Raw genomic sequence first — 71,752 nt, 5'->3', positions numbered from 1 at the left:
ACTCAAGCTAGCCACAGGTTCTGACTGAGCTCAATCGTCATGAAACGCAAATATAGCGATGAGTTTCTCTCTCTTGGTTTTGTATAAACTTTGAGAAATAATGAGGATCGCCCTCAATGTGTTTTGTGCGGGGAAGTGCTTAGTAATGAGTCTCTCAAAACGAACAAATTAAAACAACACGTCCTGACTTTAACATCCACAGGCTGACTGTACACCCAGGGAGTTCTTTCAGAACAGGGCAGAATGCTTCGACAGCGGAAGAGTAAGTCAGCTAGCAAGGCATTGTTGTCATTTTATAACAGGTGACGATGAGCAAAAATAAGGGAGCACCATCTCTCATAGAAGTAGATGTGAGTTTCTCTTTCAAACAATCCCCTCGTACTCGGCTAATAGCTAATGTTACCCAAAGATACAACCCTAAGTAACAGTACAGATGAAGATGAAAAATGCAGGCCTACTGTACGTCTTACTGTAGAAATTATTGTTGAGAACAAGTCTAGGTGGGAACTGTTGCTGTTAAAATACAAGTAATCTTTTTTATTCTAAATAAAATGATTTAACACATCACACAGATATAAACCATAACATATTAACACACATACACAGCTGATAAGATAAATCAAGAGTAGGTCATATTTAGATTTTTTATTTTTTATTAGATGATAGTTCATTGTATGTGTTTTTTGACAAAAGGCTTTCTCTGCCCACTAACAGGCATTCAAAGGGAACAGAGCTATCCTCAAAGCTTCATACCAGGTGAGCCTAAATATAGCCAAGGTTAAGAAGCCCCACAGTATAGGAGAGAAGCTCATCAAAGCCTGCCTGAGGGATGTCTGTATCTCTTTTGGGTAAGGAGGCAGCAGAAACAGTGGACTCAGTCCCACTTTCCAATGACACAGTGGGCAAAAGAATAAGAGATATGTCAGTTGACGTACAAACATCTGTGATAGAAAAGATGAAACGACACAAGAAATTCTTTCTTCAATTAGATGAGTCAGTAGATGTGGCTGGAATTCCACAGTTGATGGTATGTGCAAGATACGTATTTGGTGATGATATCCAGGAGGAATGTATTTTCTGTGACCTTCTACAAACATCAACAAAGGGAGAGGACATTTTTAGGGTGGTAGACACTCATTTGAAAGACTTACAAATTGACTGGGCAAATTGTTTTGGGATTTGCACTGATGGTGCAAGATGCATGACTGGGTGCAAATCCGGATTCATAGCTCGTGTCTGCAGAGTGGTGCCCAACGTGAAACTGGCCTGCAAAGCATTACAACCTAACCTAGGGGCTGTTTTCGACTCAGTCGTAAATGTGGTGAATCTGATCAACAAGAGACCTCTTCAAACAAGGCTGTTCAGAGAGCTTTGCAAGGAGATGGGAGCAGACCATGAGCACCTGCTCTTTCATTGTGAGGTTAGGTGGTTGTCCAGGGGGAGGGTCCTGGAGAGGCTGTGGGAACTGAGAGAGGAGGTTCTGGCCTATCTGGAGAAAGAGGACAGCGACCTTGCAGACCTCTTCCGTGACAAACTGTGGTTGGCTAGGCTGGCTTATCTGGTTGACATTTTCAGAAAGCTCAATGAGCTAAACACAAGCCTTCTGGGCAAGGAATCAACCATTTTGGAGCTTGAAGATGGCATCAGAGGATTCACTGCACGCCTGGGATTGTGGCAGTCACAGCTGAAGGCTGCAGCATATGGCATGTTCCCTGTTCTGTTAGCTCACATGCAGCAGATAGATTCCCCCCTATGTGAAGCTGTGAAGAAGGATATGCCTGAGCACATGGCCAGCCTGCAGCAGAACTTTGACCGGTACTTTCCTAACCCACAGATCTCAAAAACTTCAATGGGTGAGGTATCCCTTTCAAGCAGTGTCCTCATCAAACCTAGGACTAATTCTGCCAGAGATGGAGGCCTTAGTGACACTACAAGCAAGCATTGGCAGCAAGATGCTTATTAACACACTCACATAGTTCTGGGTTGCTCATCTACCGCAGGAAGAGTTCTCCTGCCTGGCTGAGAAAGCAGTAGATGTACTGGTCCAGTTTGGCACCATATACCTAAGCGAGTCAGGGTTCTCAACTCTGGCGTACTTAAAAAACAAGTACAGAAACAGTGTCAATGCTGAGCATGACCTCAGGGTTGCACTGTCAAAAACTGAGCCCAGAATAGACCTGCTTTTTCAAAACTTCAACCGGCCACACACCTGTCATTAGGACTTGTGTGTATGTGTGTGTGTTGGTCTACATCTGTGTGATGTGATCAATCAGTTTATTCCAGTTCAGAATACAAATTATTTATTATATTTTAACAGCAACAGTTCCAACCTAGACTTTTTTTCAACAATAATTTCTACAGTAAGTTGTACAGTAGGCCTGATTATTTTTTATCTGTACTGTTATTTAGGGTTGCACGATCAAAAACTGAGCCTGTGTGTGTGTGTGTGTGTGTGTGTGTGTGTGTGTGTGTGTGTGTGTGTGTGTGTGTGTGTGTGTGTGTGTGTGTGTGTGTGTGTGTGTGTGTGTGTGTTCTGTCCACAGGAGGTTGGTGGCACCTTAATTGGGGAGGACAGGCTCATGGTAATGGCTGGAGCGGAATTAGCGGAATGGTATCAAATACATCAAACACATGGTTTCCATGGTTTCCAGGTGTTTGATGTCATTCCATTCGCTTCATTCCAGCCATTATTATGAACCTTCCTCCCCTCAGCATCCTCCTGGGGTTTTGTTATACATCTGTGTGATCAGTCAGTTTATTCCAGTTCAGAATTAATGAAGTTATTCTATTTTAACAGCAGCAGTTCCAACCTAGACAGCTATGTATTAATGGGGAAAAATAAACATTAAAAGATATTTATGGATATTTCATTGTTTTTTGTTTTTTTCTATATTGCATTTGTTTTAGGCATAAGGGCAAAGAAATGTACCGATATTTACGTATAGTGGTATGTTTTCATAAGCTTGGGTCCCAGGAAAATACAGAATTTCTATTTCAGGCTGAAAAAGTTTAAGACCCCCTGCTCTTAAAGACATTTGCTTGAAAAACTACAAAAAAAGAAACAATATTACTGTTGTTTGTCCTTGAGACACTGTAGCAAAAGCATAGCCAGAAACACTTCTTCAAGAAATCAAAAAATCTGTCCTTAGTTTTGATGTTTTTGCCCGAGAATTACTTTATCTAGTGTGGCGTACAGCAGGTTAGCCACCAGGGGGAGACTCATCGAGGCTTGGTGACATACGGAATCTACAACACAAGGCGATGGCTCCCTCTGCTGGACGTGCCAGGTCTCGACGGGCTCTTCAGCCAGGACTAATTGGGGCTGATTGTGGTTTGTGAGTAATCAAGGGGCTGATTGCTCACCAGCTGGACGAGTCCCATAAAGCTGCCAGAATGGCAGCACATGAGGGAGGGGACTCAGGGAAGAGAGGTTACTCCTGTGTAGTTGTGTGCAGTACCAGAGATAACGGATGGAGCTCAGTTTTATTCCCCGCAAGACCCCGGAGCCCAGAATCAAATCTTATTTTTCACATGGTTAGCAGATGTTACTGCAAGTGTAGCGAAATGCTTGTGTTTCAAGTTCTGACAGTGCAGTAATATCTAACAAGTAATTTAACAATCCCCAACAACTACCTAATACACACAAATCTGAAGGGGTGAATATGTACATGTAAGTATATGGATGAGCGATGGCCGAGCAGCATAGGCAAGGTGCAATAGATGGTATAAAATACAGTATATACATGTGATATGAGTAATGTAAGATAAGTAAACATTATTGAAGTGCCATTTATTTAGTGGCATTGTATGAAGTGACTAGTGATCAATTTCTTAAAGTGGCTAGTGATTGGGTCTCAATGTAGGCAGCAGCCTTTCTGAGTTAGTGATTGCTGTTTAGCAGTCTGATGGCCTTGATAGAAGTTGTTTTTCAGTCTCTCGGTCCCAGCTTTGATGCACTTGTACTGACCTTGCCTTCTGGATGGTAGCTGTGTGAACAGTGGCTTGTGTGGTTGACGTCCTTGATTATCTTTTTGGCCTTCCTGTGACATTGGATCCTGTAGGTGTCATGGAGTGCAGGTAGTTTGCCCCCGGTTATGTGTTGTGCAGACCGCACAACTCTCTGGAGAGCCTTGCGGTTGAGGGCGGTGCAGTTGCCGTACCAGGCTGTGATACAGCCCGACAGGATGCTCTTGATTGTGCATCTGTAAAAGTTTGTCAGGGTTTTGGGTGACAAGACTAATTTCTTCAGCCTCCTGAGGTTGAAGAGGAGCTGTTGCGCCTTCTTCACCACACTGTTTGTGTGGGTGGACCATTTCAGTTTGTCTGATGTGTACGCCAAGGAACTTAAAACTTTCCACCTATTCCACTGCTGTCCTTTCGATGTGGATAGGGGGGGTGCTCCTGCTGCTGTTTCCTGAAGTCCACGATCATCTCCTTTGTTTTGTTGATGTTGAGGGAGAGGTTGTTTTCCTGACACCACACTCCGCGTGCCCTCACCTCCTCCCTGTAGGCTGTCTCGTCGTTGTTGGTAATCAAGCCCACTACTGTTGTGTCGTCTGCAAACTTGATGATTGAGTTGGAGGCTTGCATGGCCAGGCATTCGTGGGTGAACAGGGAGTACAGGAGGGGCTGAGCACGCACCCTTGTGGGGCCCCAGTGTTGAGGGTCAGCGAAGTGGAGGTGTTGTTTCCTACCTTCACCACCTCGGGGTGGCCCGTCAAAGTCCAGGACCCAATTGCACAGGGTGGGGTTGAGACCCAGAGCCTCCAGCTTGATGATGAGCTTGGAGGGAACTATGGTGTTGAATGCTGAGCTGTAGTCAATGAACAGCATTCTTATATAGGTTTTCCTTTTGTCCAGATGGGATAGGTCAGTGTGCAGTGTAATGGCGATTGTGTCATCTGTGGACCCGTTGGGGCGGTATGCAAACTGAAGTAGGTCTAGGGTGGCCGGTAAGGTGTAGGTGATATGATCCTTGACTCGTCTCTCAAAGCACTTCATGATGACAGAAGTGAGTGCTACGGGGAAGTTATCTATGCCTTCTTGGGTACAGGAACAATGGTAGCCATCTTGAAGCATGTGGGGACAACAGACTGGGATAGGGAGCGATTGAATATGTCCGTAAACACACCAGCCAGCTGGTCTGTGCGTGCTCTGAGGACACGGCTAGGGATGCCGTCTTGGCCAGCAGCCTTGCGATGGTTAACACATTTAAATGTTTTACTCAAGTCAGCCACGGAGAAGGAGAGGGGGGGATGCGGTCCTTGTTAGCAGGCCACAACGGTGGGTGGCACTGCATTATCCTCAAAGCGGGCAATGATGGTGTTTAGTTTGTCTGGAAGTGTGACGATGGTATCCCGCAGGAGGTCTCCTGGAGGAGACCTATTGTTTTCTCTTCCTTTGTTATTTAAATAAACACCCTTGAAACCGAGCTAATCCAACTCTGTCCATGTCTGATCTGTGTAAACGTCTTGACCAAACCCTGTGATCTGCAACACTAACTAAGATGTTTGGTGCAGTATACTGTATCTCAAGTGAAAAAATGTGCATGAAAACTGGTCATCTCTCCTTGAATACCAACAAACACTTCATGTTCCCACTCCCACTGGGAGTAGTACTGTTAACCAATCACTAATGAAGGGGCGTGGACTTCGGCTGCCAAATTTCTACTTGCCTGAAGAAAAAATTGTGTGCACAAACAGCCAGGGAAAAAATTATGAAGATCAAAACTAACCAAAACATCACAAAATGTTGTCATATATGTGCAAACTGTTTCGACTGGGAAGCATACAGTAAGCTTTAACCGGCGATACCTGCATACTGTAGCTGATGTTTTGGCGGTGTCAGAGGTGTAACTGCGTTGGAGCTGTCAAATCGGTGAGCAGCTACTCTTGATCATTGCCACAAAACCACACCCATCCCAGTCGCGGAAGTTCAGAACGAGAAAGTGTAGGCTATATAGAAATAATTATGCTCAAATTGAAATCATTAAATAACTAGGATTTCTATGATTTATGATTTTTATTCTGATCTCCATTAGCTGTTGAAGAAGCAGCAGTGATTGTTCCTGTGGTCCACACAGAACAAGACAAAATACAGAACACTAATGGACAAGAACAGTAACACAAATTTTAACTAAGAACACTGACTAAATAACAATAGGACTAAGCAACCTAATCGAGGTGTAGATTACATCTCACATTCCAGCCAATGGCAATGTCCGATTTCGGTATAATACCAGGGGCCATTTGACAGCTCTATCACAGTTCCACCTCCAACACCACCAAAACAACTATGCGGATGTCGGCTAAAGAGGATCTGATTTAATAAAGCCCTTAAAGACTGCTGCCACTAGAGGCCCTGTGATCATCTCATGAATCTGCACTAGTTGGAGCAGAAACTATGGCCATTTGTTTTGAAGAAAGGGATCTTATCAGCATACTTAATGTGTTGTGGCAGTTATTTCTGTTAAAATGTAGTTGGCGTAGTTGGTCAGAGATGCAAGAGAGTCAATACAGAAATGATCACAGTCAATACTTTTCACATCTCAGCTTCCTCCCAGTGTTCCTCTCCAGCACGTTTTCCACTGCAGAGAGCTGGGGATGGACACGTTACCAAGGGAATCAGCCTAAGCCGAGAGTGCAAATCAGCTGATGATAACAGACTGGAAATAAGCTGCAGGTCACAGGTGACATCATAGAGGAATGTCTGAGACGTTCAGTGGGCCCACCTGTGTCTGTCTCTCTCTCTCCCTCGTTAGTGTTTCCTATCCTCATGATGTAGTCTATACCTAGAGTTCCAAAACTATGGGGATGAAACGTACAGATGTTGATAAGTCTATTCATACAAAACGTAAAGATTTGTTTTATAATTTACATGCAATGTAAGCTATTGCTTAAAATAAGCAAATGATTGCAGGTCTGGGGCGCATAAGTTTTCCTCTTGTATGGAAAACATTTCCTCCATCATAATGCCCATATTTTAAACATTTGTGCATTCGTCAAGAAATCATATACTACAAGCAGTGAGCTTCTTTAGAGAAAAGAAACAGTTTGACGATGTAGTACATTTTATTTCATAACTTTTTTACTTAACTTTTTATTTAACCTTTATTTAACTAGGCAAGTCAGTTAAGAACAAATTATTATTTACAATGACGGCCTACCCTGGCCAAACCCGGACGACGCTGGGCCAAAAGACTCCCAATCACGTCCGGATGTGATACATCCTGGAATCAAACAAGGGACTGTAGTGACTCCTCTTGCACTGAGATGCAGTACCTTAGACTGCTATACCTGAGTAAATAATGTATTTATCTGTGTCATAGAAAACAATGCAATTAAAAAATATAATGCAGAATAGGATACCTGTAAAAGCTACATATTGACTGGAAAAAAATTAACAAACTACATGGTCAAAAGAATGTGGACACCTGTTCGTCAAACATCTCATTCCAAAATCATGGGCATTAATATGGAGTTGGTCTCCCCGTTGCTGCTATAACAGCCTCCACTCTTCTAGGAAGGCTTTCCACTAGATGTTGAAACATTGCTGCGGGGACTTGCTTCCATTCAGCCACAAGAGAATTAGTGAGGTCGGGCACTGATGTTGGGCGATTAGGCCTGGCTCACAGTCGGCGTTCCAATTCATCCCAAAGGTGTTCAATGGGGTTGAGGTCAGGGCTCTGTGCAAGCCAGTCAAGTTCTTCCACACTGATCTCGACAAACCATTTCTGTATGGACCTTGCTTTGTGCATGGGGGCATTGTCATACTGAAACAGGAAAGGGCCTTCCCCAAACTGTTGTCACAAAGTTGGAAGCACAGAATTGTCTAGAATATCATTGCATGCTGAAGCATTAAGATTTCACTTTACTGGAACTAAAGGGCCTAGCCCAAACCATAAAAAACAGCCCCAGACCATTATTCCACCAAACTTTACAGTTGTTATTATGCATTGGGTTGCGTTCTCCTGGCATCCTCCAAAACCAGATTCTTCCGTCGGACTGCCAGATGGTGAAGCGTGATTCATCACTCCAGAGAATGTGTTTCCTCTGCTCCTGAGTCCAATAGTGGAAAGCTTTACACCACTCCAGCCGATGCTTGGCATTGCGCATGGTGATCTTAGGCGTGTGTGGAGCTGCTCGGACATGGAAACCGATTTCATGAGGCTCCCGACGAACAGTTCTTGTGTTGCAATCGAGGACAGACGATTTTTACCCTCTACAGTGGTTCCTCCGTTAAAAGTTGCGTCATACTGCAGCATTCTGTGGCACGTTATCAAATTGTAAGCCATTTTTTCTGTTAGTGCTAGTTTGACCACCAGAGGGATCTTTGAGAAGCATTTGATAGTCTTCCATATTGGCATTACCAGAGAATTTAAAACCTTTTTTGTAATAGCATAGTATATGGGATTGATTTTAAGAAATTTGGCTTAATTGATTAGATTAATATTATGGTGTTTATATTCTGAGAAAAAGGAAACTGTACAACGTGACATCGGCAATACAGTACTGGGCTATTTAGCTAAAGAAACCCTGTGTCGTGCGGGCAGGGCACGTGGGAGACCGCGGTTCAATTCCCCGACAGGGAGGAAGGAGTATGCTGTCCTTGTAAATAAAAATGTGTTCTTAACTGATTCCATATGTGTTATTTCATAGTTGTGATGTCTTCACTATTATTCTACAATGTAGAAAATAGTAAAAATATAGAAAAATCCTGGAATGAGTAGGTGTGTCCAAACTTTTGACTCGTACTTGCTTAATTAATTAGATTAATATTAGGGTGTTTCTATTTCAAGGAAAATGAAAAACCCTCTGGGTTTCCGTTAGGATGGAATGGAAAATATGGCGCTGTACAACGTGACTGTCAGCAGTACAGTACTGGGCTATTTAGCTAAAGAAACCCTGTGTCGTGCGGGAAGGGCACCCGGGAGACCGGGGTTCAATTCCCTGACGGGGAGGAAGGAGTAGGCTGTCCTTGTAAATATGAATTTGTTCTTAACTGATTCCACATGTGTTATTTCACAGTTGTGATGTCTTCACTATTATTCTACAATAATGGGTACCTCTAAGCCCCGCGGTATAAACGTACAACATTTTAAAGGAGGAACCACTGTATGCGCTTCAACACTGCAGTCCCTTTTTGTGAGCTTGTGTGGCCTACCACTTCACGGCTGAACCGTTGTTGCTCCTAGATGTTTCCACTTCACTATAACAGCACATACAGTTGACCAGGACAGCTCTAACAAGGCAGAAATTTGACAAACTGACTTGTTGGAAAGGTGGCATCCTACTACGATGCCACGTTCAAGGCACTGAGCTCTTTAGTAAGGCCATTCTACTGCCAATGTTTGTCTATGGAGATTGCATGGGTGTGTGCTCGATTTTATACACCTGTCAGCAACAGGTGTGGCTGAAATAGCTGAATCCACTTATTTGAAGGGATTTCCATATACTTATATATAGTGTAGAAGCACAACCTAAAATCTGTAAATGTGACCTTTTTGGAAAAGCATACACAATTTGTTCCACCTGCAGAGAATCAGAGTAACATCTCTGGCTGTAGTGTAGATAAGAACAAAGACCACTTTAGTCCAGAGTGAGTCCCAACAATCCAAGCAGCTATACTGACTTCCTCCGTGTGTGAGGGCTGCTCATCCCCAGGAAAAGGGCATCGCTGCTGGGGAAGGACTGGGTTGAGGTGCCCCTGGAGCTGCAGGAGGCTCCATCCACCCTGTAGGAGATGGAGTTGTAGAAGACAGGGTTGCTGTGGCAGCCTGAGTGCTCACAGTGGGCCGGAGAGGGGCTGTCACAGGCAACCAGCCTGAAGCACATACAGGAGCAGAGGGCGCTGATGCGGGACTCAGGATGCTTAGCAGGGTCCCTGACCCCAGGGGTCTCTCTACGCTCCTCAGATGGAGAGGGGATGAGATTGGTACGACTGGTGCCTCCCTCCATGGGCAGGGAGAGGTTACAGCGGCTACTGTTCCCATTCTCAGCTCCAAACCGTTCTATCCCATCAGCTCTGTCCCATACTGATGCTTCCACATCTGCCTCCTCCTCCCCCACCTCCCCACCCCCTGTCCTCTTAGGCGCTGCTGGCTTTTGCTCTTCCACCTCCAGGCTCCTGGTTGCCTCCTCTGTGCTGTAGGTGAGGAAGCGTAGCACCACCAGGTTCAGGAAAGCCCCGATCACTGCCAGCCCCACCAGGATGTACATGAAGCTAAAGGCCACATAGGGAGTCCTCCTCTGGAGGACCTCCTTCTTCTGCAGGGCCACAAAGTCCCCGAAGCCGATGGTGGTGAGCGTGATGAAACAGTAGTAGTAGGCATGGAAGAAGGTCCATCCCTCAAAGTGGGAGAAGGCTGCTGCCCCGACACAGAGGGTGCTCATGCAGGACAGGAGGCCCACCAGCACCATGTTCCCCATGGACACATCAGTCTTCCGTAAGCCCATGCATTGCTTGAGCCTGCAGAGGAGGTAGCGGACAAACGTGTTGATCCTTTCCCCCATGCTCTGGAACATGACCAGTGTCAGAGGGATACCCAGAACTGCATAGAACATGCAGAATACCTTTCCAGCATCAGTGCCTGGAGCAGCATGACCATAACCTGCAGAACAGAATCATATCAAAGTTATAGACACATCATATGTGTACATTAACACAAACAACACACACACAGTAAATATTTTAAATAACCCAAAGAACAGTAGTCTCTTTAACACAATCCCCATAACGGCATTATCATAACTGCCGGTTTCACTAATAATTTAAACAAGAGTTCAGCTTCAGCACCATGGTAAGCGCCATAAGAGTGGAGGAAATGTTCAAACATATTTGGTGTATGGATGCATGGATGATTCATGTATGGATGATTTCACTTGCAGAGCAAAGAAACCACATAAACAAAGAGTCCAAGACTTGCTTGGGACATATTTCTAAACGGCATAGCAAAATTAGTTACCTATCGTTGTGATGACGGTGATAGCAAAGTAAAAGGATCCCGCGAATTTCCACTGTCTCCCCGCGCGATGGGGCTCCGACTGTAGAACCACTCTCTCGATCTCCCGGTAGTCGTCATCGGTAAATCCGTACTTCTTCTTCAGCTCATTGCGTTTCTGTTCCAGGATCTTCTTCCTCGAGTTCTCGGTCTCTGATTCGAGGGCGTCGAACACCGCGGCTCCCACAAGCAGGTAGGATAGCATACACAGGATGAGAGAAAGGGTCCGAATGTTCTGCGCCTTCATTCTCACTTCGAGCGAACTCGAGTGGGCAGTGAGAGGTGGGAGGGTGTGTGATAAGGAAGAGAGACAGCAGGTGTACGCGCAAGTTATGTCATGCAAGCCTTGACCAACACAGCCTTGCTAATTATAGGAAGAACGATCCTACACCTGTTTTACTGCTTGTTGTCCCTCTGTTATTATCTTAGGCTACTTGAAGAAAAGTGCTAGGCCCTACAGGTGATTAAACAGGCACAGTTTTTTTTTTGTGCATCATTTTCCCCTATTTGATCAAAGCGTGCACATAGCCACATTCACCAAACAGTTTTGGGGCCTGGCCTACATAGTTGATTGATATAACTCATCAGTGTCCTAGGCCTATATAGTATTACATATAATAGGTAATTGTACCTGTCGTATTTTTTACACTGGCACTGCACGCACTTTCCATAGGCTTTGGGGTATGTGTTCTCATTACAGGGCCAGACTAGGAGAATTTCCTGACCTGGACCTGGCTAGCCAAACTGATTTTTCATGTTACACACTGGGTTAAACCTCAGCTCTAATGATGGCCGGTAGCTTAGACAGTTTTTACAACTAATGGCCAATGGTCTGTCTGTAGCCTTTTTGATCCTTTGAGCCTTTGTAGCCATTGCTCTCATCCATCTTTAACCGATCCAACTATTTATGTAAGCCCGATGTAGATCATTTCAAATAAACATTTATTTTAATCTAAATGGGTGAAATAAACTGGTGGCCTTGATCAAAAGTCATACCCCACTGTGTGCAGCGAGCTGGACCTGTCCATGGTGCTGAACACTAGTTCGTAATCAGTGAGAGATGGTCAATTGGATGGCTTCAGTTGATGAAAGACACTATTGTTCTTTTGGTTTTTTGGAGAGAGAGAGGGGTGCACTGTAGAAACAGCTGGCCTTTTCAAAATCTACTCTCTTGATTACTTTGCGAAGCATACATGTGCGAAGTATTCAGAAAACGCTTGGGTAATGTATTACTCTGACTGATGAAGCATGGGCTGGTGGTGGAGTTGACCTTTATAAAGCACACTTAGTCCCAGGGGATCAATAGAGCCTTCATCATGAACTAAATCAGAGAGAGAGAGAGAGAGAGAGAGCTAACCATGTGAGTATTTTATGACCCCCAAAGCATCAAGTCTTAAATGTCATGATTGCTCTCAAATACTCAAAGACTAGTACATGAGGTACATTTACATGGGTCTGATTAGACACAGAGACCAGTGATAAAAAATTCATTTTGTAACAAGTTTATTATTATTGTATTGATTTTGTGCATACCAGGTTACATTTCCATATTAAATTATATTAATATAAACATCATTAATAATAAAGTTAATGAATCATTGCTAAAGGCTGTATCGTATGTGTGAGAGAGAGAGAGAGAGAGAGAGAGAGAGAGAGAGAGAGAGAGAGAGAGAGAGAGAGAGAGAGAGAGAGAGAGAGAGAGAGAGAGAGAGAGAGAGAGAGAGAGAGAGAGAGAGAGAGAGAGAGAGAGAGAGAGAGAGAGAGAGAGAGAGAGAGAGAGAGAGAGAGAGAGAGAGAGAGAGAGAGAGAGAGAGAGAGAGAGAGAGAGATACAGACAGAGACGGAGGGAGAAAGAGAGGGAGAGTCCCTCTAAAATCTGAAGGTTTATTACCTCTTCTCCACCAAGAGCATGGTCATCTCTGTTATTACAATCTACATGTATTGTTTCTCTCCTTTCAAGCCTATTCAGGGCTATTATGTCCTACATGAAGTACAGTAAATACCATATTGTGCTTTACTCAGTGCCAACAAAATCCATTACCACCCAGATGGTAAGAGTGCAAAGAGTGAGAATGGCTCTTTTTTCTCTACTGAAAAAAAAGGATAAGAACAATCATTACTATTTCAATGGATTATGTCCCTGAAAGATAAGTTAATAGCCAATGTCCAAAGTCCTTTCCAGTCCATGTGGCGTCAATATGCGTGGTTGTTAGGGCAGATCAGTTATACAACTACAGCTTTAAAGTCAGACACAAATAATGCAATCAAACAAAGGTTTTTGAAGTTTCACATGAAGAATATGCATTGAGAAATATATTGGCTTGTGATTCTCTATAAAAACAGAAAAGGATCTTTGAGCATTAGTCCCCAACCCTTCTAATGGCTTTGTGGCTGCTGATGCCTAAGGAGTATTTATAGTGTTTTATCGGATTAGCTAAGCTCCTATCACGCTCTCCCCTACAGAATGGTTCGGCTTGACTCAGCCTCTAAGCTAACTCTCACAGGAAGACATTAAGACCAGGATATCAAGCACCAGGCCAGTCATCTGCCTATGTTCCATCCCTCGATGGAAGATGTGCCATGATATAACCAAGAACATGATGCTGTCTTTACACTGATAACAGAGACTACTAAATGTCAGCATAGAAAATGATTAAGATAGAAGTCACAGCACAGCAGCAGAACTGATGCGTTGTTTGTTGAGTGCACCGAGACTTGCATGTTCACATAATACAATTTGTATGCTGAATTATTAAGAGTAAAGTGGGATGCGTAAGATGTAGGGGTTTGGATGATGGTAAAAAGTACCCACTGACTTTCATATCCAAATCCAGATCACTGTGAATGGAGGATTTTAACTGTCTCCTTGTGCTTATGTCAAAGGCACTGGCTCTTTTCCCCAGAGGGATACAAAGGTGTCACGGAAGGACACTGACTTGAACTTTACAGCTAATGTGAGTAGAGCTTTGAGGCTTATTAACCAAACGGGCAGAATGACAGACCTTTCAATCCTCTGGGACAGCACCTTTAGGGAGGCCTGACGGACCTTTCAATCCTCTGGGACAGTACTTTTAGGGAGGCCTGACGGACCTTTCAATCCTCTGGGACAGCACTTTTAGGGAAGCCTGACGGACCTTTCAATCCTCTGGGACAGCACTTTTAGGGAGGTCTGGTGGTCCTTTCAATCCTCTGGGACAGCACCTTTAGGGAGGCTTGAAGGACCTTTCAATCCTCTGGGACAGCACCTTTAGGGAGGCCTGACGGACCTTTCAAACCTCTGGGACAGCACCTTTAGGGAGGCCTGACGGACCTTTCAATCCACTGGGACAGCACTTTTAGGGAGGTCTGGTGGACCTTTCAATCCTCTGGGACAGCACTTTTAGGGAGGCCTGACGGACCTTTCCATCCTCTGGGACTGCACCTTTAGGGAGGCCTGACGGACCTTTCAATCCTCTGGGACAGCACCTTTAGGGAGGCCTGACGGACCTTTCAATCCTCTGGGACAGTACTTTTAGGGAGGCCTGACGGACCTTTCAATCCTCTGGGACAGCACTTTTAGGGAAGCCTGACGGACCTTTCAATCCTCTGGGACAGCACTTTTAGGGAGGTCTGGTGGTCCTTTCAATCCTCTGGGACAGCACCTTTAGGGAGGCTTGAAGGACCTTTCAATCCTCTGGGACAGCACCTTTAGGGAGGCCTGACGGACCTTTCAAACCTCTGGGACAGCACCTTTAGGGAGGCCTGACGGACCTTTCAATCCACTGGGACAGCACTTTTAGGGAGGCCTGACGGACCTTTCCATCCTCTGGGACTGCACCTTTAGGGAGGCCTGACGGACCTTTCAATCCTCTGGGACAGGACTTTTAGGGAGGCCTGACGGACCTTTCAATCCTCTGGGACAGCACCTTTAGGGAGGCCTGACGGACCTTTCAAGCCTCTGGGACAGCACTTTTAGGGAGGCCTGACGGACCTTTCAATCCTCTGAGACAGCACTTTTAGGGAGGCCTGACGGACCTTTCAATCCTCTGAGACAGCACTTTTAGGGAGGGCTGATGACTGTGACCAAGTATTCAACAAAAAAAATCGATTTGAAAAAATTATGAATAGACATGAAACAAGCAGCAAATATGGGATGTAGGTTATATTTTAAATGATATTAATTTAAATTATAGTTTTTAATATGCCCCATTTCTTTCCTTGGGGACTGCAGATGGAATTTAGATAGAATTCTAAATAAAATACATGTATTAACAAGTGCCCTATAAAGTCAGCCCTTGAACTCCACAACTCCCTACCAGTGCAACTACAAGCTGCCTGTGCAGATGCTCTGAGTCATGGCTGCTAATTGTTACTTATCATTGGAGTGCCCTTCCTATGATACTATGAGAGGAAGGCTGGGGAAGGCTATGGCTGAAATTATAACAGTGTTTTGTAGGATATTTGGCAATAGCAAGGAACATGGATGTGATCAGTCAAAGGGTTTCATCATGTCAATATTAGCCTACTTAATGTCAGTATTCACAATTTTCTCGTGAAAAGATTCACCAATCTGTTGAAACTAATAATAACTAACCAACCACGCAATCAATCAATTATATCATTCAAATAAAACATAAATGTCCTGTAAACATGCAACTTATTGAATTTAAATCTCACTCTAAATTGTGTTCTTTTGATTTTGGCAACAATTCAGCATTCCCTCCTCTTTAATCTTGTCTCTTGTAAATGTACATTTCCTCCACAAATAGCCTCACCAAAGGACTGTTTGTGCGTGGCCTATAATGAACCATGGATGGAGGAGCTGGAGCCAGAGGGAGTCTCTCTGTACCCAGGCCTACCTGCTGCCTGGGTACAGAGCCAACCAGCCAACCAGCCACCCAGCCACCAGAGGGCGTTTTAGGCTCTGATGTTGCCTGGAGAAGATGTACTGTAGGTGAAGTTAACCTGGCTCAGGTCTGCAGCTGGTTTCCCTGGAAACCAGGGTAAAGGTCTTACTATATCAGATGACACTTATGTAAAGATGAAAGGGGTCATATGATCTGGCAATTTTTTAAAAAGATATACTGAAATACTTTTAACTGTACTACAGTATTTGTAGGCCTACTGATAATTTAGGACTATGGTTAACTCTTGTATCATGTACGCCTCTGTTTAATGTCTATGCAGACCATGCCAACAGAATGACGTAGGGGAAACAACACCAGAATGTGTTATCATTACATACTTATAGTGGGAGAAGGCGGCTGGATGTGTACCCCAGTGAAAGTGTGGACTCACTCAAATTATTTTAAATATACTGTACTACCATAATGACATCTTTTCACTTTTCTGTTGAAAAGTAACTTAGATGGCCTATAGATGGAGCTGATGTTCAACACAGAGTATTAATCATGTACAGTACCAGTCAAAAGTTTGGACACACCTACTCATTACAAGGGTTTTCTTTATTTTTACTATTTTCTACATTGCAGAATAATAGTGAGACATCAAAACTATGAAATAACACATATGGAATCATGTAGTAACAAAAAAAGTGTTAAACAAATCAAAATATATTTTAAATGTATGATTCTTCAAATTAGCCACCCTTTGCCTTGATGACAGCTTTGCACACTCTTGGCATTCTCTCAACCAGCTTCATGAGGTCACCTGGAATTCATTTTAATTAACTGGAGTGCCTTGTTAAAAGTTAATTTGTGGAATTTATTTCCTTCTTAATGCGTTTGAGCCTATCAGTTGTGTTCTGACAAGGTAGGTGTGGTATACAGAATATAGTACTATTTGGTAAAAGACCAAGTCCATATATGGCAAGAACAGCTCAAATAAGCAAAGAGAAATGACAGTCCATCATTACTTTAAGACATTAAGGTCAGTCAATACGAACAATTTCAAGAACTTTGAAAGTTTCTTCAAGTGCAGTTGCAAAAACCATCAAGCGCTATGATGAAACTGGCTCTTATGAGGACCGCCACAGGAAAGGAAGACCAGAGCTACCTTTGCTGTAGAGGATAAGTTCATTAGAGTTAAATGCTTCACGGAGTTCAAGTAACAGACACATCTCAACATCAACTGTTCAGAGGAGACTGCATGAATCAGGACTTCATGGTTGAATTACTGCAAAGAAACCACTACTAACGGACACCAATAAGAAGAAGAGACTTGCTTGGGCCAAGAAACACGAGCAATGGATATTAGACCGGTGGAAATCTGTCCTTTGGTCTGATGAGTCCAAATTTGAGATTTTTGGTTCCAACCGCCGTGTCTTTGTGAGACACAGAGTAGGTGAACAGATCTCTGCATGTGTGGTTCCCACCGTGAAGCATAAAGGAGGATGTGTGATGGTGTGGGGGTGCTTTGCAGGTGACACTATCTGTGATTTATTTAGAATTCAAGGCATACTTAACCAGTATGGCTACCACAGCATTCTGCAGTGATATGCCATCCCATCTGGTTTGCGCTTAGTGGTACTATCATTTGTTTTTCAACAGGACAATGACCCAAAACACACCTCCAAACACAAGAAGGAGAGTGATGGAGTGCAGCATCAGATTACCTGGCCTCCACAATCACCCAACCTCAACCCAATTGACATGGTTTGGGATGAGTTGGACCTCAGAGTGAAGGAACAGCAGCCAACAAGTGCTCAGCATGTGTGGGAACTCCTTCAAGACAGTTGGAAAAGCATTCCAGGTGAAGCTGTTTGAGAGAATGCCAAGAGTGTGCAAAGCTGTCATCAAGGCAAAGGGTGGCTACTTTGAAGAATCTCAAATATAAAATATATTTTGATTTGTTTAACATTTTTATGGTTACTACATGATTCCATATGTGTTATTTCATAGTTTGGATGTCTTCACTATTATTCTACAATGTAGAAAATAGTAAAAATAAAGAAAAAAACTTAAATGAGTAGGTGTATCCAAACCTTTGACTGGTACTGTAGGTGGTAGGCCTACAATATGGCACATCAAAGGCATTCATTTTGTCTGAAAATGTTAGGCCTATAATTTAAGTAAGGGGGAAAACAGGATAAAACCAAATTAGGTCTGGTAAAATAGTTCCAACTGTTTGGTATGTTTCACTTTACAAAAAGGTAGGCCTACATGACTGCAGTGCCTGTCTGTCTCCTGTGAGTTATTCAACCAATCCCATATGACTCAGTGTGCTGGATTGGCTGGTGTTTATGACTTCTTGTCAAATCTGGTGGAGAAACCTGGTTTGAGGGAAATTCGTATGATTTGTGATGTTTTTTTGTGTCCCTCCAGGCTGGGTGGATGTACATGACATAGTAAAGAACTTCAACTGTGGGTGCCGTTTAAGATTAGGGAGGACAGTGTATTTTTATGAGCATGGCCTTATTTCTATACAGCATATTGGATGACTGTCATTCATATTCCATTCACCCAGCTCAATGTAACATCGATAGGTTTACGCTACTACATGATACTGGAATTTGCCCTATACCCATCATGAGGTTGCTTCAACCTAGCCTACAAATGAAAGTTTATACCGTAGAGAGACAAATTGGAATAATCAAGGTGACAAACAGTGACACATTCAATACCGCCTTGCACACTCTTGCCTGCATCCAGCAGGTGTGGGGTGTAATCATTGGTCCAAATAGTTGCAAAACAAAACGAGAGTTTCTATTGGACTAATTCAGGTAGGTCCCTCCCCATTTGCTTCCGTTTAAGAAACGTTTTGCAACAGAATCGACAGAATGAATACACCCTTGATCACTCGCAAACACAGTTCACTTTCATAGAGGCCACCTACAGCATCCTCACTTTGCTCGTTGTATAATTCCTTCTGCCAGGTGTGCGCTCTCCTCCTCTCACCTTTTTCCCTTTGCTTGTGGACTTCAGTGCACAACACAACAGCTGTCTGTGACCTGGCATAAAAAACCTCTCCAAGCCAAACCTTCATAACGTAGCCTCTAACCGCTACAAAGCCTACATCGTTGTCACCCTCCCACTGGGCAGAAAACTGGTTCCATCAACATTGTATCCACATAATTTCAACCAGAAAATGTAATCTGATGATGTTGAATCAACGTGGAAAACTTATTGGATTTGCAAAACGTCATCAACATAAGGGCATTTCGTCATTTTTTCACCAAACTTTTAACCTAAATCCAATGACATGTGGACATTTTTTTTTGATTTCATGATGATGTTAGTGAACATCTCAACCAAATGTAAATCAAAACTAGATGTTATAATTATGTCCTTGCCTAGTGGAAAATTAACAAACTAAAACTAATGCGTTAGTATACCCACAATACAATCCATGTGTACAATCACGCAGTACAGTATACAGCAAGCAGTTTAGCAGTTAAATCAATGAATAAAACCGAAAGTTTACCTTGAATTGGAAGAGTTGCAGTGATGGATATCCTTAGCCAGCTAGCTAACATAAATAGCATTCCTCTCTGTTTGAGTCAGGTTGTTGAGTAGGCTAAATTAACTTTATTAGCTAAGTAAGTGAAAGGTAAACTTAGAAGAAAATAATACACAGAAATCTCTCTTTCTATGCTGCTTCTTCTTAATTGTTGAAGAAATTAATTTGTTCAGAACTCTTCAACTATTATCTCTCTTTGAGTCAACTACTCAACACACTGAGGTGTATGATCTTAATTTGATCACTCTTTTGATGCTGAGAATTGTCCTGCTTAGCAGGAAATGCAAACTTGTAGTGTACTCAATGTTTAAAAAGGCTTCTAAAGTTTGAAATGTACACTTTAAAATGTCAGACTTGATTTGCCCAAACAAAAAATGTATCAATCCCTACAAAGAAATGTCAATTAATTATAATCCACATAATAATTCACATTTCCTGTTGCTGCAGGATTATTTTTCTGCTGTAGCAAACGGGCTCACTGCAGTGCTAGCTAGCTGTATCTTGTGTTGTCAGTACTGTCGTGTCTTTGGCATCATTAAAATTGAAGACTTATTTCATCAAATCAATTCTCTGTATTTATTATTACGTGATTAAACTAATCATGTAAATGTAATTAACTAGAAAGTCGGGGCACCAAGGAAAATCTTCAGATTACAAAGCTATAATTTTCCTAATATAACTCTTCAGATATTTTAATATCTGATCAATTAGACTTCTTATGAATTAATTATTATTTACCTAACGTCAGTCTCATTCCAAACGTTGTAAATTGTTGGTTATCTGCACGAACCCAGCCTTTACTATGAATCATCCATACACCAATTGGCTTAATCATTTATTTACTAACTAACTAAATAATCACAGAAATGCATAAACAAACAAACAGTAGATATGGTTACAAGGAAATGATAGGGGAGGTTCCCTAGTGGGCTAAACCGATATGACAGCTCGGTGGACAAAGGGAAGTGGGTGTGGACTGAGAACATGCGGGAAAGACCAGAGGGATCACTACACACAGTACTACTATAATTATATTAATACAAATGTGGTTCTTTTGCACATGAACGCTCACTCATTCGGGAATAATTGCAATCAATATATATTTACGCCCAGGTGTCGTCGTGATCTCTGTTGGAATCGTCAGTCCGTCTGCTGGAGAGTCAGTCCATCCGAGTCTCTCTCTCTTTTTGTCTTTCATGGTTAGAATGGATACTTCAGAGTACCATTCAGAAATGTTCTCATATATAGATGTTTCGGCAGTTGTCGGTGTTCGCAATCCCAGGTTTACATAATTTCTAGCTTCAGACTAGTAATTAGTGTCTAAGATTTGCTCATATTCTGTCGGGAACGATAGTCTCAGAGTTTAACCATTTCCAGCCGTGTAGCCAATGCTCCACGTGGTATGGTTAGGAATTCAATAACTATTCACAATCACAGCTCACGCTGTGGGTTTGCTCAGTCTTGGTACTCAAACCTGTGCCACCTCAGCTGACACCAAGGGGCTTTATTTGTAACTGTAGAAAAGGCTGTTCTATGACGCCAGATCATGTCTGTGCTCACGGGGTCGGGCCAATGACTTAGTTAAACTTTAAAGGGAATACAATTCTCTCACACTAAAGGTTTAACATCACATTACATCATTTCACAAATAGTTTAATCTTTACTCATTCATTTTATACAAGAATTAGACGCAAACCTCATAATTGAGAAATGTACACATTCAGAGAGTGAGAGAGAGAGAGGGGGATGCCACGATCTATACCCAAAAAGGGCCATGTCATGACAGTACTATATTTGTTCATTGATCCTTTGATTGGCTAAACAACATGTCAGTTCATACTGTAAGAGCTCTGATAGGTTGGAGGACGTCCTCCGGAAGTCATAATTACTGTGTTAGACTATGTAAGGGGGTTAGAACCATGTGCCTCCTAGGTTTTGTATTGAAGTCAATGTACCCAGAGGAGGACGGAAAATAGCTGTCCTCCAGCTACATCCTGGTGCTACCCTAGAGGATGCTGTTAAGAATACATTCATTGTAAAACAGTGTGTTTTAATTATTTATTTGGGGACATGAACATATTTGGTACAGTTTTATTGAAAAAGGAAAAGTTTTTTAATGTTTCACTGTTTTTATTTTTATAAAATCCACTGCTGTAGAGATATTATCCGAATCCAAATGCAAGATATTGTGTTGGCTCTCGTAATTTACTTCATCATTAAACTAATCTTTATTAACTTTTAGAACATTTTGAATAGGCTACAGCCTATATTATCTTGTTATTACTGAAAGGCACGCCAGAATTAGTGGGCTTCCAATTACAACATAATCCAGATAGCTGCCCTGGGAAATTCCTGATTCTGTCTAGGCCCCTTACTTTTTTCAGTCTTTACTAATGACATTCCACTGGCTTTGAGTAAAGCCACTGTGTCTATGTATGTGGATGAGTCAACACTATACACGTCAGCTACTACAGCGACTGAAATTACTGCAAAACTTAACAAAGAGCTGCAGTTAGTTTTAGAATGGGTGGCAAGGAATAAGTTAGACATAAATATTTCAAAAACTAAAAGCATTGTATTTGGGACAAATTGTTCACTAAACCCTAATCCTCAAATAAATCTTGTAATGAATAATGTGGAAATTGAGCAAGTTGAGGTGACTAAACTGCTTGGAGTAACCCTGGATTGTAAACAGTCATGGTCAAAACATAGCTAAAATGGGGAGAAGTCTGTCCATAATAAAGTGTTCCTCTGCCTTCTTAACAGCACTATCAACAAGGTAGGTCCTACAGACCCTAGTTTTGTCGCACCTGGACTACTGTTCAGTCGTGTGGTCAGGTGCCACAAAGAGAGACTTAGGAAAATTGCAACTGGCTCATAAGAGGGCAGCACGGCTGGCCCTTGAATGTACACAGAGAGCTAACATTAATATGTCAATCTCTCCTGGCTCAAAGTGAAGGAGAGATTGACTTCATCACTACTTGTATTTGTGAGAGGTATTGACATGTTGAGTCCGTAACGTGAACAAACAGACACGGAAGACAACCACCCACAAAACACAACAGAAAACAGGCTACCTAAATATGGTTCCCAATCAGAGACAATGACTAACACCTGCCTCTGATTGAGAACCATATCAGGCCACACGAAAAACCCAACATAGAAACACAAAACATAGATAACCAACCCAACTCACACCCTGACCATACTAAAACAAAGAAAATACAAAAGAACTAAGGTCAGAACGTGACAGTGCAAAAGGCATGAGGAGGTAGGCAATAAATAGGCCATAGGAGCGAATAATTACAATTTAGCAGATTAACACTGGAGTGATAAATCATCAGATGATCATGTGCAAGTATAGATACTGGTGTGCAAAAGAGCAGAAAAGTAAATAAATAAAAACAGTAAGGGGATGAGGTAGGTAAATTGAGTGGCCTGTTTACAGATGGACTATGTACAGCTGCAGCGATCGGTTAGCTGCTCAGATAGCAGATGTTTAAAGTTGGTGAGGGAAATAAAAGTCTCCAACTTCAGCGATTTTTGCAATTCGTTCCAGTCACAGGCAGCAGAGAACTGAAAGGAAAGGCGGCCAAATGAGGTGTTGGCTTTTGGGATGATCAGTGAGATATACCTGCTGGGGCGCGTGCTACGGGTGGGTGTTGTTATCGTGACCAGTGAACTGAGATAAGGCGGAGCTTTACCTAGCATGGACTTATAGATGACCTGGAGCCAGTGGGTCTGGCGACGAATATGTAGCGAGGGCCAGCCGACTAGAGCATACAGGTCGCAGTGGTGGGTGGTATAAGGTGTTTTAGTAACAAAACGGATGGCACTATGATAAACTGCATCTAGTTTGCTGAGTAGAGTATTGGAAGCTATTTTGTAGATGACATCGCCGAAGTCGAGGATCGGTAGGATAGTCAGTTTTACTAGGGTAAGTTTGGCGGCGTGAGTGAAGGAGGCTTTGTTGCGAAATAGAAAGCCGATTCTTGATTTGATTTTGGATTGGAGATGTTTAATATGAGTTTGGAAGGAGAGTTTACAGTCTAGCCAGACACCTAGGTATTTATAGATGTCCACATATTCTAGGTCGGAACCGTCCAGGGTGGTGATGCTAGTCGGGCGGGCGGGTGCAGGCAGCGAACGGTTGAAAAGCATGCATTTGGTTTTACTAGCGTTTAAGAGCAGTTGGAGGCCACGGAAGGAGTGTTGTATGGCATTGAAGCTCGTTTGGAGGTTAGATAGGAAGTGTCCAAGGAAGGGCCAGAAGTATACAGAATAGTGTCGTCTGCGTAGAGGTGGATCAGGGAATCACCCGCAGCAAGAGCAACATCATTGATATATACAGAGAAAAGAGTCGTCCCGAGAATTGAACCCTGTGGTACTCCCATAGAGATTGCCAGAGGACCGGACAACATGCCCTCCGATTTGACACACTGAACTCTGTCTGCAAAGTAGTTGGTGAACCAGGCAAGGCAGTCATCAGAAAAACCGAGGCTACTGAGTCTGCCGATAAGAATATGGTGATTGACACCATGGTGATTGAGTCGAAAGCCTTGGCCAGGTCGATGAAGACGGCTGCATAGTACTGTCTTTTATCGATGGCGGTTATGATATCGTTTAGTACCTTGAGCGTGGCTGAGGTGCACCCGTGACCGGCTCGGAAACCGGATTGCACAGCGGAGAAGGTACGGTGGGATTCGAGATGGTCAGTGATCTGTTTATTAACTTGGCTTTCGAAGACCTTAGATAGGCAGGGCAGGATGGATATAGGTCTGTAACAGTTTGGGTCCAGGGTGTCTCCCCCTTTGAAGAGAGGGATGACCGCGGCAGCTTTCCAATCCTTGGGGATCTCAGACGATATGAAAGAGAGGTTGAACAGGCTGGTAATAGGGGTTGCGACAATGGCGGCGGATAGTTTCAGAAATAGAGGGTCTAGATTGTCAAGCCCAGCTGATTTGTATGGGTCCAGGTTTTGCAGCTCTTTCAGAACATCTGCTATCTGATTTGGGTAAAGGAGAAGCTGGGGAGGCTTGGGCGAGTAGCTGCGGGGGGGGCGGAGCTGTTGGCCGAGGTTGGAGTAGCCAGGTGGAAGGCATGGCCAGCCGTTGAGAAATGCTTGTTGAAGTTTTCGATTATCATGGATTTATCGGTGGTGACCGTGTTACCTAGCCTCAGTGCAGTGAGCAGCTGGGAGGAGGTGCTCTTGTTCTCCATGGACTTTACAGTGTCCCAGAACTTTTGGGAGTTAGAGCTACAGGATGCAAATTTCTGCTTGAAAAAGCTAGCCTTTGCTTTCCTGACTGACTGCGTGTATTGGTTCCTGACTTCCCTGAACAGTTGCATATCGCGGGGACTATTCGATGCTATTGCAGTCCGCCACAGGATGTTTTTGTGCTGGTCGAGGGCAGTCAGGTCTGGAGTAAACCAAGGGCTATATCTGTTCTTAGTTCTGCATTTTTTGAACAGGGCATGCTTATCTAAGATGGTGTGTTATGCTGGTGAATGAGGACCCAAAAGCGACGTAATAGAAACAGAGTCTTTATTCCAGTATTAAACAAACAATGATTCTCCTGGATATTATCAAAGGTAAATCCAAAACAGGAAACTGAAATCCTCTCGTCAGTAGAGAGGAACGACTGGAGACGCGACCACAGACTGCAGGTCGCTTCAGGAAGGCACAGGCCGTAGCTGACATAGACACCTGCTCACACGCAGCATCTGAAGAAGGCAAAAACACGACAGGGCGGAACAAGGACACAGAACAGCAAACAACAAACAAGAATCCGACAAGGACAGAAGCGGAAAACAGAGGGAGAAATAGGGACTCTAATCAGAGGGCAAAATAGGGGACAGGTGTGAAAGAGTAAATGAGGTCGTTAGGAGAATGAGAAACAGCTGGGAGCAGGAACGGAACGATAGAGAGAGAGAGCGGGAGAGGGAGAGAGGGAGGAGGAGAGAGAGGGATAGAAAGAGGGAAAGAACCTAATAAGACCAGCAGAGGGAAGCACAGGGACAAGACACGATGATCAAAGACAAAACATGACAGTACCCCCCCACTCACCGAGCGCCTCCTGGCGCACTCGAGGAGGAACCCTGGCGGCAACGAAGGAAATCATCAATCAACGAACGGTCCAGCACGTCCCGAGATGGAACCCAACTCCTCTCCTCAGGACCGTAACCCTCCCAATCCACTAAGTACTGGTGACCACGTCCCCGAGAACGCATGTCCATGATCTTCCGTACCTTGTAAATAGGTGCGCCCGCAACAATGACGGGGGGGGGGGGAGGGAAGACGAACGGGGGCGCGAAGAAAAGGCTTGACACAAGAGACATGGAAGACAGGGTGGACGCGACGAAGATGTCGCGGAAGAAGCAGTCGCACAGCGACAGGATTGACGACCTGAGAGACACGGAACGGACCAATGAACCGCGGAGTCAACTTGCGAGAAGCTGTCGTAAGGGGAAGGTTACGAGTGGAAAGCCACACTCTCTGACCGCGACAATACCTAGGACTCTTAATCCTACGTTTATTGGCGGCTCTCACAGTCTGCGCCCTGTAACGGCAAAGTGCAGACCTGACCCTCCTCCAGGTGCGCTCACAACGTTGGACAAAAGCCTGAGCGGAGGGAACGCTGGACTCGGCGAGCTGGGACGAGAACAGAGGAGGCTGGTACCCAAGACTACTCTGAAATGGAGATAGCCCGGTAGCAGACGAAGGAAGCGAGTTGTGAGCGTACTCAGCCCAGGGGAGCTGTTCTGCCCAAGACGCAGGGTTTCGAAACGAAAGGCTGCGTAATATGCGACCAATCGACTGATTGGCCCTTTCTGCTTGACCGTTAGACTGGGGATGAAACCCGGAAGAGAGACTGACGGAAGCACCAATCAAACGACAGAACTCCCTCCAAAACTGTGACGTGAATTGCGGGCCTCTGTCTGAAACGGCGTCTAACGGGAGACCATGAATTCTGAACACATTCTCAATGATGATTTGTGCCGTCTCCTTAGCGGAAGGAAGCTTAGCGAGGGGAATGAAATGTGCCGCCTTAGAGAACCTATCGATAACCGTAAGAATCACAGTCTTCCCCGCAGACGAAGGCAGACCGGTAATAAAGTCTAAGGCGATGTGAGACCAAGGTCGAGAAGGAATGGGAAGCGGTCTGAGACGACCGGCAGGAGGAGAGTTACCTGACTTAGTCTGCGCGCAGTCCGAACAAGCAGCCACGAAACGGCGCGTGTCCCGCTCCTGAGTAGGCCACCAAAACCGCTGGCGAATAGAAGCAAGCGTACCCCGAACGCCGGGGTGGCCAGCTAACTTGGCAGAATGAGCCCACTGAAGAACAGCCAGACGAGTAGAGACAGGAACGAACAGAAGGTTACTAGGACAAGCGCGCGGCGACGCAGTGTGAGTGAGTGCTTGCTTTACCTGTCTCTCAATTCCCCAGACAGTCAACCCGACAACACGCCCTTCAGGGAGAATCCCCTCGGGGTCGGTAGAAGCCACAGAAGAACTAAAGAGACGGGATAAGGCATCAGGCTTGGTGTTCTTATTTCCCGGGCGATAGGAAATCACGAACTCGAAACGAGCGAAAAACAACGCCCAACGAGCTTGACGTGCATTAAGTCGTTTGGCAGAACGGATGTACTCAAGGTTCTTATGGTCAGTCCAAACGACAAAAGGGACGGTCGCCCCCTCCAACCACTGTCGCCATTCGCCTATGGCTAAGCGGATGGCGAGCAGTTCGCGGTTACCCACATCATAGTTGCGTTCCGATGGCGACAGGCGATGAGAAAAGTAAGCGCAAGGATGGACCTTATCGTCAGACTGGAAGCGCTGGGACAGAATGGCTCCCACGCCCACCTCTGAAGCGTCAACCTCGACAATGAATTGTTTAGTGACGTCAGGAGTAACAAGGATAGGGGCGGATGTAAAACGCTTCTTGAGGAGATCAAAAGCTCCCTGGGCGGAACCGGACCACTTAAAGCAAGTCTTGACAGAAGTCAGAGCTGTGAGAGGGGCAGCCACTTGACCGAAATTACGAATGAAACGCCGATAGAAATTAGCGAAACCGAGAAAGCGCTGCAACTCGACACGTGACTTAGGAACGGGCCAATCGCTGACAGCCTGGACCTTAGCGGGATCCATCTGAATGCCTTCAGCGGAAATAACAGAACCGAGAAATGTGACAGAGGAGACATGAAAGGCGCACTTCTCAGCCTTCACGTAGAGACAATTCTCTAAAAGGCGCTGGAGTACACGTCGAACGTGCTGAACATGAATCTCGAGTGACGGTGAAAAAAATCAGGATATCGTCAAGGTAAACGAAAACAAAGATGTTCAGCATGTCTCTCAGTACATCATTAACTAATGCCTGAAAGACAGCTGGAGCATTAGCGAGACCGAACGGCAGAACCCGGTATTCAAAATGCCCTAACGGAGTGTTAAACGCCGTTTTCCACTCGTCCCCCTCTCTGATGCGTACGAGATGGTAAGCGTTACGAAGGTCCAACTTAGTAAAGAACCTGGCTCCCTGCAGAATCTCGAAGGCTGACGACATAAGGGGAAGCGGATAACGATTCTTAACCGTTATGTCATTCAGCCCTCGATAATCCACGCAGGGGCGCAGAGTACCGTCCTTCTTCCTAACAAAGAAAAACCCCGCTCCGGCGGGAGAGGAAGAAGGCACCACGGTACCGGCGTCGAGAGAAACAGACAGATAATCCTCGAGAGCCTTACGTTCGGGAGCCGACAGAGAGTATAGTCTACCCCGAGGGGGAGTGGTCCCCGGAAGGAGATCAATACAACAATCATACGACCGGTGAGGAGGAAGAGAGTTGGCTCTGGACCGACTGAAGACCGTGCGTAGATCATGATATTCCTCCGGCACTCCTGTCAAATCACCAGGTTCCTCCTGAGTAGAGGGGACAGAAGAAACAGGAGGGATAGCAGACATTAAACACTTCACATGACAAGAAACGTTCCAGGATAGGATAGAATTACTAGACCAATTAATAGAAGGATTATGACATACTAGCCAGGGATGACCCAAAACAACAGGTGTAAAAGGTGAACGAAAAATCAAAAAGGAAATGGTCTCACTGTGGTTACCAGATACTGTGAGGGTTAAAGGTAGTGTCTCACATCTGATACTGGGGAGAGGACTACCATCTAAGGCGAACATGGGCGTGGGCTTCCCTAACTGTCTGAGAGGAATGTCATGTTTCCGAGCCCATGCTTCGTCCATAAAACAACCCTCAGCCCCAGAGTCTATCAAGGCACTGCAGGAAGCAGCCGAACCGGTCCAGCGTAGATGGACCGACAAGGTAGTACAGGATCTTGATGGAGAGACCTGAGTAGTAGCGCTCACCAGTAGCCCTCCGCTTACTGATGAGCTCTGGCTTTTACTGGACATGACATGACAAAATGTCCAGCAGAACCGCAATAGAGGCAAAGGCGGTTGGTGATTCTCCGTTCCCTCTCCTTAGTCGAGATGCGAATACCTCCCAGCTGCATGGGCTCAGTCTCTGAGCCGATGGGAGGAGATGGTTGAGATGCGGAGAGGGGAAACACCGTTAACGCGAGCTCTCTTCCACGAGCTCGGTGACGAAGATCTACCCGTCGTTCTATGCGGATGGCGAGTGCAATCAAAGAGTCCACGCTGGAAGGAACCTCCCGGGAGAGAATCTCATCCTTAACCTCAGCGTGGAGTCCCTCCAGAAAACGAGCGAGCAACGCCGGCTCGTTCCAGTCACTGGATGCAGCAAGAGTGCGAAACTCTATAGAGTAATCCGTTATGGATCAATCACCTTGACATAGGGAAGCCAGGGCCCTGGAAGCCTCCTTCCCAAAAACTGAACGATCAAAAACCCGTATCATCTCCTCTTTAAAGTTCTGATAAACGTTAGAACACTCAGCCCTTGCCTCCCAGATAGCTGTGCCCCACTCCCGAGCCCGACCAGTAAGGAGTGATATGACGTAAGCGATCCGAGCTCTCTCTCTTGAGTATGTGTTGGGCTGGAGAGAGAACACAATATCACACTGGGTGAGAAAGGAGCGACACTCAGTGGGCTGCCCAGAGTAACATGGTGGGTTATTAACCCTAGGTTCCGGAGACTCGGAAGACCAGGAAGTAGCTGGTGGCACGAGACGAAGACTCTGAAACTGTCCTGAGAGATCGGAGACGTGAGCGGCCAGGGTCTCAACGGCATGACGAGCAGCAGACAATTCCTGCTCGTGTCTGCCGAGCATTGCTCCCTGGATCTCGACGGCAGTGTTGCGAGAATCCGTAGTCGCTGGGTCCATTCTTGGTCGGATTCTTCTGTTATGCTGGTGAATGAGGACCCAAAAGCGACGTAATAGAAACAGAGTCTTTATTCCAGTATTAAACAAACAATGATTCTCCTGGATATTATCAAAGGTAAATCCAAAACAGGAAACTGAAATCCTCTCGTCAGTAGAGAGGAACGACTGGAGACGCGACCACAGACTGCAGGTCGCTTCAGGAAGGCACAGGCCGTAGCTGACATAGACACCTGCTCACACGCAGCATCTGAAGAAGGCAAAAACACGACAGGGCGGAACAAGGACACAGAACAGCAAACAACAAACAAGAATCCGACAAGGACAGAAGCGGAAAACAGAGGGAGAAATAGGGACTCTAATCAGAGGGCAAAATAGGGGACAGGTGTGAAAGAGTAAATGAGGTCGTTAGGAGAATGAGAAACAGCTGGGAGCAGGAACGGAACGATAGAGAGAGAGAGCGGGAGAGGGAGAGAGGGAGGAGGAGAGAGAGGGATAGAAAGAGGGAAAGAACCTAATAAGACCAGCAGAGGGAAGCACAGGGACAATACATGATGATCAAAGACAAAACATGACATGGTGAGGAAGTTACTTTTAAAGAATGACCAGGCATCCTCAACTGACGGGATGAGGTCAATATCCTTCCAGGATACCCAGGCCAGGTCAATTAGAAAGGCCTGCTCGCAGAAGTGTTTTAGGGAGCGTTTGACAGTGATGAGGGGTGGTCGTTTGACCGTGGACCCGTAGCGGATACAGGCAATGAGGCAGTGATCGCTGAGATCCTGATTGAAGACAGCAGAGGTGTATTTGGAGGGCAAGTTGGTCAGGATAATGTCTATGAGGGTGCCCATGTTTACGGATTTAGGGTTGTACCTGGTGGGTTCCTTGATGATTTGTGTGAGATTGAGGGCATCTAGCTTAGATTGTAGGACTGCCAGGGTGTTAAGCATATCCCAGTTTAGGTCACCTAACAGAACAAACTCTGAAGCTAGATGGGGGGCGATCGATTCACAAATGGTGTCCAGGGCACAGCTGGGAGCTGAGGGGGGTCGGTAGCAGGCGGGAACAGTGAGAGACTTATTTCTGGAGAGATTCATTATTAAAATTAGAAGTTCGAACTGTTTGGGAATGGACCTGGAAAGTATGACATTACTTTGCAAGCTATTACTTTGCAGTAGATTGCAACTCCTCCCCCTTTGGCAGTTCTATCTTGACAAAAACAAGCCGAACTGACACACAGACAAAAGAACACAGGTATAAATACCCAGAGGATAATGGGGAAGATGGGTGACACCTGGAGGGGGTGGAGACAAGCATAAGGACAGGTGAAACAGATCAGTGTGTGACAATAATGTAAAAAGGACCATTTTCATGTTGCACATGTTTTAGTTGGGTGTTAGGAGGTGAGATCAGGTTGGCCCATTCTAGCCAATGAGAAGGAGGATACCCGTGTGAACAACAGGCCATAGAGATAGAGGACTCATCTTTGTATCTGTGCGTTACAGTGTCTGTGACAGCATTGGCAGCGCCGTTGAGGCTATCTCCATTTTAAAGTAGAACACTTTCTTCTTCTTCATTGGATGATTGGGTGTAACTCATAGGAATCCCCGCCCAGTTGACAACTATAAATGCTTGAAGCCAGGATTGACGTCAATTCTATTTAAATTCCAGTCAATTCAAAAAGTGAATCCAATTCAAATCTAAATTGTTCCTAATTAAAAAGCATTGAGGATAATTTGAATTTTAGTGTACTTCCTAAATTGAATGGAATTTAAATGAAATTTAACCCAACCCTGGTGGAAGCACTCAATGGCAATAAAACTGGTTTCCATGATGAGTCCTCTATTTATCTCTATGACAACAGGCACAACTCCAATATAAAGTCGTTTTTTTTTCAGTCTTTTTTTCCCCAAATGTTTAATCCCTAGGGCTTAGACTTTAAGTTTAGTGCCAAAAGTAGAAGAGAACTAGCACACTGTACTCTCTGAGAACTGGGTTTGCCTAACCCTGCTCTACTGTAGACACAATTGTGGATTTGAAAGAACAAGATGTGTAATCAATATGGTGAAAATGACATGATGGAGCTCTTGTAACCCTACCATACTGGTAATAGAAATTGGTTTAGACACACAATTTAGAATTCAGTCAATATCTATTCCTCTATCTTGTTCCAAGTGGTGTCTTTTATCCCACAGGGGGAAGGGGTGTGTGTTTGGGACAGATGGGGTACGGGTGCCCATCTGCTCCCTCAAACACCCCTTCTTTAGAGAGCAATGCCCAGCTCTGGCAGTAAAACCCAAACAGTTCTTCATCCAGGCCTGCCAAGGGACCAGCTACCAGGTAGAGCCAGTAATTAACTCCTCAGTAAAGAGGGAGGTGCAGGGAGAGGGGCGTTACGAAGCAGACGGTGGCAACATTGACTCCATCCTCTCGGAAGCTGATTTCCTGGTCGGCATGGCAACAGTCGACGATTGCAGGTCATTCAGGCACACTTGGGAAGGTACTATCTACATCCACTATGCAAACAGCTGGGGAAGAAAGGGGCTAGGTGAAAGGGGAGGAGCTGTTGACCGAAGGGGAGAGTGGTGTCAGGTATTTTACCTGTGTGCAGTGTTGTGATGTATATTTTGTTTTTCTATGCAGTGAGAAGGACATCCAGTCAGTGTTGTCACTTGTGAATGGTGAGGTCAGAAAAAAAAGTATTTGACAGCCTCAAACAGTCTGAGTTTGATTCCACCCTCTGTAAAACACTCTAAGCAGACATTCTAAGGGAACCTGCTGAGAAAATGTCATTGGATGCATTTGTTTCAAAGTTGTTGTTTTTGTGGGTGGGCCAGTGGTGACCAATCATTCAGGGCAAGTTTTTGAGCCCCACCTGTTTTTAGCCCCACATTTTTGGGGGGGCTTGACTGTTTGCATGTTATTTTGGCATTAATACATATCACATATCAGTTTGGTCAGCGCCAAGTCACAGAAAAACACAGCCATTTTGCCAGCCAAAGAGAGGACTCACAAAAAGCAGAAATAGAGATAAAATGAATCACTAACCTTTGATGATCTTCATCAGATGACACTCATAGGACGTCATGTTACACAATACATGTATGTTTTGTTCAATAAAGTTCATATTTATATCCAAAAATCTCAGTATACATTGACGCGTTATGTTCAGTAGTTCCAAAAACATCCAGTGATTTTGCAGAGAGCCACATCAATTTACAGAAATACTCATCATAAATGTTGATGAAAATACAAGTGTTATACATGGAACTTTAGATAAACTTCTCCTTAATGCAACCGCTGTGTCAGATTACAAAAAAGTTTTACCGAAAAAGCACACCATGCAATAATCTGAGTACAGTGCTCAGAGACCAAAACAAGCCAAACAGATATCCGCCATGTTGTGTAGTCAACAGAAGTCAGAAATAGCATTATAAATATTCACTTACCTTTGATGATCTTCATCAGAATGCACTCCCAGGAATCCCAGTTCCACAATAAATGTTTGATTTGTTCGATAAAGTTCATAATTTATGTCCAAATACCTCCTTTTTGTTCGCGCCTTGAGTTCACAAATCCAAATTCATGATGCGCGAGCAGACGAGCAGACGAAAAGTAAAAAAAGTTCCGTTACAGTCCGTAGAAACATGTCAAACGATGTATAGAATCAATCTTTAGGATGTTTTTATCATAAATCTTCAATAATGTTCCAACCGGAGAATTCCTTTGTCTGTAGAAATGCAATGGAACTCAAGCTAACTCTCACGTGAATGCGCATGGTCAGCTCGTGGCTCTCTGCCAGACCTCTGACTCAATCCCCTCTCATTCGCCCCCACTTCACAGTAGAAGCATCAAACAAGGTTCTAAAGACTGTTGACATCTAGTGGAAGCAATATGACCAATATCCCACTGTATCTTCGATAGGCAATGAGTTGAAAACCTACAAACCTCAGATTTCCCACTTCCTGGTTGGATTTTTTCTCAGGTTTTTGCCTGCCATATGAGTTCTGTTATACTCACAGACATCATTCAAACAGTTTTAGAAACGTCCGAGTGTTTTATATCCAAATACACTAATAATATGCATATCTTAGCTTCTGGGACTGAGTAGCAGGCAGTTTACTCTGGGCACCTCTGGGCACCTTATTCATCCAAGCTACTCAATACTGCCCCCAGCCATAAGAAGTTACAATTATAAACATTCAACATTGGCCATGCTGTCAATGAAGCATGATTTGTGCCGCGTTCAAAACAACTGTTAACACTGAACTGCAAAATCTGACTTTAGTGAGTTCAAGACAACTGGGAACTCAGGAAAAACGAGCTACGACTGGGAAAATAAGTTTTGAACTTTCATTCAACTCGGAATTGTAAATCCGGAACTCGGGCCTCTTTCTAGAGCTACGAACTGAAGATCACTGCCGTCTACATGAATCAACCTTTTTTAACAGAGTTTTCAGTTGTCTTGAAAGCACCATAAATCCAGAGAATTCCAGACTTTGATTTTTATAGAAAAATTATTTCACCTTTATTAAACCAGGTAGGCTAGTTGAGAACAAGTTCTCATTTGCAACTGCGACCTGGCCAAGATAAAGCATAGCAATTCGACACATACAACAACACAGAGTTACACATGGAATAAACAAAACATACAGTCAATAATACAGTAGAAAAAAAGAAAACCAAAAGTCTATATACAGTGTGTGCAAATGAGGTGAGATAAGGGAGATAAGGCAATAAATAGGCCATGGAGGCGAAGTAATTACAATATAGCAATTAAACACCGGAATGGTAGATGCGCAGAAGATGAATATGCAAGTAGAGATACTGGGGTGCCAAGGAGCAAGATAGATAACATAAATACAGTAAGGGGATGAGGTAGATAGATGGGCTGTTTACAGTTGGGCTATGTACAGGTGCAGTGATCTGTGAGCTGCTCTGACAGCTGGTGCTTAAAACTAGTGAGGGAGATATGACCCTCCAGCTTCAGTGATTTTTGCAGTTCGTTCCAGTCATTGGCAGCAGAGAACTGGAAGGAAAGGCGACCAAAGGAGGAATTGGCTTTGGGGGTGACCAGTAAGATATACTTGCTGGAGCGTGTGCTACGAGTGGGTGCTGCTATGGTGACCAGTGAGCTGAGATAAGGTGGGGCTTTATTTAGCAGAGACTTGTAGATAACCTGTAGCCAGTGGGTTTGGCGACGAGTATGAAGCGAGGGCCAACCAACGAGAGTGTACAGGTCGCAGTGGTGGGTAGTGTATGGGGCTTTGGTGACAAAACGGATGGCACTGTGATAGACTACATCCAGTTTGTTGAGTAGAGTGTTGGAGGCATTTCTTTAGATGACATCGCCAAAGTCGAGGATCGGTAGGATGGTCAGTTTTACGAGGGTATGTTTGGCAGTATGAGGGAAGGATGCTTTGTTGCGATATAGGAAGCCGATTCTAGATTTAATTTTGGATTGGAGATGCTTAATGTGAGTCTGGAAGGAGAGTTTACAGTCTAGCCAGACACCTAGGTATTTGTAGTTGTCCACGTATTCTAAGTCAGAGCCGTCCAGAGTAGTGATGCTGGACGGGCCGGCAGGTGCGGGCAGTGATCAATTGAATAGCATGCATTTAGTTTTACTTGCATTTAAGAGCAGTTGGAGGCCACAGAAGAAGAGTTGTATGGCATTGAAGCTCGTCTGGAGGTTAGTTAACACAGTGATGACAAAGTTTGATGACATCATTTGCCCACGAAGGACTGCTGCGCCACCTTCCTGTTCAAGTGAGCACAGCACAACAAGGTGAGTCCAAAAATGTCTATCTTATATGCTATTGCATAAATGATGTAATATGCCAGGAAGATATGTAGAATGCAGCTTAGAAAGTAATACTAGGTGTATGTTGTGTAGTAAGCTGTTAGTAGCCCATGTGCCTCACCCTATTAATTTGGTATATTTTCACCAATTAATTTCGCCTACTGTTCTGATTTGGTGGTGCACATGTAGCCTACAGTATAACCTGTTTTTGATAAATGTAATCATCGAATATTGTAAGAGCTTTCATTGTCTGTTTATATGGCCCCTTTATTTATCCTACAGTTCTGACTTGGTGTACAGGGAGAACACTGTAAGAACGGCCCATGTTTTGAATTCTGTCGATGTCAAAAGTGCTGAACAAAAAGTTATATTGACTACATCCATCCTAGCTCGCTCATTGATGTCATAATTGAAATTACGGATTGCCTCTTATCCGCTTGCTGTCCACTTATGCCATAGTTGTACATCTCAAATGTCAGTAGAAACCTCAAGTCAGCCATATCAGCTATGTTTTTTTTAAAGGCAGTAAATGAGGCTGAATGAACTGTTTTGCTGCCAGACAGCTTTATGTAGGCCCTAACAGTTTGTGGGCACTGTTTGTCACCGTTATAGTGCAAGTAATGTATTGTCTAGTGTTGTGTTGTGGATTTGCTGGCATGCATCCCACATTTATTTATTTTTTGCCCTGCCAAGATTTACATGCTAAAATCGCCACTGGGGTGGGCCAATCTCTGATGGTATGTATCCACATTTTACAGAATTAATTCTGTTTCAGTGTTTTCATTGCAATCAATGTTATTTTGGCATAGAGCTTCATGTAATCTCCAGTTCATATTGGTTTAAGAAATTTGCTAATCGTGTGTGAGTGAATTTGTGGACAGACTGAAATTCTAATTGTAATTTTATATTTTATAAATGACACACAGTAGAGAGCAAGAGGTCATAGGCCCATAGCGGGTGCATAAAGTCACTCTATCCTACAGTTATTGACCTATTGTCAACCATTAGAGCCCACAAGTGCTCATAGGATTAATGAGGAAAAAACAAAACAATCCCAAATAAATTATTATTTCGATTATGGTCACTTCAGCCTACTCTCTCCAATACCTGTGTCACGTTCCTGACCTGTTTTCTGTTGTTTTGTATGTGTTAGTCGGTCAGGGCGTGAGTGTGGGTGGGCATTTCTATGTTATGTGTTTCTATGTTGGGTTTAATGTGCCTGATATGGGTCTCAATTAGAGGCAGGTGTTTGACGTTCCTCTGATTGAGAACCATATTTAAGGTAGGCTGTTCTCACTGTTTGTTTGTGGGTGATTGTCTTCCGTGTCTGTGTCTGCGCACCACACGGGACTGTTTCGGTTGTTCGTTCGTTTGATGTAGTCTGTTCCTGTTCGTGTAGTTATGTAAGTTCCATGTTCAGGTCTGTCTACGTCGTTTTGTTATTTTGTAATTTTCCAAGTGTTTTTCGTGTTCGTCTTCGTCTTTAAATAAATATCATTTATGTCTACATACCTCGCTGCGTGTTGGTCCGACCCATGCTCCTCCTCGTCTGAGGAGGAGAACGAATATGACTGTCGTTACAGCCTGCTGAATAACTCAGTGTGCTGGATTGGCTGGTGTTTATATGACGTGTTTTAAAAGCTGGTGGCACACATGACACTATGTAAAAAACGAAACTGAAAGTGTACAGATATTCTCCGAGTGCAGGATATCGTGGTGGCATGCTCAACTCGTCTTGATTTCATTCATCTTAACGACTGTTAACATTTGGAACGTTTTGAATAGCTTTTTTAATAGCATATTCTCTTATTAAGGCATGGTGTGCGCCTGGCTAGGGCTATTCCCATAGAATATAATCCATTCTATGTCTATGGCTATTCAAACAGGGAGAGCCCTGCCAGCGATAGTCAAATTGTTTGCTGAGCTGAGACGAAAATGTAGGATGTGTCCCAGGGTTGAACGGTTTTGGTTATGGCTAAACGGATGCTATTGCTCTACTCTGCTTAAACGCGCCTTCTGGCGTTTAATTATACTCCCCATACATGCTTGGAGATTGATCATCCAAAATTGTCCTCCTGATCATCCAGGACTCATCCAGGACACCAACGAGTACTACTGCGAGTACGACTCAACAAGTGAAGAAACAAGTCGTAAGAGAACCAACAATGTAAGTATTCAGGTCTCTTGGCCCTGACGATACGTTGGTGCATGTGGTCTCAGCTGATGAGTTTGTAGAGTTTCAGAGAATGATGATGATACAGTAGGCCTAGGTTCCACCATAAAATACAGCTGGGATTAAATAAATGTAATATTCCAAAGAAACATTTACATTTGAAATATTTGTTAAATGTATATAACCATAATGACATGATGAGTAGGCTAATTAGGTTGTAGATTGGAGTTTAGGATCATTGGTTTTCTGTGATGTTGAAGATCTGTGTGTGTTTATTGAATTAGGCCTATATGAAATGCTTGATCCAAGGCCCCACCTCTTGTTCCCTCTCATAGACCCAAGTCTGTGGAGCATTGTTATATCATTTTGCACCACTTCACATTGCTTAAAGGGGCTAATTGCAGTTGCTACATTCATATTTGTACTTATAAATTAATGATATGTACCCATTGATTATTGAAGAATATAACTTATAAATGATTTGTGAACTTAGTTCAACTGTCGTACCCCACCAGAACCTCAAAATATAAGCTTGTTTTACTCCAATGTTTGTATAAAAAAAAAGTAAATGTAAACACACATGGTTAAAACTGGAATGTTGATATAATGGATGGTCAGCTCATCCATAGCTCTGTCTGTGAATTTGAAAGTGGTTACATTTCTCCCTCCCCATCCCTCAGCTTTTTACCGAAACAGGGTGGGGAGAACGCTTTGCTGTTGTTTCTACTGCTGATGGCCCCATTAAGAATTTTCCTTTTTTGTATTTACTCAGTACACCATTCAGTCAACAAGGCAACGAGTAAGTATGTTCTCATTTCTTATATACTACTATGTTTATAAACAGGTTTATTGAGGGACATTCATCAATATTTAACTATTATTAGATGCCATTTAGTAAATGTTGCATTTGTACGGCATCATTGGATGTCACATGTTGTATTGAGTTGATAGGCTATAATCAGTATTCCTGCCTATCTTTCATACCTTCATATAAATGTAGGGTATTAATGGATATGGCTCCTAAAGTTTGCTAGAGTAGGTGTATGTCAGTGGTAGAATGGTATCCAGCCTATGAAGCTAGTGAAACAGTTCCCTTCCAAACAGTTCCCTTTACATATTGAGCTCAGACTCGTGGGCCTATCAGTATTGTTCAGGTCAGGTGTTTCCAGTATCTGCCATTTTCTCAACTCATGGAGTGAGTTCAGAAAATGTGTTTTCAGTCATACAGGTTTAACAGTTTCAGAAATGCAGCAAGGGATATGCAAAGTCCTCATTCTCGTCACAAAATCTCTGATATGAATCCTGTACTGTTGAAATTCAGGCATCTAACTAATTTCCCTATTCTGAATTTGCATTGCATCTTCTTTTCAGGATGATAGGCGTATGCCTAATTTACAGTTCTACCTTGGACAGAGGGCCTCCTCCCCTGATGGTAATCTACAGTGTCAGACCCCTTGACTTTTTCCACATTTTGTTAGGTTACAGCCATATTCTAAAATGGGTTAAATAAATATAAATCCTCTGAAATATATACACAGTACCCCATAATGACAAAGCAAAACAGAAATACCTTATTTACATAAGTATTCAGACCCTTTGCTATGAGACTCGAAATTGAGGTCAGGTGCATCCTGTTTCCATTGATCATCCTTGAGATGTTTCTACGACTTGATTGGAGTCACCTGTGGTAAATTGAAATGATTGGACATGATTTGGAAAGGCACACACCTGTCTAAATAAGGTCCCACAGTTGACAGTGCATGTCAGAGCAAAAACCAAGCCATGAGGTTGAAGGAATTGTCCGTATAGCTTCGAGACAGGATTGTACAGGTACAGATCTGTGGAAGGGTACCAAAAAAATGTCTACAGCATTGAAGGTCCCCAAGAACACAGTGCCCTCCATCATTTTTAAATGGATGAAGTTTGGAACCACCAAGACTCTTCCTAGAGCTGGCCGCACGGCCAAACTGCGCAATTGAGGGAGAAGGGCCTTGGTCAGCGAGGTGAACAAGAACCCGATGGTCACTCTGACAGAGCTCTAGAGTTCCTCTGTGGAGATGGGAGAACCTTCAAGAAGGACAACCATCTCCTCAGCATTCCACCAATCAGGCCTTTATGGTAGAGTGGCCAGACGGAAACCACTACTGAGTAAAAGGCACATGACAGCCTGCCCTGAGTTTGCCAAAAAGTCACATAAAGACTCTCATACCATGAGAAACAAGATTCTTTGGTCTGATGAAACCAAGATTGAACTCTGGCCTGAATGCCAAGCGTCACTTCTGGAGGAAACCAGGCTGTGGGGATGTTTTTCAGCGGCAGGGACTGGGAGACTAGTCAGTCAGAATTGAGGGAAAGATGAACGGATCAGAGTACAGAGATGAAAACCTGCTCCAGAGCGCTCTGGACCTCAGACTGGGGTGAAGGTTTACCTTCCAACAGGACAATGACCCTAAGCACACAGCCAAGACAATGCAGGAGTGGCTTCGGGACAAGTCTCTGAATGTCGTTGAGTGGCCAGCCAGAGTCCGGACTTGAACCCGATCAAACATCTCTGGAGAGAACTGAAAATAGCTGTACGGCAACAATCCCCATCCAACCTGACAGAGCTTGAGAGGATCTGTAGAGAAGAATGGGAGAAACTCCTCAAATACAGGTGTGCCAAGCTTGTAGCGTCATACCCAAGAAGACTCTTGGCTGTAATCGCTGCCAAAGGTGCTTCAACAAAGTACTGAGTAAAGGGTCTGAATACTTATGTAAATGTAATATTTAAGTTTTTTAATTGTATATATTAGCATACATTTATAAAATCCTGTTTTTGCTTTGGTAATTATTGGGTATTGTGTGTAGATTGAGGGAATAAAACTATTTAATCAATTCTAGAATAAGTCTGTAACCTACCAAGATGTGGAAAAAGTCAAGGGGTCTGAATACTTTCTGAAGGCACTGTATACTGTTTGTTGAATGCTGTGTAGATTTGACAAGACCCCAAGACATGGGCATTTGTAACTGTAACCTTTTCTCTGATAAGGTATCTACATTGAGGACTTTCACAATAACTGGTATGGGGATTATTCAAAACTGGAAAGAGTTCACTCATACATCCAATGGTCAGTTTCCTTTACATTTATATGGGCTTTTAATACATTTTTAATAATTTATGATTCAATTATTTTCTTTAAAAAATATATATATATTAAACAAACATTTGATTTAGGTTGTTCCCTCTTCAAGAACGAGGAATGAATTATCAAGCCAAAGAACTCACCAAGAAGGAAATTGAGGTACTTTGTTGCATAAGCCAAAAATATAGTAGTTTCTTTGAGGAAAGAAAGTATTCTCTACATACTACATTTACATACTGTAAGTCATATCTATTGACTGGCGGCATAGAAATGAATGAAAATATATTGTGTCCATTATTGTCCTGACTGACAATCCGCTTCCTTCTCAGGCTTTTCTTGAAGATGAAACTGCAAAGAAGAGGCTGGTCAAGTCCTACAAACTCATGCTGGACTTCTACGGCATCCAGCTGTCAAATGACACAACAGGGGAAGTGCGACGTGCTAATAACTGGCGCGACAGATTTGACAACATGGACAGGTTAGCAAGTTCTATATTTGGTCATTTAACTTATTTTCTAATCCTTGTAGCGGTCTAAGGCACTGCATCTCAGTGCAAGAGGCGTCACTACAGTCCCAGGTTCGAATCCAGGCTGAATCACATCCGGCCGTGATTTGGAGTAGGGCCATAGGGCGGCGCACAATTGGCCCAGCGTCGTCCGGGTTTGGCCGGGGTAGGCCGTCATTGTAAATAAGAATTTGTTCTTAACTGACTTTCCTAGTTAAATAAAGGTAAAAAAATGAATACTTTTTTTTTTATACTACAATTTCAGTTTTAAAATGAACCTTCTGTGAATAACAGTGCTGAGGTTAACAGTACCCTTGTATTTTTGTTGGTCTTGTGTTTTGTTTATGGTAGACATACACACAACAACCTGCGCATCACCCGCATCCTGAAGTGCCTGGGCACTCTGGGGTTCCCCCACTACCAGGCCCCACTCGTCCGCTTCTTCCTGGAGGAAACTCTTGTCAAAGGCAACCTGTACAATGTGAATGAGACTGTGCTCAACTACTTCATTTCCGCTGTCATTGTTCAGCAACAACGCAAGGAATTAGTTGAGTATGCCTATAAGCTCTATGAGGTCAAACATCAGTTTGTCGTGCCTAAGAAGATCAAGAGTACATTTAGGGAAGGGACATTCCCACGTAATAAGAACCCAATTGATCTGAAACCAGATCTGATACAGAATTGCATATACTCAGATGACAGTGATGACAACACTACCAGTCATCAGTCTGTCTCACTATGTTAACAAGGGTAAGCCAACGGATAGGAGTGTAATGTGAAATTTGGTTAGTGACTTAGTGCGATTGGGAACGCCAAACAATGTGTGGTTGACACGGGTATCCATACCGCATGATAACGTGCGTGGTCTTGTGACTAGTTACACTTAGAGAAACAAAGGTACCAGTCAGGCCTCAAAGACTACTAGTGGAAGGAATCAAAACACCAGTGCTGATTCATCCTCTGAGTGTTTACCATTTATGCAAAATGATACTGCTCAGTCCAGTTATGGAGTTTTTGGTAACGGGAACTCTTGAAATATCCACCTACTCTAGCGCCCCACTACTGATTCTCTGAAAATAATAGCTGCAGCTATTAAGCAATCACAATGTGGACCTAGTGGTGTAGTTTCAGAGACAATTACTGATAATCGGAGAAAGCGAGCTAGACATAAGCAAACAGAGCATAACCTTAAACTTAGAAGAGTTTCAGAGGAAAAGACTAATAAAGATGATGATGATGATGATAGAAACAATAAGGGAGCTGCAGATAAGCAAGAAGAGAGTGAATCAAGCAGAGAGGTTTCAGAGGACAATATTAGCACGTCCAGTGAAAGTTAATTGAGTAAGAAACCTGAAGAGAAACTGCCATGCCCAGCAAAGGAAAAGTTACTCCAGGGAAAGATTAAGTGTTTGAGATAACGTGAAGATTGATTAGAGTATTCACCCATGCCCTGCACTAATGAAGGGAGAAAGAACAAGTATGACAGGAACCGGCGTGGGAGCCTGTCGAAACAGCTGAGGCCTGACGTGGGATGGGCGCCTGTTGAGCCAACCGGGACAAGAAAACCTCTCGAGCCAGCTAGGGCGTGGAAGCCCGACGACCTGACTTAGGCACCCCTGGTTCCATCAGCGGCGGCCCCCGGACCCGACGTCACCACCAACCGGAAAGCCAGCACTCCCCGATGCTTCATATGATGGCTTCAGGATTTTGTAGGACTGACGCTGGAGAAGAGAAGCAGGTACGGGGAGTAGAACATTTAATATGGAACAGACATCAAACAGGACAGAGACAGCGTCAGAACCATGTATGCAAAGACAAACTAACTTTAATCCTGAAGCAGGGAACAGAGCTTGGGAACAGACAGATAAAGGGGAGGTAATGACCCAGGTGATTGAGTCAAGGTGAGTCCAATAATTGCTGATGCTTGTGACGGGGGAAGGCATACTGATGGTGGCAGGAGTGAGTAATGCTGGGGAGCCTGGCGCTTTTGAGTGGGAGAAGGCGTGACAAGAAAATAAATGTGAATTTACTTATTTTTTTTATGTTTCAATGACAAGTGTCAACTGCAATTAGCAATACTATAGATAGCAGGGTTGGGGTCAATTCCATTTTAATTCCAGTCAACTCGAGAAGTACACTGAAATTCCAATTATTTTCAACGCTTATAAATGAGGAAAATGTGGATTTGGAATTGGAATTTGGTTTACATCTGAATTACAATACCTGGAATTCAAATGGAATTGACCCCAACCTGATAGATACACCCAATCAGTGCTTTACTGCTGATTATACAATTACATACTGTTTCCAATGACTTCAGACTATAGCAATCAATGTGTTTACCAAATTCTCACAATATCCATTCCAGATATATGGCTTATTATTCCTCTACTTTTTTTAAATTGTGATTAAACACATACCAGTATGTACACAAATACATTCATATTTATGTACCAAGGAAGGTGAGGGAGTTAATCAGTTACTTCCATGTGATACTTAGACAGAAGAAAAGTATACGTAATATATAAATTACATGGTATCATAAACTCAGTTGAATTTAAATGACCTCAAAATCAGTTTCTTCAAATGTGACAAAAATCATAAAATATGAAGTGGCAAAATGACTACAAAGATGTTCAGACCTTTCAACTACAAGAGCATTGTACCTTCAAATCCTTAATTCCCAATAACATCTATTTGCATACAGTTATGATGCTGAAAGTGAAAGTCACAGTGTGATTGATTTACTACATCGAAAAGTTGTCCAAAAAAGAAAAACAGTAGCTAGGTTTCCATCCAATTGGCGACAGATTTTCATGTGAATATTCTCAAATCTGCATAAAAACAATATGCGCAGATTTTCATGCGAATATTCTCAAATCTGCATAAAAACAATATGCGCATTTTCCCACCAGATATGTGTTTCCATCAAATTGACTTGTTGCAGATAAAAGGTTGTGCGTGATGACATACTGCGCATAAAAATAAAAAAAATTGTGTTTAAATTCCCATGCACCAAATACATTTTCTTTATGTAAATGTGTGTTCCCTCACAATTTCAACTCTACTGATGGTTTTCTCACAAAGTGTTTTGCGTTATATAGTCTGGTATTGGCACGTGCGCTCTAACCAACAGTGCTGTCTGCGCCTTCTTGACTAGAACGCACATATAGCCTACATGATGAGATTATTATTATGGACAAAGGAGCGAGATTATTTGTCAGGTGGCAGCCAAACGATATTTTGGAAAGGAGGATCAAGCTGTAGGATCTTGCAATTTCTCCACCCTGTGAAGTTCATCATAATTGATTTAATCTGTTGCCTATCTGTAGCATGATTTCTCAGAGTCATAGTGGGAGGACCACATGTCATCACGTGATTCCAAAATTACTTTGATATGATGGTTATTATATCAATATTTGCACGCATAAAAGCATTTCCATCGACAATTCTCGCATAATTCATTTTACAGACACAAAAAGATCCAACCTTGTCTAGTGTATTTGTTTAGTGGACATTTGGAAAGTTTACACGAAAATCGTTATTTTTCCATCAGGCCTGTCATGACGTGTTTTATCCGACATGTACTTTACTCTTTACTCGCATAAAAAGGTTGGACCTGGTTATTGCAATGTATTTTTGTCAGTTTCCACTTCTGCAGTTTTAGCACTCTCCTTTGGGACATTATTTTTTGTAAATTCTTCGCTCTTGCTTCTGTCCCAGTGGTCTCTGTGTTTGTCCGTCTCTAACTCTCTCCCTGTCTCAGACCCAGTCTTGTGCTCTAGTTTATTCTGTTAGGCTCCCTCTCCCTAGCTTGGCTGACGCAAAGACTTCAATTTAGGTGTTAGCCAGACTACTCTCTCCCTGCCTCTGTCCCTGTCTCTGCTCCTGAATTTGTCCCTTTTCTCTGTCTCTGTCGTAGTCTCTCCAGTCAGTGACCATTGTCCGGTCAGTGACCATTGTCCCATTGCCTGCATTAGATACTAAGCAACCTAAATCACATCCACACATTATTACAAAGAGACATTTTAGAACTTTCAATGAGCAACATTTCCTGTATGACCTGGGGTTGTATGATTGGAAGGCTGTGTCCTCTATCTCTGATTAAGGGTAAAGGACAGCTCTAACTCATGGTTCATGCATGAATTAGCTGAACGATTTCATGAAAGAAACTTAGCTTGGGCTAAAGCTAGATTGACTGATTCTACCTCTGACTGGCAGTCCTTTAGACATTTGAGAAATAGATGTCTTACTCTGGTTAGAAAAGCAAAGTCAACATACTTCTTGAATTTTGTATCTGAGAATGTTGGAAATCCATCTATATACTGGAAAGTGGTCAGATCTTTGAAACAAAACTCCACCCCCTCATTGCCCCAGTGGGTTATGACAGCCTCTGGTCCCATAACAGATAAACATGAATAAAAGTAGCACTTTTAACCATTTTGCATCAACTGGCTACCTATTTGAAATAATCGTTTCTGAAAAAACAAAAAGTGCCATTAGAGGGAGTCCTTCATTCACCTATAAACAGATAGCAGAGAACGGTGCACTTCCTGCATTCCATTGCAAAGAATTGATGTAAAAATAAATCTACATGAGATGATTCGCTTGATCACTTTTTACTACAGCTTTCTGCCCCCTTCATTGTAGAACGTTTCACCGAAATGTTTTATTTAACAATTGCTGCTGCTTGTCACTTGTGCTCCCTCTCCGGCCTCTAGGTCACCAGACTGCTCGTTATGGCGCACACCTGTCACCATCGTTACGCGCACCTGCGCATCATCAGACTCACCTGGACTCCATCACCTCCCTGATATATGTTACCTAGGTGTCTGGTTAGACTGTATCTAGGTGTCTGGTTAGACTGTAAACTCTCCTTCCAGACTCACATTAGGCATCTCCAATCCAAAATTAAATCTAGAATCGGCTTCCTATTTCACTCATGCTGCCAAACATACCCTCGTAAAACGGACTATCCTACCGATCCTTGACTTTGGCGATGTCATTTACAAAATAGCCTCCAACACTCTACTCAGCAAACTGGATGTAGTCTATCACAGTGCCATCCGTTTTGTCACCAAAGCCCCATATACTACCCACCACTGCGACCTGTAAGCTCTCGTTGGCTGGCCCTCACTACATATTTGTTGCCAAACCCACTGGCTCCAGGTCATCTATAAGTCTATGCTAGGTAAAGCTCTGCCTTATCTCAGCTCACTGGTCACCACAGCAACACCCACCTGTAGCACGCGCTCCAGAAGGTATATTTCACTGGTCACCCCCAAAGCCAACACTTCCTTTGGCCGCCTTTCCTTCCAGTTCTCTGCTGCCAATGACTGGAACGTATTGCAAAAATCACTGAAGCTGGAGTCGTATATCTCCCTCTCTAACTTTAAGCATCAGCTGTCAGAGCAGCTTACTGATCACTGCACCTGTACACAGCCAATCTGTAAATAGCACACCCAACTACCTCATCCCCATATTGTTATTTATCCTCTTGCTCTTTTGCACCCCAGTATCTCTACTTGCACATCATCATCTGCACATATATCACTCCAGTGTTAATGCTAAATTGTAACTATTTTCGCCTCCATGGCCTATTTATCGCCTTACCTCCCTACTCTTATACATTTGCACACACTGTACATAGATTTTTCTATTGTATTATTGACTGTACGTTTGTTTGTGTAACTGTGTTGTTGTTTTTGTCGCACTGCTTTGCTTTATCTTGGCCAGGTCGCAGTTGTAAATGAGAACTTGTTCTCAACTGGTCTACCTGGTTAAGTAAAGGTGAAATAAAAAAAATATGTCACTCCCTTTGGTTCCTTCCCCAGGCGTTATTGTTTCTGTTCTAGTGTCATGTTTGTGCGTTGTTCGTGGTTTCTTGTTTTGTATTATGGCACGTTTATTTATTAAAACACTCACTCCCTGAACTTGCTCCACGACTCATTGAGCACACATTACACTGCTATACCTAAGATATAAAAGGTGGCGCATGTCCTCCCCCTTCACAAAGGTGGGGATCCTCCTGACCTAGATAACTACTGCCCAATTTCTAAACTATCTTGCCTTGTAAAAATATTAGAATCACTGGCAAACTTTTGTACTTCAAATGATATTCTTAACTAGTGCGCACCAGTCTGGTTTTAGGCCTGGACCTAGCAACGTTTCAGCAGCTACACTTGTCTTAAATTATGTGTTAAATTGCTCAGATCATAGGAATCACTGTGCTGACATATTTATAGACCTATCCAGGAAGCAATTGTACATTAAACCTTCCTGCCAGCTCTTGATTATGGTGACATTTATCAGAAGGCATCGGTCTCTACTCTAAAACCTTTGGATGCAGTGTACCATAGCGCGCTTCGCTTTATCATGTGACAGGTTTGAATACTTATTACTGCATCCTTTATCAGAAGGTTGGCTGGACCTTTCTAAATTCACTACATTTCTTCCTTTTTCTTTACAAAGCTCTGCTGCACAAGCTTCCAAAATATCTGACTTCTCTGTTAAAGTTATTGAGAATTTTCCAGACAATGTGTGTCAAATATTTATTTCAGAAGAAACCAGCAAAACTTAGACATTAGACATGCACCTGTCTTGTGTTGTGATACACCCTGGTTTGAATCCAGGCTGTATCACAACATGCCGTGATTGGGAGTCCCATAGGGCGCCACACAATTGGCCCAGCGTCGTCCGGGTTTGGCCGGTGTAGGCCGTCATTGTGAATAAGAATTTGTTCTTAACTGACTTGCCTAGTTAAATAAAGGTTAAAAAAAAATTACATCTAAAGACACTACAGCCAAATGAGATGGGAGACCACGACCAGTCCTTCACATTATTCTTTTTGATCTTTCCAGTGAGTGGTGGCAGTCTTTCTGAATTCATAAAGTAGAATCTGAGTCAACGGTCAATGCGCAAGACTGCTCTCTACACATGAAAACAAAACTGAAACTATAAAAGTGCAAATGAGCCATCGTGGGGCAGTGTGCCCACAAAAGCCTGGGACTTGGCTGGAGACAGTACAGGGTCGTATTCATTAGGCACCAAACAGAATGAAAATGGACTGAAACTGCAAGGGACTACCTAGTTTTCCATTGCAAAAGGGAATTTTGCTATGGTCCGCACCAAGGAATACTAGCTAGTACTTACATAGGTTACAACAGTGCTACCTTACCCTCTTCCTGGAGATCTACCATCTTGTGTGCATCAGTGGCGTGTATTCATGTATGCCAAGCCAGGAATTCCAAAATATTTGACGAATAAAAATGATATAATCATTTCTCTCTCATCTCTCTGTGTTTCATAATTTTCGGTCAATTCGCAAGTTGTTGAATCTCAACGGAGATATCATCCGAGTGAGGGAAACAGCGCCCCTCTGTCTCAGTATGTGTAGGCCATGTATATGAAGCTGTCTGGACCAAAAGATGTCTAGACATGTTGCCGCCATAGCATTTTATTGATTGATTAAAATAATTTGCCAATCAGCGTTGAGCTGAACTCATCTGTGGGTTGTCCTGGCGCAGCGAAACACCCCTCAAGGTAGGCCAGTTTGGATTTGTCTTCAGACCAATCAAATCACTTCCTAAGCAAAACGTAATTTTCAGAAAAACGTGTCTGTTTATGGTCAGCTTGTGTTGATGTCCTGCAGTAGCTAGCTTGCTAAATCGTCCATTTCCTAAACCATGGATGGAGATGGGGATTTGGACTTGAGGTTTTGACTTAATTCTCTGTACAGGCCAATGACTATTATCTAACCATAAATGAATATGTTGTACCACTGGCCTGAGACGATTGAAGTTCAATATGTAGCCTAGATGTAGCCTAGTAGGCTCACGTTAACTAGCTATCTAACTCACTAACTTAGCTGGTTCATTGTTGCCCATTTGAGGAACTTAGGCTAGTAGCAAGCATTTTAGTTAGGTAGCCTATGACAACAAAAACTAAAAGTGTACTGTATGACAGAGCCATAGACCATTTTGCCAACATGAAAGAAAGGAGGATGGCATTGACATTCAATTAGTCTACAAGTGGAGTAAGTTAAAAAAATAATGTTTTACTTGCGTGCCTACGCACACACACACAGAAATCAGGACCATGAACAGCCACATGATATTTATCAACATTGATTGGACTAAATGGTTTTTGGTATGTTTAAGTTTGATTTAAGTGCATTAAACAAAGCATAGATAGCCTTGTGGATTTGATGATAAAAAAATCTAATGTTATTTTTGTCACAGTAGGGCGCTTAAGTACTGCCAAAAGTCTGAGAGCACAAAATTCAAATGAGCAGGTGAACAGATGCAATTATTGCTTGCAAATATTAAGTTGCAAGATGGCCAATGCGATTAAAACTACACATTCGTTTTTTTCATGTTCATAATACATCAGTTACATGTTTGAGAATGTGTTTACAACTACAGATTACTATTTCATGTTCACCACTCATTAGTTAGGCCTACACACTTCCAAACTGTTTACAACTACAAATGTATTCCACGCGATCATATCATTAGGCTTATATCAATGATTTACCTCAACACTGGCCACATGACTTCTTGCAAATACTGGTGGTCGCGGGAGAATTTTAAGGGGTCGCGGGAATATACACTGCTCAAAAAAATAAAGGGAACACTTAAACAACACAATGTAACTCCAAGTCAATCACACTTCTGTGAAATCAAACTGTCCACTTAGGAAGCAACACTGATTGACAATAAATTTCACATGCTGTTGTGCAAATGGAATAGACAAAAGGTGGAAATTATAGGCAATTAGCAAGACACCCCCAATAAAGGAGTGGTTCTGCAGGTGGTGACCACAGACCACTTCTCAGTTCCTATGCTTCCTGGCTGATGTTTTGGTCACTTTTGAATGCTGGCGGTGCTTTCACTCTAGTGGTAGCATGAGACGGAGTCTACAACCCACACAAGTGGCTCAGGTAGTGCAGCTCATCCAGGATGGCACATCAATGCGAGCTGTGGCAAGAAGGTTTGCTGTGTCTGTCAGCGTAGTGTCCAGAGCATGGAGGCGATACCAGGAGACAGGCCAGTACATCAGGAGACGTGGAGGAGGCCGTAGGAGGGCAACAACCCAGCAGCAGGACCGCTACCTCCGCCTTTGTGCAAGGAGTAGCACTGCCAGAGCCCTGCAAAATGACCTCCAGCAGGCCACAAATGTGCATGTGTCTGCTCAAACGGTCAGAAACAGACTCCATGAGGGTGGTATGAGGGCCCGACGTCCACAGGTGGGGGTTGTGCTTACAGCCCAACACCGTGCAGGACGTTTGGCATTTGCCAGAGAACACCAAGATTGGCAAATTCGCCACTATGAAAGCAGGTTCACACTGAGCACATGTGACAGACGTGACAGTCTGGAGACGCCGTGGAGAACGTTCTGCTGCCTGCAACATCCTCCAGCATGACCGGTTTGGCGGTGGGTCAGTCATGGTGTGGGGTGGCATTTCTTTGGGGGGCCGCATAGCCCTCCATGTGCTCGCCAGAGGTAGCCTGACTGCCATTAGGTACCGAGATGAGATCCTCAGACCCCTTGTGAGACCATATGCTGGTGTCATGTTGAAAAACATTCCCAATAACATCGATTTACATTTACAGTTGAAAGTCACAGGGTGATTGAGTTACTACAGAGACAAGTGGTCCACAAAAGTAAGACATTATGATGTGTTTTAATCACTTTCCAGCTCTGCAGGTTTATCATTCTCCGGGACATCAGATTTGTTTATTTATTTTTTCTTTGCTCTTACTCCTGTCTCTGTCTTTGTCCCTCTCTCTCTCCCTCTCCCTCTCTCTGCTCCAGGACCTATCCCTTCTCCTGTCTCTGTCTTTGTCCCTCTCTCTCCCTCTCTCTGCTCCAGGACCTGTCCCTTCTCCTGTCTCTGTCTTTGTCCCTCTCCCTCTCTCTGCTCCAGGACCTGTCCCTTCTCCTGTCTCTGTTTTTGTCCCTCTCTCTCTCCCTCTCTCTGCTCCAGGACCTGTCCCTTCTCCAGTCTCTGTCTTTGTAGGCCTTCTGATAATTTAGTACTAAGGTTAACTCTTGTATCATGTTCACATCTGTTTAATGCTGCCTCTGCAGACCATGTCAACAGAATGACGTAGAGGAAACAACACCATAATGTGTTATCATTACATACTTATAGTGGGAGAAGGCGGCTGGATGTGTACCCCAGTGAAAGTGTGGACTAACTCAAATTCTTTTGAGTATACTGCAATAATGACATCTTTTCACTTTTATGTTGAAAAGTAGGTTAGGCCTATAGATGGAGCTGATGTTCAACACAGAGCAATAATCATGTAGGTGGTAGGCCTACAATATGGCCCATCAAAGGCATAATTTTTTTTAAACTGAAAATGTTAAGCCTATAATTTAAGTGAGGGGGGAAATAGAACAAAACCAGATCAAGTCTGGTAAAATAGTTACAACTGTTAGGTATGTTTCACTTTACAAATAGCTAGGCTTACATGACTCCAGTGAGTCATTTGACCAAACCCATATCAACAAAAAGGTGTAATGGGTTTGCACTCAAAAAGATGTTGCATTAAGCTTACTTCATTATTCTATTTTTCTTAACTATTTTCATTGTATCAAGGATAGCGTACCAAACACATATCACTCAGCTGTAAACTGGATTGGCTGGTGTTTATGACTTCTTGCAAATGCTGGTGGAGGCACATGACGTAGTAAAACACAAAAGTGAAACTGTACAGACATTCTCCGAATCCGAATGCAAGATATCGTGGTGGCTCTCGTGGATTAGTCAATCATAAATCAATCTTTGTTAACCTTTAGAACATTTTCAATAGGCTACAGAGTACATTATTTTGTTATTAGGGCAAGGGCGCGGCAGAGTTAGTGGGCGTCCAATGATAATAGGAAGAGAGCTGGCCTGAGCAGTAAGTAGTAAAATGCTTTACTAAATTGAGACAACTTTTTAGAATGCGTCGCGGGATTTTACGGCTGTGTCCATTTTTCCTGGTTCCAGTTCTCTCCTACTTACCCTGGAGATCGATCGTGGAAAATTGTTTTACTTGGTTTTTGGAACGTACAGGGAGATGTATCTTGCCAAATGATCCTGACAGTCCAGAATCCCTTCCCAGTGAAGGAGCGGGGAGTCCAGAATCCTTTTCCGGTGAAGGAGTGGGGAGTCCAGAATCCCTTCCTATTCAAGGAGTGGGGAGTCCAGAACCCCTTCCCTGTGAAGGAGTGGGGAGTCCAGAATCCCTTCCTATTCAAGGAGTGGGGAGTCCAGAATCCCTTCCCAGTGGAGGAGTGGGGAGTCCAGAATCCCTTCCCAGTGGAGCAGTTGAGCTTCGGGTTCACAGGTCAGCTAGGTCATATGATGTTGAAGACACGGATGAGTACTACTGCGAGTACGACTCGACATGGGAGGATCCTCCAAACAAAGAAACCAGTCGTCAAAAGTCCCAACATGTCCGTACACAGGCCCCTAGGCCCTGATCACATTTTCTTTGTGTGGACTCTCAGCAGATGAGTTTTAGAATACTGTAGCCCATGGGGTCTTCCCCTATGAGGTCCGGAACCTGCTGGATTTCTGTTCTACCTGATAATTAACTGCAGCCACCTGGTGTCCCAGGTCTAAGTCAGTCCCTGATTCGAAGGGAACATTGGAAAAATGCAGTGGAACTGGCTTTGAGGTCCAGAGTTGAGGGCTGTAGCCTATCATTAAAAGTATCTTATTGGCACCATAAAATACAGATAAAATATTTAATTTTCCAAAGCAAAATTTACATTTAATGTAGGCCTAGAATAATGGTAACAGAATATTAATAACTAATACTTTAGAATTTTCAGACACAAATCATTTCAAATGCTTGGCTCAATGGCTTATACATGTGCTCTGTCATATGCCCAAATCTTCAGATAATTTTAAGACCTCAGCAGATTATGATTCACTACTGTTCTTTGTACCTCATTTTCACTGTTGTATTTCCTCAGGAGTGGGTACACCAGTACACCGGTTGGTTGCAAGAAGTAAGTGTTATGTTCTGATACATTGAGAATCAGGGTTTTGGGACAACATTTATAATATATTTTAATATACAATATATTATATATTATATTTATTTAACCATTATTTCATTTGTACAACATTGCATCTCATATTGAGTAGCCTAAAGCTATTGCTCACCAATCAAAGCTCCGCCAAGGGGTTAGGAATACTGATGTATTATGTCTGTCTATGTGAAGATCTCTATCTTTAACTTCTAGATACATAAAATGGATATGACTGATAAAGTCTGCTATAGGCCTATGTCAGTAGCCAAGTAGAATGATTGCCGGCCTATGCAGCTAGTGAAATGTTCCTTCCAAGTTTTTGTTTCACTGTACATACTGCATGAGCTCAAACGTGGGCCTATCAGTATTGTTTAGGTCAGGTGTTTCCATAACTGCCATTTTATGAACTCATGAAGTGAATGTGTTTTTAGTCACACAGGTTTAACAGATTCAAAAGTGCAGCAAAGGATATGCAAAAGTACAGGCATGATTATCCAGTAAGTCATTATTCTCTTAACACAATCTTACACAATTTATGCTATTTCATATAAATCCACCTGATAATGATGGTGTGCCGCAGGCTGCATTATCAATCCTAATGCAGTTCTATTGCTGTTAATCATACACTCTTAGAAAAAAAAGGTGCTGAGTGGAACCACATAGGATTCTTCAGTTTGTCCCCATAGGTAGTGGTGTAGTGCAATTCTTTTAGGTGAGGGAGAAACAAAAAAAACAGTTAATGACAGTCATCATTTCCTAAATCAAAGTTTGTACCTACAGATGTAGCCTATTGAATAACCTATCATTATAGAACAGCGCTCTCTAACCCCTGTTCCTGGAGAGCTACCCTCCTGTAGGTTTTCACTCCAACCCCAGTAAGTAACCTGATGTTATAAACCAGCTAATTATTAGAATCAGGTGCGCTAGATTAGGGTTAGAATGACCAAGTAGTGAACATAAAACATTACTACGTAGAATTGTAGGACATTTATTTTTAAACAGTCATAAAATCAAGCTTTTGGTGTGTTGTATTGATACATCTCAATAAACTATAACCTACATGCATTGTTACCTCTAACTTAGCCCAATTCACATTTCCAATTTCCCACCCTGGCATACCAAGCTACGACGGGCCCAGCGTCTCAATAGCCAATAGAGGCTAAATATCCCAAGGAGGGCTACAGCAACTTCCAGAGGTTCAGGCTCCTTGGGCTTTGTGGTGGCCACTCTGGTTTGAGTGTCTTTGGCAGAACAGTGTCGCCGTAACCAAGTGGTCACATATCGTTCTGTGTTCCACTGCGCAAAGGGGGTCCGTGGAGTTTTCTGAACTTCAAGGCAGACACAGCATGAATTTAGATGTTTTTTTCTACGTTCTGATTGGCCAAAGTGGTCAAGCGTCCGACAGGCCTCCGCAGTCCACACACGTAGCCTGTAGTTCTCCATCATTCTCGCCACTGCCAGAGAGAAGACAGGGAATACGCCACCATTTACCTACCTCAAGGCTGCTAAATAGTTCTACCAAGAACCCTTTTATCATCTGAAGGTTATTCCTAGAGCATTCTATGAATGGTTCCTCCAGCCGTATTAGGCTTTACAATTAAACTCTTTATGACAATCAATACAGTATCACAAGGCCTTTCTTTGAGGGCCTAGTTATACCTTGGTTTACAGACCAAAACTCCTGGTTTACAGACCACATCAGGCTGCAAGTCACATCATGCTGGCTTGCAAAGTGATATGTAATTCCTATTTGAATCCAGCCAGAGTGAGTATATCTAACAAGTTAAACTTTTAATCACCCAAAACATGCTTTCAGAATGATTTCCAGGGTAGGGAAGATTGATAGGTGAGACTACTTAAATAATCTAAACTGGAACAACCATCTCAGTAACGGGTGCAATACAGAAAGTATTCAAACCCCTTTACTTTTTACACCCTCAATTTTAAATGGATTAAATTTAGATGTTTTGGTCACTGGCCTACACACAATACCCCATAATGTCAAAGTGGAATTATGTAAAAGAATATATATAATTAAAATGAAAAGCTGAAATGTTTTGAGTCAATAAGTTTTCAAACCCTTTGATATGGCAAGTCTAAATAAGTTCAGGAGTAAAAATGTGTCACATAATAAGTTGCATGGACTGTGTGCAATAATAGTGTTTAACGTGATTTTCAATGACTACCTCATCTCTGTACCCCACACATGCAATTATCTGTAAGATCCCTCAGTCGAGCAGTGAATTTCAAAATTAGATTCAACCACAAAGACCAGGGAGGTTTTCCAACGCCTCACAAAGAAGGGCACCTATTGGTAGATGGGGTAAAATTTCAAAAAGCAAACATTGAATATCACTTTGATCATGGTGAAGTTATTAATTATACATTGGATGGTTTATCAACCAACCCAACCCCTCAGTTGCCGGAGAGGAAGCAAACCGCTCAGGGATTTCACCATGAGGCCAATGGTGACTTTTAAACAGTTATGGAGTTTAATTGCTGTGATAGGAGAAAACTGAGGATGGATCAACAACGTTTTAGTTACTCCACAATACTAACCTAATTGACAGAAGCCTTCTTGCCTTCCAAGTAACCATCAAAGAACCCTTTCTTCCAAAAACGGTTCTTAGGATGTTAAAGTTTCTAGGTAGAACCCTTTACCTTACAAAGAACCCTCGTCTTCCTAAAAGGGTTCTTTAGATGAAAACAGTTCTTGGTGGAACCCTATTCCTCCGCAAAGAACCCTTTTTCAACCCGTTTTTCTAAGAGTGTAGTCAGAGCTGGTACAGTCTTTAGCACTTGGTTCTTGTTTCCACAGGAGCATAGATCAAACTTGTACTTCGGCGGGCAACAACAAGTAAATAAGTTCTCATTCCCTTGTGTAATACATGGAAAAACTGAATGATTTAAGTAATCATTTCACTATCCAATTCCTCTATAATTCTTGTGGTGTTTTGATACAACTCTCTGAGAAATATCCCCATTTCTGAATTTGCATTGCTCTTTCCCCCTCAGGATGATATGCCTAATTTACAGTTCTACCGTGAACAAATACCCTCCTCCCCTGATGGTAATGTATTTACTGTTTCTTTAAGTGCAGTTTAGATTTGACAATACTTTTTTACTGTAACCTTTGCTCTGATTAGGTGTCTTCATTGAGGACTATCACAATAATTGGAAATGGCAATATTTAAAACTGGAAAGAGTTCACTCATACATCCAATGGTTAGTTTCCTTTACATTTATATGGGCTTTCAATTATTTTTATTTAGAATATTAATTGTTATAATACAATTCCTTAAAATGCGTGTATGTGTGTATGTATATACAGTGGGGAGAACAAGTATTTGATACACTGCCGATTTTGCAGGTTTTCCTACTTACAAAGCATGTAGAGGTCTGTAATTTTTATCATAGGTACACTTCAACTGTGAGAGACGGAATCTAAAACAAAAATCCAGAAAATCACATTGTATGATTTTTAAGTAATTAATTTGCATTTTATTGCATGAGTATTTGATACATCAGAAAAGCAGAACTTAATATTTGGTACAGAAACCTTTGTTTGCAATTACAGAGATCATACGTTTCCTGTAGTTCTTGACCAGGTTTGCACACACTGCAGCAGGGATTTTGGCCCACTCCTCCATACAGACCTTCTCCAGATCCTTCAGGTTTCGGGGCTGTCGCTGGGCAATACGGACTTTCAGCTCCCTCCAAAGATTTTCTATTGGGTTCAGGTCTGGAGACTGGCTAGGCCACTCCAGGACCTTGAGATACTTCTTACGGAGCCACTCCTTAGTTGCCCTGGCTGTGTGTTTCGGGTCGTTGTCATGCTGGAAGACCCAGCCACGACCCATCTTCAATGCTCTTACTGAGGGAAGGAGGTTGTTGGCCAAGATCTCGCGATACATGGCCCCATCCATCCTCCCCTCAATACGGTGCAGTCGTCCTGTCCCCTTTACAGAAAAGCATCCCCAAAGAATGATGTTTCCACCTCCATGCTTCACGGTTGGGATGGTGATCTTGGGGTTGTACTCATCCTTCTTCTTCCTCCAAACACGGCGAGTGGAGTTTAGACCAAAAAGCTCTATTTTTGTCTCAACAGACCACATGACCTTCTCCCATTCCTCCTCTGGATCATCCAGATGGTCATTGGCAAACTTCAGACGGGCCTGGACATGCGCTGGCTTGAGCAGGGGGACCTTGCGTGCGCTGCAGGATTTTAATCCATGACGGCGTAGTGTGTTACTAATGGTTTTCTTTGAGACTGTGGTCCCAGCTCTCTTCAGGTCATTGACCAGGTCCTGCCGTGTAGTTCTGGCTGATCCCTCACCTTCCTCATGATCATTGATGCCCCACGAGGTGAGATCTTGCATGGAGCCCCAGACCGAGGGTGATTGACCATCATCTTGAACTTCTTCCATTTTCTAATAATTGCGCCAACAGTTGTTGCCTTCTCACCAAGCTGCTTGCCTATTGTCCTGTAGCCCATCCCAGCCTTGTGCAGGTCTACAATTTAACCCTGATATCCTTACACAGCTCTCTGGTCTTGGCCATTGTGGAGAGGTTGGAGTCTGTTTGATTGAGGTTGTGGACAGGTGTCTTTTATACAGGTAACGAGTTCAAACAGGTGCAGTTAATACAGGTAATGAGTGGAGAACAGGAGGGCTTCTTAAAGAAAAACTAACAGGTCTGTGAGAGCCGGAATTCTTACTGGTTGGTAGGTGATCAAATACTTATGTCATGCAATAAAATGCAAATTAATTACTTAAAAATCATACAATGTGATTTTCTGGATTTTTGTTTTAGATTCCGTCTCTCACAGTTGAAGTGTACCTATGATAAAAATTACAGACCTCTACATGCTTTGTAAGTAGGAAAACCTGCAATATCGGCAGTGTATCAAATACTTGTTCTCCCCACTGTATATATGCTGTACTGTATATGTATATATTTTTTAAACAAATATTTCATTTAGGTTGTTCCCTCTTCAAGAACCAGGAATGAATAATCAAGCCAAGGAACTCACCAAAAAGGAAATTGAGGTACTTCTAGTAGTTTCTTTGAGCAAGGAAATGTTCTCTACATACTGCATTTACATAGAGGCAACTACGAAAATAAAGGAAATACAAGAGTAAATGGGGGATACATAGTATATTGAAAGCAGGTGCTTCCACACAGGTGTCGTTCCTGGGTTAATTAAGCAATTAACATCCCATCATGCTTAGGGTCATGTATAAAAATGCCCAGTTGCCCATTATTTTGGCTAACATGGCTAGAAGAGATCTCAGTGACTTTGAAGGAGGGGTCTCAAAGGAGAATAGGAGGTTTAAAGTGTGTGTGTGTAACCAGATCTTAACCCGATTTAGCACTTATGGGAAATTCTGGAGCGGCGCCTGAGAAAGCGTTTTCCATCAACAAAACACAAAAATTATGGAATTTTTCATAGAAGAATGGTGTCGCATCCCTCCAATATAGTTTCAGACACGTGAAATCTATGCCAGGGAGCATTGAAGATGTTATGGCGGCTCGTGGTGGCCCAACGCACAATCGAATCTAATCAAATGTTACTTGTCACATGCTTCATGAACAACAGGTGTAGACTAACACTGAAATGCTTACTTACGGGCCCTTCCCAACAATGCTGAGACAAGATGAGATTAAAATAATAATAGAAAAATGGTAACACAAGGAATAAATACACAATGAGTAACAATAAGTTGGCTATATACAGGGGGTACAAGTACCGAGTCGATGTGCAGTGGTACGAGGGAATTGAGGTAGATATGTACATATAAGTAGAGGTAAAGTGACTAGGCAACAGGATAGATAATATACAGTAGCAACAGCGTATGTGATTAGTATGTAAGTGTGTGTGTGGCGACAGTATGCCTGTGTGTACAGTTGAAGTCGGAAGTTTACATACACCTTAGCCAAATACATTTAAACTCAGTTTTTCACAATTCCTGACATTTAATCCGAGTATAAATTCCCTGTCTTAGGTCAGTTAGGATCACCACTTTATTTTAAGAATGTGAAATGTCAGAATAATAGTATAGAGAATTATTTATTTCAGCTTTTATTTCTTTCATCTCATTCCCAGTGGGTCAGAAGTTTACATACACTCAATTAGTATTTGGTAGCATTGCCTTTAAATTGTTTAACTTGGGTCAAACATTTTGGGTAGCCTTCCACAAGCTTCCCACAATAAGTTGGGTGAATTTTGGCCCATTCCTCCTGACAGAGCTGGTGTAACTGAGTCAGGTTTGTAGGCCTCCTTGCTCGCACACACTTTGTCAGTTCTGCCCACAAATGTTCTATGGGATTGACGTCAGGGCTTTGTGATGGCCACTCCAATACCTTGACATTGTTGTCCTTAAGCCATTTTGCCACAACTTTGGAAGTATGCTTGGGGTCTTTGTCCATATGGAAGACCCATTTGCGACCAAGGTTAACTTCCTGACTGATGTATTGAGATGTTGCTTCAATATGTCCACATCATTTTCCTTTCTCATGATGCCATCTATTTTGTGAAGTGCACCAGTCCAGCAAAGCACCCCCACAACATGATGCTGCCACCCCCGTGCTTCACGGTTGGGATGGTGTTCTTCGGCTTGCAAGCCTCCCCCTTTTTCCTCCAAACATAACGATGGTCATTATGGCCAAACAGTTCTATTTTTGTTTCATCAGACCAGAGGACATTTCTCAAAAAAGTATGATCTTTGTCCCCATGTGCAGTTGCAAACCATAGTCTGGCTTTTATATGGCGGTTTTGGAGCAGTGGATTCTTCCTTGCTGAGCGGCCTTTCAGGTTATGTCGATATCGGACTTGTTTTACTCTGGATATAGATACTTTTGTACCTGTTTCCTCCAACATCTTCACAAGGTCCTTTGCTGTTGTTCTGGGATTGATTTGCACTTATCGCACCAAAGTACATTAATCTCTAGGAGACAGAAAGCGTCTCCTTCCTGAGCGGTATGACGGCTGCGTGGTGCTATGGTGTTTATACTTGCGTACTATTGTTTGTACAGATGAACGTGGTACCTTCAGGCGTTTGGAAATTGCTCCCAAGGATGAGCCAGATTTGTGGAGGTATACAAATGTTTTTCTGAGGTCTTGGCTGATTTCTTTTGATTTTCCTATGATGTCAAGCAAAGAGGCACAGAGTTTGAAGGTAGGCCTTGAAATATATCCAAAGGTGCACCTCTAATTGGCTCAAATGATGTCAATTAGCCTATCAGAAGCTTCTAAAGCCATTACATAATTTTCTGGAATTTTCCAAGCTGTTTAAAGGCACAGTCAACTTAGTGTATGTAAACTGACCCACTGGAATTTTGATACAGTGAGTTATAAGTTAAATAATCTGTCTTGTTGGAAAAATTACTTGTGACATGCACAAAGTAGATGTCCTAACCGACTTGCCAAAACTATAGTTTGTCAGCAAGAAATTTGTGGAGTAGTTGAAAAACTAGCTTTAATGACTCCAACCTAAGTGTATGTAAACTTCTGACTTCAACTGTACATGTTATATGTGAGTGAGTGTGTGTATGTGTTGGAGTGTCGGTGTAAGTATGTGTGAGTGCAAAAAGGAGTCAATGCAGATAGTCCAGAAGCTATGTGGTTATCTATTTAGCAGTCTTATTGCTTGGGTGCAGAAGCTGTTCAGGGTCCTGTTGGTTCCACACTTGGTGCATCGGTACTCCTTGCCGTGCGGTAGCAGAGAGAACAGTCTATGAGTTGGGTGGCTGGAGTCTTTGACAATTTTTAGGGCCTTCTTCAGACACCGCCTGGTATAGAGGTCCGAGATGGTAGGGAGCTCGGCTCCAGTGATGTTCTTGGCCGTATACATTACACTCTGTAGTGCCTTGTGGTCGGATGTGAAGCAGTTGCCATACCAAGTGTTGATGTAGCCAGTCAAGATTCTCTCAATGTAGAACTTTTTGAGGATCTGAGGGCCCATGCCAAATCTTTTCTGTCTTGGGGTGTTTGGACCATGATAGTTCATTGGTGATGTGGACACCCGGGCCTGTTCGGCCCACCTTTTCCTGTAGTCCATGATCAGCTCCTTTGTCTTGCTCACATTGAGGGAGAGGTTGTTGTCCTGGCCCCACAATGCCAGTTCTCTGACCTTCTCCCTATAGGCTGTCTCATCGTTGTCGGTGATCAGGCCTACCACTGTTGTATTGTCAGCAAACTTAATGATGGTGTTGGAGTCGTGTTTGGCCACGCAGTCGTGGGTGAACAGGGAGTACAGGAGGGGACTAAGTACACACCCCTAAGGGTCCCCAGTGTTGAGGATCAGCATGGCAGACGTGTTGTTGCCTACCCTTACCACCTGGGGCGGCCCATCCAGGATCCAGTTGCATACCGCCCCAACAGATCCACAGATGAAAAAATCTCAATCGCACTCCACACTGCCCTTTCCCACCTGGACAAAAGGAACATCTATGTGAGAATGCTGTTCATTGACTACAGCTCAGCGTTCAATTGACATTCACAACTACAGTGCCTTGCAAAAGTATTCACCCCCCTTGCCGTTTTTACAACATGTAATTTAAATGGATTTTCATTTGGATTTCATGTAATGGACATACACAAAATAGTCCAAATTGGTGAAGTGAAATGAAAAAAATTACTTGTTCCCGAACAATAAAAAAAATAACAAAAGGAAAAGTGGTGTGTGTGTATGTATTCACCCTCTTTGCTATGAAGCCCCTAAATAAGATCTGTTGCAGCCAATTACCTTCAGAAGTCACATAATTAAATAAATAAAGTCCACCTGTGTGCAATCTAAGTGTCACATGATATGTCACATGATCTCAGTATATATACACCTGTTCTGAAAGGCCCCAGAGTCAGCAACACCACTAAGCAAGGGGCATCACCAAGCAAGCGGCACCATGAAGACCAAGGACCTCTCCAAACACGTCAGGGACAAAGTTGTGGAGAAGTACAGATCAGGGTTGGGTTCTAAAAAAATATCAGAAACTTTGAACATCCCACGGAGCACAATGAAATGGAAAGAATATGGAACAACAACAAACCTGCCAAGAGAGGGCCGCCCTCCAAAACTGACGGATCAGACAAGGAAGGCATTAATCAGAGAGGCAACAAAGAGACCAAAGATAACCCTGAAGGAGCTGCAAAGCTCCACAGCAGAGATTGGAGTATCCGTACATAGGACCACTTGAAGACGTACACTCCACAGAGCTGGGCTTTACGGAAGAGTGGCCAGAAAAAAGCCATTGCTTAAAGAAAGAAATAAGCAAACATGTTTGGTGTTCGCCAAAAGGCATGTGGGAGACTCCCCAAATATATAGAAGAAGGTACTCTGGTCAGATGAGACAAACATTTTGCTTTTTGGCCATTAAGGAAAACGCTATGTCTGGCACAAACCCAACACCTCCCATCACTCCAAGAACACCATCATGCTGTGGGGATGTTTTTCATCAGCAGGGACTGGGAAACTGGTCAGAATTGAAGGAATAATGGATGGCGCTAAATACAGGGAAATTCTTGAGGGAAACCTGTTTCAGTCTTCCAGAGATTTGAGACTGGGACAGAGGTTCACCTTCCAGCAGGACAATGACCCTAAGCATACTGCTAAAGCAACACTCAAGTGGTTTAAGGGAAACATTAACATGTCTTGGAATGGCCTAGTCAAAGCCCAGACCTCAATCCAATTGAGAATCTGTGGTATGACTTAAATATTGCTGTACACCAGCAAGGAACCCATCCAACTTATAGGAGCTGGAGCAGTTTTGCCATGAAGAATGGGCAAAAATCCCAGTGGCTAGATGTGCCAAGCTTATAGAGACATACCCCAAGAGACTTGCAGCTGTAATTGCTGAAAAAGGTGTCTCTACAATAGTATTGACTTTGGGGGGGGTGAATAGTTATGCACGCTCAAATCTTCTGGTTTTTTGGTCTTATTTCTTGTTTGTTTCACAATAAAAAATATTTTGCATCTTCAAAGTGGTAGGCATGTTGTGTAAATCAAATGATACAAACCCCCCAAAAAATATATTTTAATTCCAGGTTCCAACATAATTGGAAAAATGCCAAGGTCGTTGAATACTTTCGCAAGGCACTTTATGTGAGAATGCTGTTCATTGACTACAGCTCAGCGATCAATGTGAATGTTGACTTGTTTAAAGGTCTTGCTCACATCGGCTACCGAGAGCGTTATCACACAGTCATCCAGAACAGCTGGTGTCTCGTGCATGCTTCAGTGTTGCTTGCCTCGAAGCAACCATAAAAGGCATTTAGCTCGTCTGGTAGGCTCGCGTCACAGGGCAGCTCGCGTCTGGGTTTCCCTTTGTAGTCCGTAATAGTTTTCAAGCCCTGCCACATCCGACGAGCGTCAGAGCCAGTGTAGTAGGATTCAATCATAATCCTGTATTGACGCTTTGCTTGTTTGAGGGTTCGTCTGAGGGCATAGCGGGATTTCTTATAAGCGTCCGGATTAGTGTACCGCTCCTTGAAAGCGACAGCTCTAGCCTTTAGCGCGATGCGGATGTTGGCTGTAATCCATGGCTTCTGGTTGGTATATGTACGTACAGTCACTGTGGGGACGACATTGTCAATGCGCTTATTGATAAAGCCGATGACTTCATTGGAGCCATTGGATGGAACCCGGCACATATTCCAGTCTGTGCTAGCAAAACAGTCCTGTAGCGTAGCATCCGAGTCATCTGACCACTTCCGTATTGAGCGAGTCACTGGTACTTCCTTATGCTTATGTTTTTGCTTGTAAGCAGGAATTGGAAGGATAGAATTATGGTCATATTTGCCAAATGGAGGGCGAGGGAGAGCTTTGTATGCATCTCTGTGTGTGGAGTAAAGGTGGTCTTGAGTTTTTTTCCCTCTGGTTGCACACGTGACATGCTGGTAAAAATGTTGTAAAACTGATTTAAGTTTGCCTGCATTAAAGTCCCCGGCCACTAGGAGCGCCGCTTCTGGATGAGCATTTTCTTGTTTGCTTATGGCCTTATAGAGTTGGTTGAGTGCGGCCTTAGTGCCAGCATCGGTCTGTGGTGGTAAATAGACTGCTACGAATAATATAGATGAGAACTCTCTTGGTAGATAGTGTGGTCTACAGCTTATCATAAGGTACTTTACCTCAGGCGAGCAATACCTTGAGACTTCTTTAATATTAGACATTGCGCACCATTAACAAAAAGACACACATCCCACCCCTAGTCTTACCAGATGTGTCTTTTTCTCTGTTCTGCCGGTGCATGGAAAATCCCCCCAGCTCTATTTTGTCTGTGTCGTCGTTCAGCTACGACTCGGTGAAAAAAAGATATTACAGTTTTTAATGTCCCGTTGGTAGGGTAATCGTAATCGTAGGTCATCAATTTTATTTTCAAATGATTGCATGTTAGCAAGTAGAACGGATGGCAGTGGGAGTTTACTCGCTCGCCAACGAAAAGGCAGCCCGACCTGCGCCCTCTTCTCCTTCATCTTTTCTTAACACAAATGACGGGGATTTGGGCCTGTTCCCGGGAAAGCAGTATATCCTTCTCGTCGGACTAGTTAAAGAAAAAAGCTTCTTCAATGTTCGTGGTGAGTAATCTCTGTTCTGATGTCCAGAAGTTATTTTCAGTAATAAGAGACCGTAGCAGCAACATTATGTACAAAATAAGTTATAAGTGGGTCCAAGGTGTCTGGGTGTTGATGTGAGCCATGACCAGCCTTTCAAAGCATTTCATGGCTGCAGATGTGAGTGCCACGGGGCGATAGTCATTTTAACAGGTTTCCTTGGTGTACTTGAGCACAGGGACTATGGTGATCTGCTTGAAACATGTAGGTATTACAGACTGGGTCAGGGAGAGGTTAAAAATGTCAGCGAAGAATACACTTGCCAACTGGTCAGTGAATACTCTGAGTACGTGTCCTGGTATTCCATCAGGCCTTGTGAATATTAACCTGTTTAAAGGTCTTACACATATTGGCTACGGAGAGCAAGATCACACCGTCATCCGGAACAGTTGGTGCTCTGATGCATAGTTCAGTTTTATTTTAGGGGGGGGGGGGGGGGGGTAGATCAGCTTTAATATTGCAGATACGTTGTGGCTTCCATTGATGTAATTGTATGCTTCATTTCCAATAGCCCATATATGTTTTATGTATATACAGTGGGGCAAAAAAGTATTTAGTCAGCCACCAATTGTGCAAGTTCTCCCACTTACAAAGATGAGAGAGGCCTGTAATTTTCATCATAGGTACACTTCAACAATGACAGACAAAATGAGGGGAAAAAATCCAGAAAATCATATTATAGGATTTTTTATGACTTCATTTGCAAATTATGGTGGAAAATAAGTATTTGGTCACCTACAAACAAGCAAGATTTCTGTCTCTCACAGACCTGTAACTTCTTCTTTAAGAGGCTCCTCTGTCCTCCACTCGTTACCTGTATTAATTGCACCTGTTTGAACTTGTTATCAGTATAAAAGACACCTGTCCACAACCTCAAACAGTCACACTCCAAACTCCACTATGGCCAAGACCAAAGAGCTGTCAAAGGACACCAGAAACAAAATTGTAGACCTGCACCAGACTGGGAAGACTGAATCTGCAATAGGTAAGCAGCTTGGTTTGAAGAAATCAACTGTGGGAGCAATTATTAGGAAATGGAAGACATACAAGACCACTGATAATCTCCCTCGATCTGGGGCTCCACGCAAGATCTCACGCCGTGGGGTCAAAATGATCACAAGAATGGTGAGCAAAAATCCCAGAACCACACGGGGGGACCTAGTGAATGACCTGCAGAGAGCTGGGACCAAAGTAACAAAGCCTACCATCAGTAACACACTACGCCGCCAGGGACTCAAATCCTGCAGTGCCAGACGTGTCCCCCTGCTTAAGCCAGTACATGTCCAGGCCCGTCTGAAGTTTGCTAGAGAGCATTTGGATGATCCAGAAGAAGATTGGGAGAATGTTATATGGTCAGATGAAACCAAAATATAACTTTTTGGTAAAAACTCAACTCGTCGTGTTTGGAGGACAAAGAATGCTGAGTTGCATCCAAAGAACACCATACCTACTGTGAAGCATGGGGGTGGAAACATCATGCTTTGGGGCTGTTTTTCTGCAAAGGGACCAGGACGACTGATCCGTGTAAAGGAAAGAATGAATGGGGCCATGTATCGTGAGATTTTGAGTGAAAACCTCCTTCCATCAGCAAGGGCATTGAAGATGAAACGTGGCTGGGTCTTTCAGCATGACAATGATCCCAAACACACCGCCCGGGCAACGAAGGAGTGGCTTCGTAAGAAGCATTTCAAGGTCCTGGAGTGGCCTAGCCAGTCTCCAGATCTCAACCCCATAGAAAATCTTTGGAGGGAGTTGAAAGTCCGTGTTGCCCAGCAACAGCCCCAAAACATCACTGCTCTAGAGGAGATCTGCATGGAGGAATGGGCCAAAATACCAGCAACAGTGTGTGAAAACCTTGTGAAGACTTACGTTTGACCTCTGTCATTGCCAACAAAGGGTATATAACAAAGTATTGAGATAAACTTTTGTTATTGACCAAATACTTATTTTCCACCATAATTTGCAAATAAATTCATAAAAAATCCTACAATGTGATTTTCTGGATTTTTTTTCTTCTCATTTTGTCTGTCATAGTTGAAGTGTACCTATGATGAAAATTACAGGCCTCTCTCATCTTTTTAAGTGGGAGAACTTTCACAATTGGTGGCTGACTAAATACTTTTTTGCTCCACTGTATATATATATTTTTTTATATATATATATTTTTTTCCTTTAATATTTTTCCCTAACCCTACCACCCCTCCCCTAATTGGAGAAAACTAGTGGACAACAACACTTAGGTTTCTACTTCCAGCTTATACATACTAAATACATTTTTCAGACACATTATATTTTACAATAGTTACTGTATCTTTTGTTTGTTTTAGTCCCATCCTTCAGCTACTCTCAACCTCGCCCATCTATCTCTGAAGACCATCCAGTTTTTATTTCTGTTTGCCTTCTATTTTTCAACTGTACTGTGATGTTTCACAAAAGTTCTGAACATTTCTATTCTCATAGTTTCTACAGATTGTAAATTGAACATTTTTGCTAAGAGTATTATTATATTATTGATCAATTGACTATGACTTTTCAAATCACCATGCAGTGCTATTTGCAGAGTTAGCTCCAGGTAAATAATTTTAATTGAAAAACTCTAAGTTTTGAATCCGGCATCGGTTTGTGTATCAGTTCATAAACAATGTGCCATGGAATCGGAACATCGAAAATCTCTTCCCAACTATTTTGCAATCTATATGGCACAGCTGTCAATTTATTGGTCCTTAAATGTAGCTGGTATACTTTTTATTTATCACACCTTTAACCAATTTTGGTCTTTAATGCAGGGCCGACAGACAAGTTCCCTACTTTCCCCGCCTTCCACTTGTCTCTTCCATTTTTGCGGTAATGCTGCAGTTAGTTGGTTGTAATTTTGGGTCGAGCAGACATTTCCATATATTTTTGTTAGCTGAATGTGTGACACAACTCCACCAGTCCTATTTATGATATAATTTACAAAGATTATTGTTTTTATCAATGAGTATATTTGAGTTTAACCATAATATTAGTTTTCTGGTGGATTAACTGAAATTGCAACCAACTTTCTATGGCTTGTTTCATTTTCAAATAACCGAAAGAGCTGGTAATCTGAATAAAGGGAAAAAGGCCATTCTTGAACATGATGTGAGACATTGTTACTAATCTACTAGAGAACCAGTTCGGATTTAAGTATAACTTTTGTAAGACTGATGCCTTTAGTGAGAGGTCTAATGCTTTAATATTTAACCATTTCTGCCCTCCGAATTTATATTCATTATATAAATAGGCCCATTCAATTTTGTCAGGTTCAGTGTCGCTTGCCCTTGAAGCGAGCATAGAAGGCATTTAGCTCGTCTGGTAGGCTCATTTCACTGGGCAGTTCGGCTGGGTTTCCCTTTGAAATCTGTGATAGTTTGCAAGCCCTGCAACATCCAACGAGCGCCAGAACTGGCGTAGTAGGATTTGATCTTAGTCCTGTGTTGGCGCTTTGTATGTTTGATGGCTCGTTGGAGGTCATAGCGGGATTTCTTATAAACGCCTGGATTAGTGTCCCACTCTTTGAAGTGGCAGCTCTAGCCTTTAGCTCAGTGCGGATGTTGCCTGTAATCCATGGCTTCTGGTTGGGGTCTGTACGTATGGTCATGCGATTCTGTGTGTGGAGTAAAGGTGATCTTGAGTTTTGTCGCCTCTAGTTGCAATGTGACTTGCTGGTAAAAGGGATTTCAGTTTCCCTACATTAAAATCATTGGCCACGAGAAGCGCCGCCTCTGGATGTGCATTTTCTGGTTTGCTTACGGCCCTATACAGGTTGAGTGCGGTCTTAGTGCCAACATCGGTTTGTGGTGGTAAATAGACAGCTACAAAAAAATGGTATGGTAAATAGTATGGTCTGCATTTTATCATGAGTTATTGTAACTCAGGCGAGCAAAGATTTGATGCTTCCTTAACATTAGAGATCGCTCACCAATTGCTGTTGACAAATGGACACACCCCTCCTCCCTTCGTCTTACCTGAGGCTGTCGTCCAGTCTTGACGATGCATAGAAAAACTAGAGAGATGTATATTATCCTTGTCCCCATTCAGCCATAACTCTAAGAAACATAGAATATTACCGTTTTCCAGGTCCTGTTGATAGGATAGTCTCAAATGGAGCTCGTCCAGTTTGTTCTCTAGTGACTGTACGTTCACCAATAGAACGGAGAGTACAGGTGGTTTACTAGCTCGCCGATATAATCTTGTCAAAGTGCCTCCTTGCCTTCCGCCATCGCTTCTTCTTTCGAGTCCCGGAGATTAGGGCCTAGTCCGGAGGAAGCAGAACATCCAGAGCTGCCGACTCGTTGAAGTAGAAATGTTCATCCAAATTGATGTTAGTGATCGCTGTTCTGATGTCCAGAAGCTGTTTTCAGTCATAGGAAATTATGGCGGAGACACTATGTACCAAAAAAACTATGCTGGTATTTGCTTTATTTTGTCAGTTACCTGTATGTCATCTATTGACTGGTGGGCTTAGAAAATATAATTTGTTCATAATTGTTCTGAATGACAATCTACTTCTTCCTCAGGCTTTCCTTCAAGATGAAACTGCGAAGAAGAGGCTGGTCAAGTCCTACAAACTCATGCTGGACTTCTACGGCATCCAGCTGTCAAATGACACAACAGGGGAAGTGCGACGTGCTAATAACTGGCATAAGAGATTTGACAACCTGGACAGGTTAGCAATTTCTTCATTGGGTCATTTAACTGTTATTTTATAGTGATTGTGATACATAATAGCTACAATTTCAGTTTTCAAATTAACCTTCTGAGAATAACAGTATCCTTGTATTTTTGTTGTTCTTGTGTTTTTTCGTTCATGACAGAAACACACACAACAACCTGCGCATCACCCGCATCCTGAAGTGCCTGGGCACTCTGGGGTTCCCCCACTACCAGGCCCCACTCGTCCGCTTCTTCCTGGAGGAAACTCTTGTCAAAGGCAAGCTGTACAATGTGAAGGAGAGCGTGCTCAACTACTTCATCTTTGCTGTCATTGATAAGCAAGAGCGCAGGGATCTAGTTGAGTATGCCTACAAGCACTATGAGCCCAAACATGAGTTTGTGTGGTGCCCCAAGAAGATCCAGATGACTTTCTCAAATGGAGAATAATTCTCAGATAATAGGCAAACAATGGCAGGCCATTACCAGCATGGTAACTACTGAGATGACAGAGATGTCAGTGACGACCTATCTATTCCTCGCAATGCTATTGTTAGCACAGCTGATTCCTTTCGGCACCCTGTTCCAAGATTGGTTTCCCCCAAAAATGATGATTTGGCCCCTGAGCGTGCATCAATTAGGCATTATGAAGATGTTCCAAAGTATGTAGCTACTCGCTCTACAGGGCACTCACATACTGCCCAAGGTAATGTAAAGACTCGGTCCCCCACCAAAGATGTTTTAAATAATCACGGAAATGAGAAAATAGAGAGTGCACCCACTAAAGATTCAGAAGGCAAGAACAATTCAGTGAAAGAGCGAGCCACTTAATAAAGATGTTTCACTGATTCAGTTAAAGACCGAATGCTCAGCAATTGAGCAATCTACTCAAGAGGTATCCCAGAGGCCGGATAAGACCACTGAGGGTCCAGCCATAGACCTATGTCCTAAAGACCCATCCCGGAGCCAGGTTCAGACCACTGAGGGTCCAACCATAGACCCATGTCCTAAAGACCCATCCCGGAGCCAGGTTCAGACCACTGAGGGTTCAGCCATAGAGCTATCTCCTCATAAGGTACCCCAGAGCAAGGTTAATAAAGCCAGAACCAGAGATGCACCAAAGAGCTGCCGCGCCAAAAAGCCTAGAATTGGGGAAATTACCAAAACAGTTTCGGAGAGCACCAGTAAAACAAATAAGAATCCTCCTACCAGAGAAAAGCAATAGTATCTGAACATTAAATAGGTGTTTAATGTAACAGTGGAGATATGAATAAGATGAGTGTATTCATCCAAATAGGTAGATTGTGAAGCAACCAGAAACCAGAGGGCATAAAAGCAAAGGGGAAGGGGAAGATTTTGATATTTTAATAAAGTATAATGAAATTATAATTGACTTATGTATACGTAGTATCAGTGGTGTATAGTACTTAAGTAAAAATACTTTAAAGTAATACTTAAGTCGTTTTTGGGGGTATGTGTACTTTATTTTACAATTTATATTTTTACTCCACTATATTCCTAAAGAAAATAATGTACTTTTCACTCCATACATTTTCTATGACACCCAAAAGTACTCGTTACATTTGGAATGCTTAGCAGGACAGGAAAATGGTCCAATTCACGCACTTATCAAGAGAACATCCCTGGTCATCCCTACTGCCTCTGACTCACTAAACACATACTTCGTTAGTAAATGATGTCTGAGTGTTGGAGTGTGCACCTGGCTATCCGTCAATAAAAACAGAAAAAAATGTCATGGTTCCGTCTGGTTTGCTTAATATAAGGAATTTGAAAGTATTTGTTATATATTTTTGCAATTACATTTACTTCTGATACTTGAGTATATTTAAAACCAAATACTTTTAGAATTTTACTCAAGTAGTATTTTACTGATTTGACTTTCACTTTTACTTGAGTCATTTTCTATTAAGGTATCTTTACCTTTACTCAAGTATGACAATTGTGTACTATATTAACCACTGCTTAGTGTAGGTATAAATAGCATAACCATTTAACATTTAATAAAAAACGACAGCTCATTTTGTTTTATAGATATATATTTTATTACCGGTAACTATCTTGGTAGAACTGTGTGATCTGGGCCCGGTTTCCCAAAAGCATTTTAAGGCTGAGGC

The 71,752-nt window shown here is 42.9% G+C and overlaps 3 protein-coding genes across 9 annotated transcripts; 2 read left to right on the top strand and 1 right to left on the bottom strand.

Moving 5' to 3' along the window:
* Positions 1-6,983: 6,983 nt before the first annotated feature.
* On the bottom strand, positions 6,984-11,351 carry LOC139557071 (potassium channel subfamily K member 15-like). Its single transcript, XM_071371411.1, has 2 exons — positions 10,964-11,351; positions 6,984-10,609 (listed from the first exon to the last, which is right to left on the bottom strand). The coding sequence occupies exons 1-2, from the start codon at positions 11,244-11,246 to the stop codon at positions 9,621-9,623; spliced, it is 1,272 nt and encodes a 423-aa protein (XP_071227512.1). The 5' UTR covers positions 11,247-11,351; the 3' UTR covers positions 6,984-9,620.
* Positions 11,352-37,170: 25,819 nt separating this feature from the next.
* Positions 37,171-47,235, top strand: LOC139557058 (opioid growth factor receptor-like). Of its 3 annotated transcripts, XR_011671331.1 has the most exons (8): positions 37,171-37,669; positions 38,448-38,474; positions 39,047-39,107; positions 40,704-40,782; positions 40,890-40,956; positions 41,127-41,275; positions 41,654-43,203; positions 46,024-47,235. XR_011671331.1 is itself a non-coding variant. In XM_071371385.1 (7 exons), exons 1-7 carry the CDS (start codon positions 37,367-37,369, stop codon positions 42,045-42,047), a joined length of 1,080 nt encoding a protein of 359 aa, XP_071227486.1. In that variant the 5' UTR covers positions 37,171-37,366; the 3' UTR covers positions 42,048-47,235. The 3 variants fall into 3 exon arrangements, 2 of the variants coding, with proteins under 2 accessions (XP_071227486.1, XP_071227497.1); XM_071371385.1 differs by having other exon boundaries at positions 41,654-47,235; XM_071371396.1 differs by having other exon boundaries at positions 37,172-37,669; positions 38,356-38,474; positions 41,654-47,235.
* Positions 47,236-48,706: 1,471 nt separating this feature from the next.
* Positions 48,707-71,370, top strand: LOC139557032 (opioid growth factor receptor-like). Of its 5 annotated transcripts, none has more exons than XM_071371359.1 (9): positions 48,707-48,844; positions 53,276-53,311; positions 53,767-53,832; positions 56,154-56,192; positions 56,351-56,405; positions 56,482-56,560; positions 58,317-58,383; positions 69,485-69,633; positions 69,782-71,370. In XM_071371359.1, exons 3-9 carry the CDS (start codon positions 53,806-53,808, stop codon positions 70,065-70,067), a joined length of 702 nt encoding a protein of 233 aa, XP_071227460.1. In that variant the 5' UTR covers positions 48,707-48,844; positions 53,276-53,311; positions 53,767-53,805; the 3' UTR covers positions 70,068-71,370. The 5 variants fall into 5 exon arrangements, with proteins under 5 accessions (XP_071227460.1, XP_071227451.1, XP_071227441.1 ...); XM_071371340.1 differs by lacking the exon at positions 48,707-48,844 and adding an exon at positions 51,987-52,750; XM_071371376.1 differs by lacking the exon at positions 48,707-48,844 and adding an exon at positions 51,997-52,212.
* The last annotated feature ends 382 nt before the right edge of the window (positions 71,371-71,752 follow it).

The sequence above is a fragment of the Salvelinus alpinus genome, chromosome 2, assembly GCF_045679555.1.
Source record: "Salvelinus alpinus chromosome 2, SLU_Salpinus.1, whole genome shotgun sequence".
Classification (NCBI taxonomy): Eukaryota; Metazoa; Chordata; class Actinopteri; order Salmoniformes; family Salmonidae; genus Salvelinus; species Salvelinus alpinus.
Note: the sequence above shows the minus strand (reverse complement) of the source record. Positions and strands in the feature narration are given on the sequence as shown.

Coding starts and splice junctions, on each gene's coding strand:
- LOC139557058 (XM_071371385.1), top strand. CDS start 37,367: ATGTCTATGGCTATTCAAACAGGGAGAGCCCTGCCAGCGATAGTCAAA. Junction 37,670..38,447: donor GTCGTAAGAGAACCAACAAT/GTAAGTATTCAG, acceptor GTATTTACTCAG/TACACCATTCAGTCAACAAG. Junction 40,783..40,889: donor GTTCACTCATACATCCAATG/GTCAGTTTCCTT, acceptor CATTTGATTTAG/GTTGTTCCCTCTTCAAGAAC.
- LOC139557071 (XM_071371411.1), bottom strand. CDS start 11,246: ATGAAGGCGCAGAACATTCGGACCCTTTCTCTCATCCTGTGTATGCTA. Junction 10,610..10,963: donor CACCGTCATCACAACGATAG/GTAACTAATTTT, acceptor TCTGTTCTGCAG/GTTATGGTCATGCTGCTCCA.
- LOC139557032 (XM_071371340.1), top strand. CDS start 52,256: ATGCGTCGCGGGATTTTACGGCTGTGTCCATTTTTCCTGGTTCCAGTT. Junction 53,833..56,153: donor AGTACAGGCATGATTATCCA/GTAAGTCATTAT, acceptor TTGTTTCCACAG/GAGCATAGATCAAACTTGTA. Junction 56,193..56,350: donor ACTTCGGCGGGCAACAACAA/GTAAATAAGTTC, acceptor TTTCCCCCTCAG/GATGATATGCCTAATTTACA.